Raw genomic sequence first — 72,089 nt, 5'->3', positions numbered from 1 at the left:
CACTGTGCAGCCGATTTTTCTCCATGTGTGGGGTCCAAAGGTCAGGGGCGTTTCACTGTCCTGCTTCCTTTCGGAACCGAAGGTAGGAGCACCATCCTTAAACCAGATACCGAATGAAACGCTCGAGTCCTCGTTTACCACAAACTGGGCCGTTGACCAAGGCAACACACAGGATGTAACTTCTACGAAAGAAATGCTGAAATGCAACGCCTTGGATATTAAAGACATGAACATATGCAAAGTAGGAGAACAAACATTTAGTTTTGATAGAGAGGTGACAAGAGGACCCTTTTCCTTTTTTTTGATGTTGTGGCCCACGAGGTGGCAAGTGCCCTTATGCTGGTAACATACACGGAGGATGTTAACGAAGAAATAAGATCGAATACGAGACACGATTTTACGTGGAAAACCCTTACGGGAAAATTTCCACTATAGAACATGGGCAAGGCGTCCCTAAATCCCTTAATATTTGGGATCATTATCCAACAGAGGCGACAAATCTAACGTGCTGACATGGCATGTTAATAAAATTTGAAAACTATAAAAGATATAGTTTTTAGATGGAGCATTTAAAATTAAACTTAGACAATTGTATCGTGCTTATTACAATAAAGCTTTTAAACAAGACCCCACTTGAGTATGCTTGCGGCATTTTATGGCACTTATAAAGATGAAACTTTTTGTCTTTGTTGCTGAAAAATTTATAATAAAGCTAGCTCCATGACTAAACTTTTCTAGGTTCAGGAAAACATGTTTCAGTTTCTTAAGATTAATGCTTCAGGTTTAGAAGACAAATTAAATTTTCTAACTTCACAATATAAAATTTAATTTTCATAAACAGATAATAATGTTCATATGAAGTTGTAACATTATGTATTAGACTTAAATATATTCTACGTCTATGGAAAAATATTCCATAGAAAACCAAAATAACAATGTATTAGGAAATCATAAAATATAATTAAAAATATAGAAGCTTGAAGAATGAAAAGGGTAATTTAAAACAGTTGTAATAAAGGAGGAAAGAAAATAAGCAAGGAGAAATAGGGTAATGAACAATAACCAGCAACATGGAGAAGAATGAAATATATCAAATTAGACAATTCACAAGCATGTGTGCCAGATCTAACGTGGGACAGAAACAGTAAAACAGTGGCTTGCAACGGCTCACGTCTTCATAGCCACACACGTGACATGTGAATTTATTTAGCGCATGACAGAAGTCTTCAAACCGTCATGTGCATCGTACTCGAAAGGTAAAATTGAAATCCCAAAACTTTCAAACTGGGCTTCTAAATTGAAGTATGATGCCATCTCTACGTGTTTACATAAAGATGGTGAGTAAACAGAGACCCCTCTAATTTTAAACATAATGTAAAGGCTCCATTTTTTTGCTTATATGGTAAAATAACAAATTATATTTCTCTCTCCCTCCTAGAAACGTGAAGAACCGGAGACCGCATGCAAGCATGCACATGCAAAGCCACTTTTAGCTCATTAAAAATCCGCACTTTTACAAACCAAGCATCCAAAATAAAATTCGATCACACCATATTGTTTGTTTCAATAAAAATGTCAAAACAAGATCTCAAGTGACTTTGTTTCGATGAATCAAATGAATATAGCGAGTTTACATCTCGAATATTATGTTTTACACAAGGAATGTTACTTTTTACTTTCTTATAAATAAATGTTACTTTTTATTTACATTTTAATACATTACTTCCTGTTATAGCATAAAGTTACTTTTTAATCACACCGAAGTTAACTTTTCTGAACATTTGCAAACATAAACTTACTTTTCTAATATTTATAGATTACAAAGTTCCATTTTCCAATAGACATAAAGTAAATAAAGTAACTTTACCTTTTTAGTAAATTTGTGGCATCATATGTTTCTATTATAGACAATGTTCGCCTAAACGGCCATTTAAACAGAAAAAAATGGTGTTAGATAGCCTAAACAATCTAAACAAAACAAAATTAAATGTTATTAAACGAGTTGAATGGCTGTTTAACCCAATGTTTAGGCGGACACTATCAAATTCACTTAAGTTTTCTTTTGCACAAACATGTATATCTTAATTCTATAAATATGTATATTTGATTTTGTTGCATGATTAAATCTATGTGTTTATCTTTTAGATGCCTAAATATGTATACATACTATAATATTTTACATTTATGTAAGCATAAATATGTATATTTTGATGTTATAATACCAAACCATTTGGAACATTTAACTCAATGTAAACAACTTTTAAAAGATCTAATCGCTAAACAGAGGGTGACCGATTGTTTATCGTTTAGCGTTTAGAATAACAATGATTACGCAAAAAAGTTGAGAGGTCTCCCGTTTAAATAGAAACCCCTCACCATATACGTTGTTTAGTGTTACATAAAATTCTCGAGAGATCACAACAAAAGAATGTTCATGAATAAGCATGTGTTCTCGGAAGAATGTCAAAGATCGTGCCAAGAAAAAATCCATGAATAAGCGTGGCATGATTATTGAAAAATAAACTGAATTAAGCGGGCCCATATGCATTCACAGATTAGGAACTTGGGGGAAGTTTTAACACACTAATTGCTTTGCTAATCGAGAAAGGTTCTAACTGAGCCCAATGTTTACTCGGTGGTATCATCTCGTTTGCTACTTTACTTTATGATTAATCGCCCTTTTTCACTTTTATTGCAGTGGTAGACTTCAGATCTGACACAGAAGATCTAGTGCATTGTTTTATGCAACAAACGATTTTTTTCAAAATAACTACCAGGATACTAAAACAAATTATCTTTGTTCTGTAAGGGCTAAATGTTTCGTAACTCAAGCCAAGTTTAATAAGAAAAAATACATCATGCAACAAAAGCTAAAGGCTATCACCTTCAATTCAATGCACACATGATGCCGGAGGATAGGAAATGAGCCGAATTAAAGTCAGACTCAAACAAAGAAAAAGGGTACTTGATGAGCTGTGAGGTCTTTTTCCGTTTGTGAGGAGATAGAGATAAGATATATCCGGCATGGTGTCATGTGGACATCAATTAGCTGCGAGGACATTATCTCAATAGAAACTGGGAGGACATTGCCCTGTACTACTATGTGGTACAAATCTTGAAATGATGGATGCATGACCACACACCTTCCCTACCAACATATCTCAAGTCAGTTGTCCGGTGACCTGTATGACATGTCCTCGTGTGCTTACTGCTTAGAGACAATGACGTAAGGAATCTCTAGTATCGTACACTCATCCTCCCTCCGATATAAAAATAATAGACATTTTTGTGCTCATGCCGTCACTATATTATATTTTTTGACATCATTAACTATTTAATTATTTTGATTGGCCTTTCAAAAATGGCATGACTAGATTTGTCTTAATCGCAGTTTTAAAATATTGCAAGTATATTTTGAATATATTTGCTGTTATTAATTTATGTTTTAAAATAGTGTTTTGGTGACCGTGTCGCCATTGCAAACATCTATTATATATTTTTATATTGAAAGGGGTACAATAATAAAAGTGCCCATCAAGGAGGCAGAGAAGGACAAATTGGCAACAAACAGAAAATGACCAAGTGCCTTCAGAAAACACCATAAGAACCGCATTGCAGCTATTTTTGGCATTTGTAGAACGACATCGTACCTCTCCCATTGAAAAGAGGAGGATATCGTACTAGTACAAAATCACTTGTTAGAATGCCACCCTTTATTTATAGCGAACAAACCAAAAGTTAAACTGCCTCTAGAAATCACAGGCGGGCCCTCGAAAAAGCGTCATGCAAAAATCGTAAGTTTTCACATGAACTAGCTAGAATTATGACACATTATTAATACATAAACTGTAGAGTTTGACAATATCAGCAAATTTTATGTTGACATTTTTCATTTGTGAACATTTAACCGTCCATATATTTAATTTAATTTTGTCAAATGGCCTCCAATGGATAAATAGTCAATAACAAAGTTGTAGAGTTCGACAAGATTAGCAACTTTATAATTGAAGTGTTTTGTGTGTAAACATTCAATACAAAATTTAATAAAAGTAAATAGAAAAGGAAAACATCCATTGCCTATAATTACAAGTGATAGTGTGGTCTGGTGGTGGGAAATTATCGTGCAAGGCAAGAGGTCTGTGAGTTGCAACGGGTAACTGTTTGGAGTATTTGGGTGAAGCTTCCTAGGCTGAATATTTTTTTTTTTAAAATGAGGCCTTATGTATAAAATAATTTTTTGGGTGTGGTTCATCTAATCGCCCACCTCTAGAAATAACGATTTCTAAGGATAGACCTTCATATCACCCGTCACCAGAAATTTAACTATAAGGACAGGTGATGCGGTTGTTTGACTCCACAAATCGATCTCTTGGGGTAGCTCGGCGCTTTTCCTTTGCAAACGTGGTTTCTAGCGATGCATGAGCAACTAAGGATCCAAAATCTGCCTCTCAAAAACTTTTTAATTTTGTGCTACGTCGTCATAGTGCACCAAATAACTCTTTCACTAATAAGTTTTGTTTCACATGAAAATGAGTAAATGCAATGAAAAGTTTTTCATGTAAGTACGTAGTCTAGTAGATATTTTTGTCAAATGATAAAATTCATTTAGTATTACTAAGCTAAAAACCAAAGAAGTATTTCGATTGGAATGAATCCTAAACGAGAACAATCTATTTTGCACACGCCCACCATAATTTAAAAATCACTTTCTTCGTAACCATGACATTCGGTTGATTGGTTTATGGCCAAAGCTAGCCAAGCCAAATTTTGGCAAAGATTTGTTGTTGTTTGTTCCAAGGCCAATTCTTGGCCACACATATATTTGGTCTGGCCATGAACGATGGGCTGTGGGACCGAAGCCGGCGACCAGAGGGGGGGTGAATGGGAGCCGATCAAAATTTCTTCCGAAATTCAAACCGTCGGCCTATATCCCGAAAATCACCCAAGCCCTCAAGCGTTCTGGCCAAAGTTTGGAATAGCTATGGAAAAGATAAACCAACACAAAAGGCCTCGAACGAGCGAACGAAACCACGAAGCAAATCGGAAGCGAATTGGGAAAACTGCAGAACTGATCTGCCTGGACCGGTCTGACCGGTGCGCTGGACCGGTCTGACCGGTCGTGCCAACCGGTCTGACCGGTAGCACCCAGAAAACCCCCGAGAAATTGGATTCAAACGGTGAATCCCGAGCAAACGACCACGAAAACCGACAAAACTTGGGGGATTGCTTCGCCCCTACCCCGTGAACATATCCCCAAAAGATCTCGTCCTAAAGATCAACGATTCTTAAGAATTCGATAAGAGATCAAAAGGGTTGGGGTTTTCTCTAAAACTCAAGAACTCGAATTCGAAAGAGCTCGTGATTCCAGAGGGTGTAGGATAGGGCTAGATGCATGGGAATCACAGCTAAGAACTCGTAGCCTCCTCTCAATCAAGTGTGCCAAAAACGAAATCGAAAATCCATTGCACAAGGCACAAAACCAGGGGATTGAATCGAATCAAAAGCCCAGAGGGCACGAGGAGGATAGGGCCTCCTTTCCCAATCAAATCCCTTACAAGGTTTCAACAATCCATGGACAAAATCAACTCAAACGAGAGGAACAGAGGGAGGGAGACGCAGGGGCGGCGGCCTGGAGAAACAGAGAGTCCACGAACAGATTACAAAAGTCGCCGTCCGCCTCCTTGGTTTTGTGGCGCAAACCAAGAAACCCGCCTTCCGTCGCCGCTTGCGCCCTCGATCCAGGAGTGGACGCCACAGCTGCCTCCCGGTCCGAGCTCCGGTCCCGGCTGCCCTTCACCGCCGTCCACCGCACGGTCCATCGGCCACAGCACCTCCACGGCAGCTCCCCGTCGACACTCGACGCCCGTGTACCTGCAATCCAAAGACCAAGCGCACGATCACACCGCACGGTTGACAATTCACTCATCACAAGCAGGATAGAGTACTCAACATTCCTCAATCTCCCCCTTGATGAGTGCATTGTCAACACACCACAAACGAACCAAGAGAAGTGAAACCAAAGAAGAACAAAGAAGCACGAAAGAGAAGAACTCAAGCAGGTGACAAAAAGCTCAAAAAGGCAAGAACTGTCACTTACTCAAGCAAAGATCGATCCCCTAAGACAAGGGCAACGGCTCGACGCAATCGATCAAAAGACAAAACATGACTCCTCAAGGACAGAGGTAACGCTCGACGCAGTCATGCAAGAACCAGGAGCCAAAACCAAAATAGAAACTCCACAAGCAAAGTTTTTCCCTCTCACATGTGCAACTCTCCCAAAATGATGCACTCTCAAAGCCCTATGCACAACAAGTTTTTCAAAAATCAAACAAGTCTCCCCCTTGTTCGATCACTTCTCTCAAAATTCTCCCCCTTGTTGGCACATGCACACATCAAGTCTAAAAAGACCTAAAGCTCCCCCTGAAGCAAAAACTCCCCCTGAACAGATGTTATGCAATGAATGCAATGCAGGAGGTGTAAGTGAAAGCATTCAGGGATACAAAGATATGAGCAACATCTAGTAACAAGCACGTGTGCATCCATAAACAAGACCTACATCTAGCTCAACAGGGTATATCATATCAGTCTAGAGCTAGGCAAGTTCAGTTTATGAGAAATAAAAGCATCACCCATGATCTAGCACTAACAAGTAGGGAATGAAAAGCAGTGCTACTCATACTTATACAGGTGAGCCAAATCAGCCAAAACAAGTTGCCAACATTCATTTTTCAATCAATTTTTATATCAAGCAATTCTAAGTGCCAGGGGTTAAAAGCTTGTCATGCTTTACTTAGCAACGAGGCTAAGCCTATGCCAACAGACAATCAGAAGCTTAAAGCACTCGTTTCAGTCATGCACAGCCTTGCCCGGGTTCTCACAAGTGCAAAGTGAGCCGTCCCGAAAGCTCGATCAGTGCGACAAGCAATCCCACCTGGATCTTTTCAATCCATTTCATGAGCAGTTCAAGCAATTTTTATCAGATTTAGATCATTTCAAGTATGAATTGCTGAACGAAAAGGCACACTAGCATGAATAAGATAGCAAGGCACATCAACACGCCCTAACATGCTAGTAGCCAAGACAGGGTGATCATGTTTTCATATTTTCAAATCAAAATAGCTTAACTCAGATGATGTCATATACACAGTGGAGCAAGCTATACATGATCAAGTTTATCAACTCACACTAGCAGGCACTAGAAGATCATAGCAATGTATACAAGAATGCTAGTGCAAGTGAGACAATGCAAAATGCAAACATGTACAATGCATATGCACAATGCAACTACCAAACTAAAACTTAAGAGAAAGACAAAGGAAAGCCAAAAGCTAAGCAACTGAAGAAATAAGCAAATACAACGGCTCAAAGACACACAGGACTAGACCAAATGGATCCAACTGAGTACCATGGAAAAGGCAACAATCAGAAAACCACAAGTCCATCCTGAGAGGAAAACGTACAAGCCGAATGCTCACATACCTCGATGAAGATCCCGCTGGACCTAGAGCATAGCAAGCTCGAGGTCACCTCCCCTGCGTCCTCAGCGGATCCACCTTCTGCTCGAATAGGTTCTTGTAGAGGTGAACGATCGAAGTGGAAGTAGTGGTACTGGATCGTCCTCCTGAGCTGAGGTAGTCGAAGCAGAAGGGGCCGGAGCCTGCAGCCGGCGCAGTAACTCCGAATCATCATCGGCACCTGAGGTAAAGCTCCCCCTCAACAAGTGATACCTAGCACAAGAGAAGCTAGGACACAAGAAGATAGCAAACACCAAAGATCCAGAGCAAGACTCAAGTAGATGGTTAGGTGTTAGTCAAGCCACATGCAAGGGTATACCAAAGACACTCTAGAACATATCAAGACAAAAGATATACCTAGAATAATCTAAAGGTACTCAACAAGATGAACCAAGGCAGCAAGACTATATGAAGAAGATACTTGAGCTAGCAACCAGACCTAAGGAGCAAAAGCTACACAAGCATGAGGGGACTGGACAAAGCATACACCCTGAGCTAGCAAGAGTCAAGACAAGATGAAAACCACAAAAACTAGCATACAGAGTGGCTAGTCCACCAAAGCACAAGCACAGACCTAGCAAGCAAGACAAGAGATGTAGAATCTACAATAGGCACACGCAGAAAATGTACAAAGAACTCAAAAGACAAACTCAAATGTACATAGGATACAACAGCCACCATGGGCTATCCATCAGCCTTGGAGAACCATCAAGTCTTGATCAAACCTGCATAAGACCAAGATCCATGGAGCACTTGTTCTCCAAGCCTCCAACCTGCATCACCATCGAGACAAAAGAGGAGCAAACGTCTCGACACTGGGGTTAGCAAAGTGAGAAGCAAACCAGTGACGAGTCATCTGCTCTATAGAAGGGTAAGCAAAGTCAGGCAAAGCGTATCCCCCGTCCCGTCTACCGCGTGACTGACGAACACCACCGCGAGGAAAGCGTGGAGCCTCAAAACCTCCTCCAAAGCCTCGGTCTCGTGGTCCATAGCCATACTGAAAACGACCAGGAGCACGGCCGGCAAAGCGACCACCTGCTAGAGCACGGTAACCACCACCGTCTCCCTGACCTACACCTACACGGCGCGCCCTAGCATCTCGCCTATCACCACGCCGAGAAGGATCATGCACCCGAGCAGAGTACATGTCCGCGTTCAGTCTCTCCTACTCTCTCCTCACAGCCCGCTTCCTCCTGAAGCAAAACTCCTCCAGGTGACCTTCCCTGTCACAGAACTCGCAGTGGTACCTCACCTCACGCTTGGGAGGTGGAGGCCTAGCCTGCGGACGGGGAGGAGCAGCCCTCTTCTTCTGGGCAACCTGGGCTGTGGTAGCAGGGAGCGTGTCGAGGGAGTTCCTCAGCTCATTGGGCTTTGGAACCCAAACCTGCTTCTGCGGAGGTGCTTTCGGTGGTTATTTAAGCACACCATCCGCGGGGTCAACAAGCGAAGGCTGCGTGCTCGTTCTAGCAGTGTTTCCAACAGCCTTGCCGATCTTACCATACAACCTGTCAAAGTCTGACTTCGTGTATGTGTAACCGACCCAAACCCATCACCACGCTTAAACTGCTTGATCATCATGCCCAACTGCGGCTCACTAGCAGAAACCCAACTAAGAATCGCCCTAAGATAGGTATTCTCATTCTCCAGGTTGGCTTTCTCTACCGCAAGATTATCCAAATCAGAGATCAAACCAGGGCAAACAGAGCAGTCAATAGGTGGGCTAGACTCTATGACCTTAGTCTTTCCAAAAGACTTGATCAAAGCGTTCTTCTCCTCTAGCTCCAACCTAAGCGTGGGACAAAGCTTACAAGCACCAAGCAAAACTGGCCTAGACTTCATCTCCTCTAGCTCGCACACAACAGTAGCAAACTTAGACTGCAACGAAGCTAGATCAGACTTAAAGATAGGACACTCCTCGCATTCAAGCACATCGCTAACAATAGGAGCATCCTTAACCAGTTCTAGTTCATGCTTGGCCTTCGCGAGCTCATGAGACACGTCAGCAAGCGAAATCTTAGCAACATCTAAGTTCGCGACGTTCTCATCAGGCTTGGCACGGAGAGCAACAAGATCGTTCATGTGAGATATGCAGCCAGCGCACCCATCCTCACTAGACTTCTCCCTAGCACAAGCCAGCTCAGCCCTAAGCTTTCTACGCTCTCTAGCTGCTTCCTTAAGCAGCCTCTTCTGGTTGTCGAGAGCGGCGTACAACTCCCTAACCTCTGTATCAAGCAGGTCGATCGTGGAGTTTACCACTGAATCGCTCTCGGATCCTGGAGAAGAGCCGGAGTGCGTCGGTGTAGCATGTCCACCCGAAGATGCACGAGCACCATCGGCTTCGCCCGCCATGGTGCAGAAGCTCTTGCATCGACCGGCCGCCAAGCAAAGGCCGTTGAAGCCGGTGGCTTCCTTGTCCCGCTTCTTCTTCTTCTTGTCGTCGTCGGAGGTCGGTGAAGAAGAGCGGTCGGTGTCGGAGCTCTTGTCGAGGTCGCTGGGCTGCGCCAGGAAGGCCTTCTCCCGCTTCTTGGCCTTGTACTGGAAGCGCTTCTTGAGCGACTCCTTGTCGAAGCGTCCTCCCCGGTCACGACTGCAGTGCTTGTGGCGCCGACGCTCCTTGTTGGAGCCTCCCTCGTCGCGGTCGCGGTGGCGGTAGTAGTCGAAGGAGTTGTTCTGGCCACCGCCGGACTTCTTGGGGCAATCGGCGATGAAGTGGTTCAGGTCGCCGCAGTTGTAGCACCCGGGGTTCTTCTTCCTCTACCTGTTGTGGTAGACGCGCTGGAACTTGCTGATGAGAAGGCACAAGTCGTCGTCGCCCAGCGTCTCTAGCTGCTCATCTGAAACAGAAGGCAAAGAGGCAAGAGAAAAGCCAAGAGCAGAGTTAGCGTTAGAGTTCGATCCACCTGGGCCAGTCAGAAGAGTGACGCTCTTGGAAGGAGGGGCACCATTGAGCTTGGCTCGTGTCTGGTTATCCACCTCCGTGGCCTTGAACTTGCTGAAAAGCTCGTTCACGGTCAGAGTCTCATAGCCTGCAGACTCAATGATCGTGTTCACCTTGAGATCCCACACAGAGCGGTCAAGTGTGTAGAGCAACTTGAGAGCCTTCTCGTGCTCTGTGTACTCAAGGGCACCAGCAGATCTGTTCGCATTGACCTTGTTCACAATTGACTGAAAATGACTGAACATCAGGTCAATGCTCTCACCCGGCTCCTGTGTGAAGTTCTCATACTCACGCCGGTGAGTCTCGAACAGTCTGGCCTTCACCTGAGGTGTACCCTCGTGGTAGTTCTCAAGGCACGTCCAAATCTTGTGGGCTTCCTGAAAACCCTGGACGCGTGAGAACTCCGCACGAGAAACGCCAGCGAACAAGGCATTGACAGCCTTGGTATTAGCCTCGTGCTGGGTCACCTGAAGAGGCGTGGTCCGAACAGCCAGCACCACGTAAAGCTAGTTCGTGGTAATCTCCCAGACATCGGCTCCCATGCTCTGTAGGAAGGCTCTCATGCGAACCTTCCAGTAGGCATAATCCTCGCCGGAAAATACTGGGATCTTACCAAGACTCGCCATAGTCGCCGAGTGGTTTTCGAACCGGTTGAGGTATTGAAAACCTCAACCAAGCTCTGATACCAATTGTGGGACCGAAGCCGGCGACCAGAGGGGGGGTGAATGTGAGCCGATCAAAATTTCTTCCGAAATTCAAACCGTCGGCCTATATCCCGAAAATCACCCAAGCCCTCAAGCGTTCTGGCCAAAGTTTGGAATAGCTATGGAAAAGCTAAACCAACACAAAAGGCCTCGAACGAGCGAACGAAACCACGAAGCAAATCGGAAGCGAATTGGGAAAAGTGCAGAACTGATCTGCCTGGACCGGTCTGACCGGTGCGCTGGACCGGTCTGACCGGTGCGCTGGACCGGTCTGACCGGTCGTGCCTACCGGTCTGACCGGTAGCACCCAGAAAACCCCCGAGAAATTGGATTCAAACGGTGAATCCCGAGCAAACGACCACGAAAACCGACGAAACTTGGGGGATTGCTTCGCCCCTACCCCGTGAACATATCCCCAAAAAATCTCGTCCTAAAGATCAACGATTCTTGAGAATTCGAGAGGAGATCAAAAGGGTTGGGGTTTTCTCTAAAACTCAAGAACTCGAATTCGAAAGAGCTCGTGATTCCAGAGGGTGTAGGACAGGGCTAGATGCACGGGAATCACAGCTAAGAACTCGTAGCCTCCTCTCAATCGAGTGTGCCAAAAATGAAATCGAAAATCCATTGCACAAGGCACAAAACCAGTGGATTGAATCGAATCAAAAGCCCAGAGGGCACGAGGAGGATAGGGCCTCCTTTCCCAATCAAATCCCTTACAAGGTTTCAACAATCCATGGACAAAATCAACTCAAACGAGAGGAACAAAGGGAGGGAGACGCTGGGGCGGTGGCCTGGAGAAACAGAGAGTCCACGAACAGATTACAAAAGCCGCCGTCCGCCTCCTTGGTTTTGTGGCGCAAACCAAGAAACCCGCCTTCCGTCGCCGGTTGCGCCCTCGATCCAGGAGTGGACGCCACAGCTGCCGCCCGGTCCGAGCTCCGGTCCCGGCTGCCCTTCACCGCCGTCCACCGCACGGTCCATCGGCCACAGCACCTCCACGGCAGCTCCCCGTCGACACTCGACGCCCGTGTACCTGCAATCCAAAGACCAAGCGCACGATCACACCGCACGGTTGACAATTCACTCATCACAAGCAGGATAGAGTACTCAACATTCCTCATGGGCCTTTTATGTTTCAATGCAGTCAAATTATACCGTTGTTCTAGTTTCTGACTACCAGTATATTACAAGCTAAGCAGCATCCGCAAGGGACAGTAACGAAGATATGCTTTTTTCAAAACACAAGGATTTTATTCATAAACAATATACATATATAGCAGGCCCGAAACATCCATGCATACATACACAACATATACGCCGATGACGAGCATCATCCTGGCTTATTTATTATTAGGCACGCAGTAGTGGACATGCATAGTCGCAGTCGCATCGCAGCATACAGTATACAGTAGTACAACCCGTTCACGGCCGCCTACACCACTGAAGACAGCAGCGTCGCTGCAGAAGCAGCTGTGTGGTTGAAGACGTCGGCCATGGCGGTTCAAACTAATATGCAAATAAAAAATTTAGCAACTAAATAAGATAAGATTTGGAAGCAAGAATCTAGATTCATATACCACGACAAATAGACTTCAATACTAGCTGAGATATTGAAGAAGGTTTTAATTAAGTTTATTGACATGTTTCTAATGCTTATAGTTGATAAGGTTCTAGCCCATGCGAGAGCACGGGTTGATGGACTAGTATTTAAAAATGGAGGGAGTGGTAGGATGTTGTTTGTTCCGACCCCTAAGTTCGTTTCCGTTGCTAGTGGATCATTGTTTCAGTTTAAACGCTAAATGGTTTAAACACTAAACGAAGGGTAACCGACTATTTACCGTTTAGTGTTCAAGCTTACAGACAAGTGAAATACTAAATTCAATAAGACATGCTGACCGGACTGTTGGATAAATACTTGATAAGTTTCAAAGTATCACCACGCATCATGGCTCTTAGGCGTTCTCCAACGCCTCCCCCCAAACCCCCCTCCCCCCTGTGTGGGGGGAGCTTTAGAGGAGAGGGTGCCTCCAACGGCACCCCCTAAAGCTCGCCCTACGTAGGGGTGGAGTTGAATCTCCCCCCACATATAGGGGGAGATTACAACTCCCTCTATACTCTAATCACGTTATTTGTTTATGATAAAAAATTTATTTGAATTTCGTAACTTGATAACAATATGTATTATAGTAGTACAAATACAGTACTATTTTTTTCAGAATTTAAAAATGATAAATAAATAGTTAAAGAGTGAGGTATAGTGTATAGGGGGAATGGATATGAGGGGAATGGTTGGAGAGAATGAGTTATAGGGGGAGGTATCTTTTGGAGGGAGGTAGTAAAATATAGTAAATAGTACGTTTAGGGGGAGTTGGATGGGGGAAATGGTTGGAGAAAGCCTTACGGCCATTCCTTGAGGCAGCTGTCACTGTTACAGGGCTAGCGTCGTCTCCGCACCTTGCCTAGTTGCGTTTGACACTGCTTAGTAAAGTTCTCCAGGAGAGCCTGACTCCAGCATTCTGTGAAGCCATGCGCTTTGTGGAGATCAGTGGTTGTGTGTACTCTAACCCTATTTCAGACTTGATTTGACAGCTGAACTAGATGTGGTAGAAATAAGGCAGCCTTCGATCAGGATAAGCAAACACAAAAGGCTAGAGCACAACACGCATGTGCCTCCTCCAGTTTAGCACTGCCTCCATTCTCGTAGAAATCAACATGCATCAGACATTCAAAATGCGGAACGAGCTAACCGTGAGAAAGTGCAAAGGTCATCAGGAGATCTCTTCAGGCAGCATGCACTGAGCAACCGTGATACAGTATAATGGAACAGCCCTGCTGCCACACAGTATGCACTACGTATGTGTTGGCAGGTTCCATGTTTTATTAAAAAAAATGCGTAGCATATTTGCAAGTGCCGTGCGTGGATGAGTGGCACTCGGAGAAACAGTGATACGGAAGAAATCAGCAGTGGCTACTTGGAAGTGCGAAATCAACTGATATACACTTTAATGCCGTGTGTACGTGAGAGACAAATGATGGTACCTAAGAAACTCAGCAGTAGCAACTACCCAGCCAATGAAACAGGGTTTAAAAACATTATGCTTGCAGAAGCAGAGTCCATCCAGGCGGAAGACATATAGAGACACTGGTGAACGATGATTGCCTGCCAACAGATTATATCACAGGCACTTAAGGGAGCGGCATATTTCTAGTACTTGTATACTGCAACAGAAGAATGAGAAGCAACTGGCAAATAGGTCGGAACATTAAGTTTTTGCCCAAGAATATTCTTGCTCAATAATGTTTATTAACTATATTGCATGATGCAAGATGCATATGTTCTCATACATGTTAGTGTTGGTGTGAACACATTGTTGGTGTGAACACATATGGTGATCACCATGCATTTGGTGAGCCACAATTTTTGACCATGCATTAAATGCTTTGATTGGAAGCATGAAGAACACACCAGGGGGTGCGTCCCCCCAGTGCAGCAGTGGCTATAAATAGGGGGTTAAACCCCTCCAGGGTAGAAGGTACGTGAATAAAATTTAAGAAGAACTACTGCCCTAAAGGGCCCAATCAATCTTGCCCTGCTAGCACTGGGAAGGGCTCTTCCGTGTCCTAAACCGGCTAGAAGAAGAAGGAGAACAAGAACAGAAGAGAAGAAGAAGATGGGAGCTCAAGAGCAAAGGTATTAACCCTAATCCGAGCTCCTGTTGTGGTTCAAATCTTAGCCTAGTGATCATATAAGTCTAACAATGGCACCAGAGCCATCTAGACCTAAGTTTGAACCCACTAAGTGAAGAATTTTATGTTAAAAGGCCCGTGTTCATGTTTACTTTGCCTCTGTTAAGCCAAAATAAGCCCGAAATAATGTCAATTCGAGCTAGGGTTATCAATTAAGCATAAAGAAGAAGGGGAATTGAAGCAATTAAGTACTAATCCTAAGAAATTTCCCCAAATTCCCAAATCGGGAACCCTAGCTACAGTGAAAATCCCCAATTTTCCCCAATCCTAAGAACCCTAACCCTAGATCTAAAGGAAGAAGGGGCGGTGGACATACCTAAGGGCCGTCCTGGCCATTGCTGGCCTCGGTGTCGCCGCTGCCGGCGCCTCAGTGCGGGCGCACGCCCGGGACTTGGCCCCGTGAGGTTCCCTTGTCCCCGCCGCAACGGCGTACTGCCGGCCTCCTCCGAGTGCCGTGCACCGCCGGAAGACCGGTCAGTGGCCGGATCTTGGCCCCCTCGCCGTCGCCGCCGCGGATCTAGGGATCTCGTGCGCGCGGGAGGTGGGGCCTTAGGGCACCGCGAGCCATGCTCGACGGAGCTGCGCGCCGGCCACGGCCGCGCGCACCTCCGGCGAGCAAAGCTCGGCGGCGCCGCTGCCTCTCTCCGCGCCGGCGAGCGCTCCGCGCCGCCGTCGCTCTCCGCTCGCCGCTGCCGCTGTCGGGTGAGGAGAGAGAGAGGGAGGAGAGAAATGAAGGTAGGGTTCGCGGGGGGCGCGGCCGACGCCGTTTTTATACGGCAGGAGCGATGCGAGGGCCGTCGGATCTGATCCGACGGCGCGCGCGTGTCGGCCGCTGCCCGGGCCGTGGCAGGCCGGCGGGGCGTGCCTCTTTCCCGGCCCAGGCCCAGGTTGTTGGGCCTGGGGCCCGGGTGGAGAGGCGGTTCGGCCAAATGGGCCGGGCCGAAAGATAATGGGCCGAAAAAATGAATAATGGGCCAAATTTATTTGTTATTTTCTGGAAAATTAAGATATGGGTATTGGGCTGCATAGTGCCGGGCCTAAAATACTTATGGGCTGAAATAATGTTGGTTTAAGTTATAAATATTGTTTTATCTTTAAGCATTACAATTATGGATATTATCTCATGTTTAAAGTTTAAAGATATATCTTTTGGCAAACAATAACAAGGATTATGATTAGACTTGTTAAGTAATGAAATTTTCTCATGATTATTTAAATTTTGTGATGATTACTTTATGGCTATTACTTGAAGTTATTATTTTATGTGTTACAAGTAATTCATTTTTAGTAAGGCCAAAATTAAGTAAAATTATGGTAAATTTATGTAATTATGAATGATTGAGTTTTTGCCTAAATAATATTTTTGGGCCAAACCTTATGGGAATTTTCTCCATTAATGATTAAGTATTCTCATTATGTTTTAATGCTTTATTTTATTTCTAAGACACTTTATGTATATGTTTTGCCTTAGTACAATTTATGCTACCACTAAAAATTATGAAATATTCTCCAATTAAATTGGAATTATTTTTCAGTGAAGCTTTAAATTCAGTTTAAGTCTATTTGAAATATTTATGATCCAATTATGATGATGAATTATTTTCATTATGAAATTAAGTTATCTGCCACATACTTATGTGCCACTTGAATTGAGGCTTAATTATGAAGCATCATATGACCCATAAATATTATCAATTATGTGAGCATATTATACTCACAAAATTGATATGCCCATAAGTGAATCATAAAGTTGACCCATTTTAGGAAAAAACTCAGATAATGACATCTTTCAATGGCCAATTTTCTAAGAAATTAAATAACGGGCCATATTTGTTTGATGCCATTAACACTTTTGTTTACATTTGGAAAATGTGCATTCCATTAATGACACCACTAAGGAATTATTTATTATAATGATTGGAATGCACAAATTCCAATAATTAAGTGGCTTTAACTTATAATTGTCTCAGATTGGAATCAATCCAATGGGATATTTTGATTCAAGATCAGAATTTTAATGGTAATTCGTGGTTGTATTCTAACCAAAGTTGTTTACAATCATGGATTATTATGATTTAATTCATTAATAAAGTATATTATTCTTAAGCCAGACATACTTAATGAGTCCAATTTTGGACATAAATTTTAATAGCTGGTTTTTGAATATTTTCTTAGTTGAGCCACAAATAACGTTGATGAGAATGTTAGGGAAATACTAAGTTTTCTCTGATAAGTGAGAATTTGCTCAAAAGAGTATTGGCATAACGTAACCAATTATATGACTTGTGACTACACATGTCATTCTTATCCTGAAGATTATGATTAATTTTGTGACTCATGACTATATTCTGACCAAAGTTGTTTATGGTCATGTGTCGCTAAGGTTGGTTGAGTAACTAAGTTGCCAGCTCTTGAGCAATATTGGGCATAATTATAAACTAAGTTTTATCAGATTAAGCTAATGCTGAATGATATGAATAATGAGAAATTATGTCAATGCATATGGGTCATTTTCAATAAAATTTCCGCTGCAAAAGAAATAATACTCTGATTAAGTGTAGCATACATTCATCATTCTAGCCAAAGCTGATTGATGAGTGTGTGACTACAAAATTTTGTTATTCCGGTTCATCTTCTGGCCAAAGCTGATTTTGAATCGGAGTAATGAAAAGAGTTCATATCTAAAACTAAGTGTGGCTTGTGATTATCATTCTGGCCAAAGCTGATTGATAAATACATGTCCACAATACTTTTGTTGATCTTAATCCACTTCTGGCCAAAGCTGATTTGGGTTATGATTCAACAAAAGAAGTTTTATGCACATAATATTAAGTGTGGCTTGTACCTATTCTTCTGGCCAAAGCTGATGAATAAGTACTAGTTCACAAAATTCTGTTGTTCTTTTCCATTTCTGGCCAAAGCTGAATTGGACTGGTTCAATAGAAGAAGTTTGTATTGATGCTTGCTAAACTATTCAATAAAGCATCACATGCCTCTAAAGATCAAAACTAATGAGTGGCACTAAGCAATTAAATGAGAGTAATCATGCCTCATGGAAAGTACATCCGTTTATGAATGCAAAATCAAACTTATGAATTATCCCTATTGATGATAAGTATTAATTAAGTCATAAGTTTCTAAGATTATTTGAGATACCACTATCAAATGTGAAGTGGTTTTATCTGCACCTCATTAGTTCTTAAGATCATAACTAAGATGGCACATACAAGTGTTATAAGAGGTGCAGTTCCCATTAGAAAAGTTCAATACCAAGGATATTGATGATAAATTAATGTTTTTATTGATCATCAATATCTAATGGGAAAATATTAAGATAAATCACTTATGGATAAATATAAGAATCAGGGGGAGTAATCCCCAAAATAAGTTATGTTAAAGAGCATATTTGACATTAATGGTGAGTTGTTTCCCTTATTATGTATCAATGAGGATAAGATAATATGATGTGCATCAAGCCATGTTTAAGCTCAAAGAAAATGAGACAAGAATAAGGGAATAAAGTGAGTCTCCAAGTAAGAAAAATTCTAAGTTTTAAAGAATTGTATTTATGAAAAAAGAAAGATAATTAGATTCTATTAGTATGAAATTATGTTTATTTCCAATGTATACATTTATGTTACTCTTATATGTTGGAATAAGGATAAACAAACAAATAAATAAAGGTTCTTCGAAATATGGTACTATTGCATAGACCACATTTCGAGGGGGAGAGTGGAACCTTCATTAAGAAAATATTTTCCACCTCTTTATGTCAGGTAAGAATTAAATATTGAGAAAAATATTAAGATAAGTTTATCATGTGTCAGTTTCTTATGTGTCATTTAATTGACAATATTATTCTTATTATGAGCTATATGCTAGCCTTAGAACTGAATATTATTTCAGTATCATATCTCACCACTAATGTCACTAAGTTGAGAATTAGATGGGAGCTTTAAAGCAAGAAAAAATAATATTAAAGAAAATAAACTAAGCTCATTTATGAATACTTGCTTTAGCTCCTTGTGGTGCTTTTAAGCCCACATGAAGATCTTTGATCAATCCCACTTAAAGTGAAAGGAATATATATAAGGAAAAGGGATTGATTATGTTATATAAGATATAAAGAATTGATGATATTTGTTGCTCATCATTTGAAAAACTATTGAAGTCCATAAGTGATACATAAGTACAATGAGAAATAAGTTATTTAATTAAGTTTTAAACAATAGGGATATTGTGTACATAAAATCCAGATTTTCTTTTTATCTGGATACTAAGATTGTCTTGGTGATACTCTTAAGTTTTGAACAATAATGTTCACCAAGATAAAGGTCCAGGAAATGGGTTGATTCCCATTAAGGGCAATAAATTTGCTTATGTTATGGCAGACGTAAGCATTATGTGTTTCATTAAGTTTTGAGTTGCCCTAAATATTCTTAAAAGGACCGGGATATCTGGGAAATAAGTCCAGGACTGGACCCCTGGAAAATCATTTAGAACACTTCGCCTTATTGGCATAAGTGTAAAAGGTGTTATGTTACATGCCCACAAATAAGGAGTCTAATATTTTGGACAATTATGTTACAATAAGTGTTGATACTGAGAAATTCCACATAAAGTATTATCAACACTCTTGTGGGAGAAGTCGTATGTGGAAGGCTTCAACCAATATTTTTCATAAAGGCATCATTAAAGATGCAAGTTAAATTGTGGCATGTTTTGAATTATACACCATTAAATATGGATTTGTGTCCCTGATCCATATCATTTTAAAGATAAGAAATTGCTTTAAGCAATTTATCCCGGAAATTATTAAATGAAAGAGTGCAATTTTGAATCGAGTAACATGTCGAAAGGTATTCCCAGACCTAAGACATTGTGAAAGATTGAATCCAGAATCAAATATGAATATTCAAGGCCTACATAAACTATGTTTAAGACTAAGTGGTGCTTGACAAATTAAGTATGTCATAAGTGTTGAGCATCAAATAAGTTCTAAGATTATGGTGCTCAATATGTAAGCATTAAGTGATGTGACATAAGTCCTAAAGATTGAGCATCATGTTCAGAGGCTTGCCTAATACATTGCCGGCATAAAAGATAAATGGCAGCCTATTAACTAAGGGACAAGATATGATTCTGGAAATACGTTGGTTTTCTTCCTCCTTTTAAAAGTGCATGCACATAAGAATAAATATATGAGAATAAATGTATATGTTTTATACATATAAGAGGAAAACCAACTGCACTCAGGGACTATAATAACCCCATCTCCCCATAATCCTAAGTGGAATCACTATGATTTTGAATGGGAACCATGATCACTTAGTCCTGTGGTACTTAATTGACTGCAGTGACTGATTGATCTGGTGTACCATCTTTTGAGAAGTGAGTCCGTAAGTTTTCTATAAGTATAAGAATAAGTTTTGGAGCTCCTAAGTTAAAGAAGTTCATTTGATATGAGATGGCATACTATAGCAACTGGGTTCAGCGGTATGTCAAATTCATCGTTGTAATCCTTTTGTCTTGGTATGCTATTTTGTTGAAAGACGAACTTATAAGTTTAGCATGATGATCAAGGGGGAGAATGTTGGTGTGAACACATTGTTGGTGTGAACACATATGGTGATCACCATGCATTTGGTGAGCCACAATTTTTGACCATGCATTAAATGCTTTGATTGGAAGCATGAAGAACACACCAGGGGGTGCGTCCCCCCAGTGCAGCAGTGGCTATAAATAGGGGGTTAAACCGCTCCAGGGTAGAAGGTACGTGAATAAAATTTAAGAAGAACTACTGCCCTAAAGAGCCCAATCAATCTTGCCCTGCTAGCACTGGGAAGGGCTCTTCCGTGTCCTAAACCGGCTAGAAGAAGAAGGAGAACAAGAACAGAAGAGAAGAAGAAGATGGGAGCTCAAGAGCAAAGGTATTAACCCTAATCCGAGCTCCTGTTGTGGTTCAAATCTTAGCCTAGTGATCCTATAAGTCTAACAGTTAGTGTTTTATGATTCCCAGAAACTTGAAACTAATGCTACCCACGTACATTGTTATTCGTATACGGCCTACCCCTTAAAAAACAAACGGAGTAGAGAAAAACATTTTAAGAGTTGCATTAAAAAAACAATCATAGTAGACCATGCCCACCCATACTTAAGCACCTGCGCGCACCCAGTGGTGCAATCGTATGTGTCCATATGAGGCCCAAGGTTCCGTCGCGGAACTATAGTTCGAGGGATAATCGCCACTACGAATGAAAATCATAGAGAGCAACCCAAGTAGCACAAATTGAAAGAGAAGTTTTTTTTTCCTAAGATTTCAAAAACATCAAAAGCTTTACGTAGACATATGGGACACATAACGTTAGTTAGTCTATCACACAGATTTCACTATGTTAGACTCGCACCCAAACCATATGCGATTATGCAATGCAACAAATATGCGACCTTATTCATGTTTAGTTGAGCAAGAATGCAATTGGATCGGAGTTAGGTGTATGAATCAAGACGATTAGAAATGAACGAATATGAACGCTAGAAGAACAACATGAGGTTTCTAGTCATCAAGGATAGTCAGGATGAATTATCTTCGAGCATTCGAATGAATGGCCTAGAGACAAGGATAACCCGCAGATTTCTCCAAACCGTCGTTGAAGCTAACAGTTGTAATGGCAAGAAATCTCAGGAAGGTTTATAGAACCTTAGGAAGAAAAACCTAGATTCAAAACTCTGCACGTCAATTGTTTGAACAAGTAATTAGGTTTTGTTCAAAAACACGCATATGTTTTCCTATGTTTCTAACCATACTAGGTCTATCGAAAGTGAGATGTGCACAGGTGTGAAGAAACTTATACGAAAATATTAGCAAACACCCAAAGCAACACAATATGTATGATATGATGCATGCATGCGAAGTATGAATGCAACATGACGTCTCCTCACATCGTGAGCATGCCTTAACGTTCTAGCACTCACTACCCAAAACAACCACATTGCCCAGCAGCGCTACAACCCTCCTACTAGCGCTTAGGACAATGGGTGATTCCCACCCTCTCAACCTCGGTAAAAGGCTCAAAAGGTTTCCAGAGGGCGAAAGGGTTTTCCTACGTTCCCGCTACTCATGAAAGCAAGAGGAGTTAAGCATATCTTAATTAAACAAGTGAAGCAATAAGGAAGAAGTAGCTCTAAGATGAAGGAAGAAAGTTAGCATTTTACCTTAAGTTCAAATTTTTAACAATAGTAAATCTTAGTGGAAGTAATCAAATTTTATTTGACTCTCAACCCACAAAGCAAATTTTAGGTTCACTTTATGGAAACCTCAGCTCTGATAATCGTTGTGAGAACCGCCCAATTTGCACTCGGTTTAGGTGAAATTATTGATTAATCCTTTAAGATGAGGGCTAGCACGTGTCCGTGTCTCGACACGCCACGTGCTAATCCACACCTTAGAGGCACTTAATCAACACAATTCACCCAGAACGAGAGCAAACCCGGTAGTCCCGGTACGTGTTTGCCACATGCCCAGGATTAAGCACACGTACCGTTATACAAGCGCGTACATTGCTGATGATCCACAAAGAGCAGTTTTATACACTTATTATTACAAGTTTGATATAGGTGGGTTCAACCTAACTTCATTACAAGTCTTGGGCTCACGAAAGCCATATTAAACAGAAACTTAAAGTTTATTGAATTTACATACTCTCACGGAGTTCGATTATGATAAAACCTACTACGATGATGATGTCTTGCTCAAGGACACCATCCCAGCCTCAACGACCTACTCCTCCCCCGCACCTGGATCGGCGGGGTAGAAGTGGCTGAACACCACTTTCGGTTCACCTGCAACTAGGGTTAGAAGCACCATGAGTACAAAGGTACTCCGCAAGACTTACGCGAATAAATAAACAAGGATCATGCAAAGGCTCAAGTAAAAGCTTTAAGGTTAAGTAATTATTGCATAAGCATGAGCTATCTAAACTAACACCTAGTAAAATTAATTAATGTTGCCCGAACCCGCCATTAAATTTTAATGGAACATACTAAGAATAACATAGTTATTCCCAAGATACTAAAATTCATTCCCACATGTCCGCACTTCTAAGAGGACTTCATGGGATAAAAAGCGTGCTTATAACCGAGAGCGCGGCAATTCGAATTGATTGTAACCTTGCAAGGGTGTACTACTTTACCCACACGACGCAAGGACCATGCGACTCACCCAACCGGCCAAAGTTGGATAAGGGGATACTCGCGTCAACCGTTCTCAACATGGCTCAACCGTTGAGGGTACGCCCAGCTTGCGCGTGGAGACTTAGTTCCACCGAGGACATCTCTAAACTTTCCTACACACAGTTCCACTCGGGGAACCACTAAGCCTCCCTGCATAGCCCTTGGCCACGTATCTGGGACCGGGCCCCAATGATTAAGTCAAAGAAGGTAATTGGCTCATCCGTACCATTATATTGGATATGTGGTAGCACGGAAAGGTGCTCAAAACCGACGTCGTCCACTCGGTCCTTAATCGATCCAAGTGGACTATACCCATGTGACTTCATTCTCTAGCCCCTACTATTCCGCTTGAATCTCGGTACTACCACTTCATCACCACCCAAACCGAACCAGTGCGATCAAGGATTATCGGTAAGTGTGATACTCCAAACCATTCCTGTCTAGCGAGCAATAGAAGTATTCTAAGCAGGGCTAAGCATCTAGTCAAGTTAAGTAATTAACTAATTAACTAGTGCCAAGAACAAGGATAACAAATCAAGGAAGGATTATGCATAAAGATAGGTATAAAAATGCAATACATACATACTATACATATAAAGCCCACAATACCAAAGTGGAATAGCTAAACTAAATCAGATTAGACAGGGGCAAGGAATATGCTTAGCTGCTTGCCTTGGTTAGCTTCGGGCTCGACCACGAACTGGACTCCGGGTTCAGGCTCGATGGACTCGGCAGGCTCAACGGGTTCGTTCTCCGACAGTTCAGTCACTATAATGCATGTATGAGATGCATGCATTAGTATGATACGGTGACATAAAAAAGACATGCTATGATTGAAATATGAATGCAACACTATGCAAAAGCACATGGACGCAACGCATGCGATGATGCACAAACATAGCACACGCGACGACAAACGATCACTATTGTAAACGCGAACGAGAAAGCTAGAGCAAGAATTAAGAAATGAAGTTACACATCAATCATAAATCACAAATTAAATTGAGCAAGCAGAGGACAATACAAAGAACCCATGAAAATTAGTTTTGCAGACAAAGCATTTTCCTATAATTAATCATAAATATATTAATTTTCAGCTCTTCTAAACAAGATAAATAAGAAAAGACATGCAAACTTAACCAAACAAATCCAAGAAAATTACCACAGATACCAGGCATGAATACAAAGCTAACAAAACTAGTTTCACCCTTTTATCACTTTCCAGTAAAAAGTTCTATATTAAACTATTTTCAGACAGAGCATATGAAATCACACTAAAACCTTAACAAAAATCAAGGAAACATATGAGCAAGCTGCACTACTAGAAAGACAATCTCACAAGGAACCTAACAAAATTTAGTTTGCATTTTTCTAATTTTTTTACGATTTACTATGATTTTTCAAATTTTCAGCCAAATTATTGCAAACGAGCCCTTCACATCACTATTCACCTGAGTCTTGGTTTGTGCAGTTAGCCCCCTGGTCTTCTTTGAATTGCTGCACAAGGTCCTTCACGTGAACTGAAGCAGAGGAGGCACTCAGGGAGCTCGATTTTGACAAGGGGAGGCCATGCCGGCTGCAAGGGAGGGGCGGGGGAGCATGAGGGGGACGAGGGCTACCTGTAGGTGTGCTCGGTTAGAGCTGGGGTGGCCGAGAGAGGGTTGGCGGTGGGAGCAGCACCTCGGCGGTGGTGGTGGCGGCGTGCGGCGGCACTCCGGTGAGTGGTCGACGACAGGGCGGCCATGGGAGGGTTCAGCAGGGCCGGGCGGAATGGAGGCGCTCGGCGGCGCGACACAGAGGTGCGTGAGCGCAGCTCGCGGCGAGTAGCAGCTTGCCGATGGCGGCATGGCTTGGGAACGAGCGCGGAAACTTGCGGAACGCGATGGAACGAGGAGAGCATGAGCTTCAGTGAGTCGAGGGAAGTCGATTCTAGCCGTTGGTTGTCGAAGATGATGGCCGGAAGTGGGATTTCACCGCCGAGTGGATCTCGGTGGCCATGGCAGCCGGTGGTGGAGCTCAGGCGCGAGCAGGAAGGGCCGGCGTGGTCTGAGGAGGAGAGGAGGGGATGAGGCACCTGAGAGAAGGGATAAGGGCGCGGTGGCAAGGGCACGGGACGCGCGTCGCGCGCGCTGCGCACGGACGGCGCCTTGGGCAATTCGGGCACGGCAACGCACAGGAGAGGAAAACAGGGGCCATGTACTCCACTTGCAAGCACTGTGCAGCCGATTTTTCTCCATGTGTGGGGTCCAAAGGTCAGGGGCGTTACACTGTCCTGCTTCCTTTCGGAACCGAAGGTAGGAGCACCATCCTTAAACCAGATACCGAATGAAACGCTCGAGTCCTCGTTTACCACGAACTGGGCCGTTGACCAAGGCAACACACAGGATGTAACTTCTACGAAAGAAATGCTGAAATGCAACGCCTTGGATATTAAAGACATGAACATATGCAAAGTAGGAGAACAAACATTTAGTTTTGATAGAGAGGTGACAAGAGGACCTTTTTCCTTTTTTTTGATGTTGTGGCCCACGAGGTGGCAAGTGCCCTTATGCTGGTAACATACACGGAGGATGTTAACGAAGAAATAAGATCGAATACAAGACACGATTTTACGTGGAAAACCCTTGCGGAAAAATTTACGGGCGCCAGCCGGCAAAACTTCACTATATCTGGAAGTGTTTACAGAACGTGGGAGGATTACGATGAGGCGTCAACCCTAATCCCACGGTTTACAAGATGTATTTATACGACGGACATCGTGACCTACTTGGGCCACTATAGAACATGGGCAAGGCGTCCCTAAATCCCTTAATATTTGGGATCATTATCCAACAGAGGCGACAAATCTAACGTGCTGACATGGCATGTTAATAAAATTTGAAAACTATAAAAGATATAGTTTTTAGATGGAGCATTTAAAATTAAACTTAGACAATTGTATCGTGCTTATTACAATAAAGCTTTTAAACAAGACCCCACTTGAGTATGCTTGTGGCATTTTATGGCACTTATAAAGATGAAACTTTTTGTCTTTGTTGCTGAAAAATTTATAATAAAGCTAGCTCCATGACTAAACTTTTCTAGGTTCAGGAAAACATGTTTCAGTTTCTTAAGAATAATGCTTCAGGTTTAGAAGACAAATTAAATTTTCTAACTTCACAATATAAAATTTAATTTTCATAAACAGATAATAATGTTCATATGAAGTTGTAACATTATGTATTAGACTTAAATATATCTACGTCTATGGAAAAATATTCCATAGAAAACCAAAATAACGATGTATTAGGAAATCATAAAATATAATTAAAAATATAGAAGCTTGAAGAATGAAAAGGGTAATTTAAAACAGTTGTAATAAAGGAGGAAAGAAAATAAGCAAGGAGAAATAGGGTAATGAACAATAACCAGCAACATGGAGAAGAATGAAATATATCAAATTAGACAATTCACAAGCATGTGTGCCAGATCTAACGTGGGACAGAAACAGTAAAACAGTGGCTTGCAACGGCTCACGTCTTCATAGCCACACACGTGACATGTGAATTTATTTAGCGCATGACAGAAGTCTTCAAACCGTCATGTGCATCGTACTCGAAAGGTAAAATTAAAATCCCAAAACTTTCAAACTGGGCTTCTAAATTGAAGTATGATGCCATCTCTACGTGTTTACATAAAGATGGTGAGTAAACAGAGACCCCTCTAATTTTAAACATAATGTAAAGGCTCCATTTTTTTGCTTATATGGTAAAATAACAAATTATATTTCTCTCTCCCTCCTAGAAACGTGAAGAACCGGAGACCGCATGCAAGCATGCACATGCAAAGCCACTTTTAGCTCATTAAAAATCCGCACTTTTACAAACCAAGCATCCAAAATAAAATTCGATCACACCATATTGTTTGTTTCAATAAAAATGTCAAAACAAGATCTCAAGTGACTTTGTTTCGATGAATCAAATGAATATAGCGAGTTTACATCTCGAATATTATGTTTTACACAAGGAATGTTACGTTTTACTTTCTTATAAATAAATGTTACTTTTTATTTACATTTTAATACATTACTTCCTCTTATAGCATAAAGTTACTTTTTAATCACACTGAAGTTAACTTTTCTGAACATTTGCAAACATAAACTTACTTTTCTAATATTTATAGATTACAAAGTTCCATTTTCCAATAGACATAAAGTAAATAAAGTAACTTTACCTTTTTAGTAAATTTGTGGCATCATATGTTTCTATTATAGACAATGTTCGCCTAAACGGCCATTTAAACAGAAAAAATGGTGTTAGATAGCCTAAACAATCTAAACAAAACAAAATTAAATGTTATTAAACGAGTTGAATGGCTGTTTAACCCAATGTTTAGGCGGACACTATCAAATTCACTTAAGTTTTCTTTTGCACAAACATGTATATCTTAATTCTATAAATATGTATATTTGATTTGTTGCATGATTAAATCTATGTGTTTATCTTTTAGATGCCTAAATATGTATACATACTATAATATTTTACATTTATGTAAGCATAAATATGTATATTTTGATGTTATAATACCAAACCGTTTGGAACATTTAACTCAATGTAAACAACTTGTAAAAGATCTAATCGCTAAACAGAGGGTGACCGATTGTTTATCGTTTAGCGTTTAGAATAACAATGATTACGCAAAAAAGTTGAAAGGTCTCCCGTTTAAATAGAAACCCCTCACCATATAGGTGGTTTAGGGTTACATAAAATTCTCTAAAGATCACAACAAAAGAATGTTCATGAATAAGCATGTGTTCCCGGAAGAATGTCAAAGATCGTGCCAAGAAAAAAATCCATGAATAAGCGTGGCATGATTATTGAAAAATAAACTGAATTAAGCGGGCCCATATGCATTCACAGATTAGGAACTTGGGGGAAGTTTTAACACACTAATTGCTTTGCTAATCGAGAAAGGTTCTAACTGAGCCCAATGTTTACTCGGTGGTATCATCTTGTTTGCTACTTTACTTTATGATTAATCGCCCTTTTTCACTTTTATTGCAGTGGTAGACTTCAGATCTGACACAGAAGATCTAGTGCATTGTTTTATGCAACAAACGATTTTTTCAAAATAACTACCAGGATACTAAAACAAATTATCTTTGTTCTGTAAGGGCTAAATGTTTCGTAACTCAAGCCAAGTTTAATAAGAAAAAATACATCATGCAACATAAGCTAAAGGCTATCACCTTCAATTCAATGCACACATGATGCCGGAGGATAGGAAATGAGCCGAATTAAAGTCAGACTCAAACAAAGAAAAAGGGTACTTGATGAGCTGTGAGGTCTTTTTCCGTTTGTGAGGAGATAGAGATAAGATATATCCGGCATGGTGTCATGTGGACATCAATTAGCTGCGAGGACATTATCTCAATAGAAACTGGGAGGACATTGCCCTGTACTACTATGTGGTACAAATCTTGAAATGATGGATGCATGACCACACACCTTCCCTACCAACATATCTCAAGTCAGTTGTCCGGTGACCTGTATGACATGTCCTCGTGTGCTTACTGCTTAGAGACAATGACGTAAGGAATCTCTAGTATCGTACACTCATCCTCCCTCCGATATAAAAATAATAGACATTTTTGTGCTCATGCCGTCAATATATTATATTTTTTGACATCATTAACTATTTAATTATTTTGATTGGCCTTTCAAAAATGGCATGACTAGATTTGTCTTAATCGCAGTTTTAAAATATTGCAAGTATATTTTGAATATATTTGCTGTTATTAATTTATGTTTTAAAATAGTGTTTTGGTGACCGTGTCACCATTGGAAACATCTATTATATATTTTTATATTGAAAGGGGTACAATAATAAAAGTGCCCATCAAGGAGGTAGAGAAAGACAAATTGGCAACAAACAGAAAATGACCAAGTGCCTTCAGAAAACACCATAAGAACCGCATTGCTGCTATTTTTGGCATTTGTAAAACGGCATCGTACCTCTCCCATTGAAAAGAGGAGGATATCATACTAGTACAAAATCACTTGTTGGAATGCCACCCTTTATTTATAGCGAACAAACTAAAAGTTAAACTGCCTCTAGAAATCACAGGTGGGCCCTCGAAAAAGCGTCATGCAAAAATCGTAAGTTTTCACATGAACTAGCTAGAATTATGACACATTATTAATACATAAACTGTAGAGTTTGACAATATCAGCAAATTTTATGTTGACATTTTTCATTTGTGAACATTTAACCGTCCATATATTTAATTTAATTTTGTCAAATGGCCTCCAATGGATAAATAGTCAATAACAAAGTTGTAGAGCTCGACAAGATTAGCAACTTTATAATTGAAGTGTTTTGTGTGTAAACATTCAATACAAAATTTAATAAAAGTAAATAGAAAAGGAAAACATCCATTGCCTAATTACAAGTGATAGTGTGGTCTGGTGGTGGGGAATTATCGTGCAAGGCAAGAGGTCTGTGAGTTGCAACGGGTAACTGTTTGGAGTATTTGGGTGAAGCTTCCTAGGCTGAATATTTTTTTAAAAAAATGAGGCCTTATGTATAAAATAATTTTTTGGGTGTGGTTCATCTAATCACCCACCTCTAGAAATAACGATTTCTAAGGATAGACCTTCATATCACCCGTCACCAGAAATTTAGCTATAAGGACAGGTGATGCGGTTGTTTGACTCCACAAATCGATCTCTTGGGGTAGCTCGGCGCTTTTCCTTTGCAAACGTGGTTTCTAGCGATGCATGAGCAACTAAGGATCCAAAATCTGCCTCTCAAAAACTTTTTAATTTTGTGCTACGTCGTCATAGTGCACCAAATAACTCTTTCACTAATAAGTTTTGTTTCACATGAAAATGAGTAAATGCAATGAAAAGTTTTTCATGTAAGTACGTAGTCTAGTAGATATTTTTGTCAAATGATAAAATTCATTTAGTATTACTAAGCTAAAAACCAAAGAAGTATTTCGATTGGAATGAATCCTAAACGAGAACAATCTATTTTGCACACGCCCACCATAATTTAAAAATCACTTTCTTCGTAACCATGACATTCGGTTGATTGGTTTATGGCCAAAGCTAGCCAAGCCAAATTTTGGCAAAGATTTGTTGTTGTTTGTTCCAAGGCCAATTCTTGGCCACACATATATTTGGTCTGGCCATGAACGATGGGCCTTTTATGTTTCAATGCAGTCAAATTATACCGTTGTTCTAGTTTCTGACTACCAGTATATTACAAGCTAAGCAGCATCCGCAAGGGACAGTAACGAAGATATGCTTTTTTCAAAACACAAGGATTTTATTCATAAACAATATACATATATAGCAGGCCCGAAACATCCATGCATACATACACAACATATACGCCGATGACGAGCATCATCCTGGCTTATTTATTATTAGGCACGCAGTAGTGGACATGCATAGTCGCAGTCGCATCGCAGCATACAGTAGTACAACCCGTTCACTGCCGCCTACACCACTGAAGACAGCAGCGTCGCTGCAGAAGCAGCTGTGTGGTTGAAGACGTCGGCCATGGCGGTGCTAGCTCCACCGCAGCAAGCGCCGGCCTGGCAGCCAGCGCCGCAGTACTCGGGGCCGAGGCCGAAGAACCCCGAGCTACTGCAGCAGAGGTTGTTGGGGTTGGGGGTCTGCACGGTGCACCTCACGTCGCCCCAGCAGGCCCCGTTCTGGCAGCCGGCGCCGCAGTACTGCCTGCCCAGGCCGCAGAACCCTTGCGCGCTGCAGCACTGGTTGGCGTCGCAGGTCTGGAAGCTGCCGCAGCGCCGGCTGGGGCAGCACGCGCCGCTCTGGCAGCCGTCGCCGCAGAAGTCCCTGCCGAGGCCGCAGCGACCCGACCTGCTGCAGCACAGGTTGCTGGGGCACAGCGCGCCGCCGTTCTGGTTGCCGCACTCCTGCGCCACGCCATGGGCGATGAGGGTGAGCGCAGCCACGATGACCAAGGCTAGCGTCTTCATGCTGTCCTTCAGTGTACTAGCTCGTGTGTGCTTCAGCTACCAGCGCTCCCGCACTGCCGCATTATATAGGACTCGGCCACGATTCAGTTGTGCCTTCTCGTACGTCTTGCAAACACAACACCCCGTGTTCGGGTTTTTAAAATCCGCGGCGCCTGGTGGTTTAGCCACTGTCTGCGACAGAGAAAGATACGGAACCCAAAGATCCCTCAGGGTTTCCTTACATCTGCTGACGATATGTATTTTACCGATCGGGGGCCTTTGGAGGTGGTTTTAATTAATTTTGACCAAAGATAAGGGAAAACCGTGCCATATGATAAGCAAATTTAGTTTCGAGAAACGAAAACCGATTACTAACTATCAACCGGTAGTGGTACTCCACGTCAAACCGACAATGATGATCCCTACTAGATACATCATTGCTAGTTTACATAATATGAACTGAAAGTGATTCATAGATTCCCATCACTGATGGTTCAAGAGGCACGAACCGATGCGACCTTTTTAAGGGGTAGTTTTTCACTTCTGGTCCATGCATGGTTAAAATGTTGCCACGCAACAAGAAAATTCATATTATTTTTAAATGAACTCGGATTAAGACAAAATTTATATCAAAATTGTAGGGGTTAATGATAATTACAACTTTCCCAATTGACTTTATTTACTAAATTCAAATTTTAAATGTCTAGATGACCTTGGAAGGAGGCACTTCTGAGACCAAAGTCGTAGTGATCGACTGGTTCTTAATTTTACACTTCTTATTTAGGTACTCAAATAATTGAAGTTGATAATAAAAGAATAGATGCGACTAGTGGAATTGTTGGGAATAACACATTTAACAAAAAATATAACATCTGTCCTAACATAACCTGATAACCGTATCCCAATCGCATCTCACAAATAACCAGGGACTGTAAGCATCCATATACATCACATTTTAGAGGCACATCTTCTACATCTAAATAACTATATATCCCCACTAGCCACTACCATATATTTCTAGCTTCTCATAAAGCCCGTGTTATCGCAGGGCCCCACCTTCCACTGATTAAGTACAAGCCACCACGAACTATCAACATTTATTAATGTATTTCATCGATTTTTTGTGCATAAAAACATTATGCGTACAACCCTTTGTGAGTCCAATGCTATAGAAAAATCCAGCGCAAGAGCCTAAAATGGTACAAATTTTCTCACAACACATGGGATGTCAAGTAGTTGTATGAGTTGGGTGCTCCTCATATGCCTTCTGCTGCCATCAAATTTTCATCTGTTCATGTATTCAGCAAAAATCAAAGAACAACTAACATCAGGTTGCGTACTTCTGAATTTTATAGACAAAAAAGATATTTGGCTAAATATTTTATAGGTAATAAGCTGCTGAAAAATATTTGTTAAGAAAAAACAGCTAGGGTGAATTATTGGAAACTTGGGCTCTCTAATATCTGTGGATGATAGACCCAAAGTATAATTTACATAGCCTATGTTCATCTATTCATGCGGCCCATTAGTACAGCCCACTAGAATATACTCCCTTGTCCCTTTGGCTTAAAAATAAATGACGTTTTTTAGTTCATTGTCATTTATTTATGACAGGACATAGTACAGATCAGAGGGGTGGGAGTGTTCATTGAGAGTCTTATACATCTGATAAAACGGTTTGTTATTTTTTATTTAGTTTAAACAAAAGTGTTGTACAATTTTTTTTCGAAAACCATTTCAGAAGGGCTCCGATAATTGGTGATTAGCTACCAGTTTTGTTAACCATTATAGGACTCTTTGTGCAAGCACGGGGGCTGCACATGCAGATGCAAGGAATATATATTCGCCCTACTCGCATGTCGCATAGCATTGTCGTGGCCTTATCCAGTTATCCTCATCTTATCTGCCCACTCTCCTTGTGTCTCTCATACTCGCTCAAGCACCCTATACGACATATGCTCTCAGCACAGCTGGTCGTACGTCCAAACCTGTTGGCGTGATAACTGATAAGGCGGAGCAAAGCAGCGAGCAGGAGCGCCACACATATCTCCTAGCTAGCTGCCAAGGAGACAGATAAAGGCGCCGGGGACAAGGCTGAGCAACAACTCAGCAACAGCGGATACCTTTGGGACACCGAGGTCCGAGGTAGGAATTGAGTGGGGCCGATGGCGACGTAGAAGAAGCACATGTGGATGGGGTGGGGCTTACGGCCGCTTCAATGGTTCTAGTCATCCGCTAGCTCCGAGTACGCTTACATCAGCAGCTGGGCAGCGGGTCGTCCAAAGTTCAAACCTGTTGGCTGCTGGCGTGGCAAGCAAGCAGCAGGGATACATCTTGTTATCCAAATTGCATGCCATGAGGAAAGAGTTGGACGACGGGGGGACAGGAGCACCTTCTGAATTTTGTTCGAAAATTCACAGAAACTTGTGTGGAAATCTGTTTTACCAATGACTTGAACCCTTAGACCAAGTCCAGCGGCTATGTTATTTCTATTTCGTCCGTTCTCGTTTTTCGCAATTTATACTCACTCCTCTCACATATGCATATACCCGCTGTCAAATCGGATTTCTAAAATGCATATACAAACTCATATACCATACTCACTGGCCTTGATTTCGGAGCTTCTCCAACAACTGACGATGTCGCGGGCATAAAACATATTTAATACCACGTGGAGGAAAGAGATGAGAAAAAAGGGACTCGCTACCGAGTCTTGAAGCGCTAGTCTCGCACATCTACCAACAAAAACTGTGTCTACACTTTCTCCCCTTTCTCCGCTGCAGTGTCAAAGTTGCTTGTGGCTCTCTTATTTTATTCTGTTCTGGCTCCAAATAGACGAGTGAAATCGCCAGACCGTCGCGGACGCCCTTACAGGCCGAGCAAGCAGCGATCGAGCAGGAGCTCCACACGTCTGCTAGCTGCCAAGGGGACAGATCACGGCGGCCAGGGACAAGGCCAAGCAAGTCAGCGGATTCCATTGGCACAACGAGGTCCGAGATAGGCAATTGGGTGGGACCAATGGCGACGTAGAAGCTCCAGACGAAGAAGCACATGTGGGTGGGGCTTAGCCTTTGGAATCAGCGGTTGTCGCTAAGAAGCCGGTCAGTTTAGCCATAGCACATGTTTATTATTTTTTATATAAATTGTAGGGATTTTTTCTTAAAAAAAAGGAAAAACAGCGGCTAAAGAGTTAAGAGGCAGTTATACTAGTTTAATCTGATCATGCTTTGCATTTTAAAACTACTAGCATTCTCTTGAAATACTTCTGAAATGTTACTTCTCATTTCAAAGTACTGGATAAGAAATGGGCAATGTCATCTGCCATGGTTCTCGATTTCATTTTACACGAAGCCTTGTTATTAACTTCCAGAGCCCTCCCACGGCCCAGCCAGGACTCTTCTTCCATGGGTTCTGCTGCGAATGGCAAGTCCAACACCTCGCCGTCGCGTCGCAAGTCCCAACAGAACCAGCACGTCACTCGGATCCTCCGCCTCTGCTCGCGGTGGTCTTGGTTGCGTTCGAGTCGCACCAGGCATGGCACCGGGTATCGTTCACGGATGTGACTACCGAGAGCTCGCCGCCGCAACATTATTTGAGCCTCATTTATTTGAGAGCACACCTACGCTACTCCTACCTGGTATATGCTCCACCGGATGTATATGTCATGCGCAAGCATGCAACCGTCAGCGCCCGATCTCAGCACAATTAACGCAAGTGGATGATGACCATTTACTGTATTTCCACCCAATGAAAGACCTCACGTGGCTTTTTCCTATTTTGGCCTTTTTGCAAACTATTTCAGCAAACAGACCCTACCTGAAACTATTTGCAAAAATGGACCCAGAGCTCGGCGCAGTAGGATCGCACACCGAGATTCAACGGCTCGGCGCGGCATCCGCTAGCGCTGACGTCGCCATGTCAGCGCACATGTGGAGACCGTAGCCGAAGGTCGGCGCACTAGCACCCAGCGCCAAGCTCAGCTTGCTAGGTGCTGCTGGGCAGCACGCCGAGCTTCCACGCTCAGTACTACAAGCTAACAAGCTTAAACATTGCACACTTTGTGTCATATATTCAAAATCTTGTAGAAATTTATAGAAAATAAATATAGATCCAATTGATATGAGATAAGTACCATTAGATTCATATTATTATTCTCGATGTTATAAAAATATATAGACTAATTATATGCCTATTAAAATTTCTTGAAAATAATTATCTATGTTAGAATTTTTTAAATTCATAGTTGATTCGTGTTAAATCCAATAATCATGAAACCAAATTTGATAGATCTTCATTTTATTGATCTATCTTTTGCAGTCAAAACTATTTCGCATAGGACTATTGTCTACCGGTGCATCTTATGATTTATTTGCCTAATGATATTCGATCTTATAAAATGCATAGTAAATTAGCATGAGCTCTTAAAATAATAATCATAGTTGTCTTAGATTGAAACGTTTTCAAACTACTTTATCATACTACTTGCATTTATGAACTAGCTCAAAAACAAAAACAAAACACTCATTTCATTTTTTTATTCAGAACTATTTTTTTCAAGTAAACATTTTATTCGCGTAAAATCATGAACTAGTTTTAAAATGAAGCTAACTTGTGCTCATCTTAAACATAGTTTCTGTAACTATAGTGCTATTTTCTATTTCGTATTTTCTTTGCACATAGAATGATTACCTAGTGTAAAAATGAATAAAAATAGTTCTCAATCATTTCATAAAATGAACACTTCTCTTTCCAATTAGTTCTAGAAGTCATAGTTATAGAAAGGAAGCACGCCATCACATCAAGCTAACACAGCTGGGGTTATTATTTTAGGAGCTCATGTTAATTTACTATGCTTTTTATAAGATCAAATATCATTAGGAAAATAAATCATAAGATGCACCGGTAAACAATAGTCCCATGCGAAATAGTTTTGACTGCAAAAGATAGATCAATAAAATGAAGATCTATCAAATTTGGTTTCATGATTATTGGATTTAACACGGATCAACTATGAATTTAAACAATTCTAACATAAATAATTATTTTCAAGAAATTTAATAGGCATTCAATTAGTCTATATATTTTTATAACATCGAGAATCATAATATGAATCTAATGTTACTTAACTCATATCAATTGGATCTATATTTATTTTCTATAAATTTCTACAAGATCTTGAATATATGACACAAAGTGTGCAATGTTTAAACTTGTTAGCTTGTAGTAGTGCTACGCTCAGCAGCGTGGAAGCTCAGCGTGCTGCCCAGCAGCGCCTAGCAAGCTGAGCTTGGCGCTGGGTGCTTGTGCGCCGACCTTGTTGAACCTCGGCGTGCGGTCCTACTGCGCCGAGCTCTGGTCCATTTTTGCAAATAGTTTCAGGTAGGGTCTATTTGCTGAAATAGTTTGCAAAAAAGGCCAAAATAGAAAAAAGACCTCACCATCCAAAGAAGGTGGCTCCCACGGCAGGATTCATAGTTTTTTTTATTTTTTTTCTTAATCATTTTCCTTTTCCTCCCCATAGTTTAATATATCTACTTTGCTTTGCATCAATAATACAAGAAATTTATTTTGATGGGAAATGCTCAGGTGGTCCCCCCCCCAAGATAATTCTACCCTTTCTTATCCAAATTAGCGCAAGGCTTCTTCATCGTACATATGAAAATATATTTAGTCTATGTATTCACACGCATATAGGTTGTCCAATATGACACTGTGAGTAGCATTATTTATCAAAGAATATGTTGTTTTAAATGAAATAATTAATATTTCAAAAGTATATTTCAAAAAGAACAAAATAATGCTAATTTTGTGTTGTCAGTCTACTGAAAAGTTAGGTATCGATACTCTCTCGAACGTAAAAGAAATATGGTTTACAATAAACATAAACATCAACCATCATACGTAATGCCCTAAACCAAGGTATATTCTGTGACATTTTAGGTTCTTAGAAGCTAGGCACATCAATTTATAGTGTAAAGTTTGTGTTTGACATTGCAAAATTTATTTAACCCTTTATATTAAAGGAAAGGGCATTTTTGTAAGTATGGAAAAATATAGGGTTTTTTTTGCAAAATGTGTTTGAATGAAAGGTAATTTCAAAATTTGTGAAGGGCTGATTTGCAAAAACAAGTTTTCACTTTTAAACCACTGTAAAAAAGTGTAATTAACTCAAGGTTGCATTTGGAATTCAAAAACTTGAGTTGGATTAAATTAAATTTGAGTGTTTTTTCGGATTTTTAAATAACTTCAAAATTTTAACTCTTTTGACCTTGGCCCTTGAAGAAAAGTTGTAGATCTCATCAAAATCTACAACTTTTATTTTGGGCATTTTCTCATTTGAGCTATAGTTTGGTGGGAAAAATTACATTACAGTGAACCCCCTACACTTTTGCAATTTTACAAATCGGTCCACCTTCTCCTACCTCTCTCCTCCCTCCTCTGCTCTGCCGCCCGTCAGCGCCGCCGACCACCGCCGAGCTTCCCTCGCGCGCCGGCTGCCTCGCGCTGCCTCTAGCCGCGCCACCCGGCCCCCGCTCGCACCCCCTGGCCCCACTCCCCCCTCCTGGCGCCTCCCCGCGCGGACACGTCGCCCGCCGCCTGCCCGCAGCACACCGTGCGCCGCCGGCCGCCAGCGCCCCCCCTCCTCCCCGAGCCTCTGCCCGACTTGGAGAAGCCCTGGGACTTCTCTCCCTCGCTCTTCCAGTCGCGCACGCGCCCAACACCCTCCCCTCTCCATCCCTCTCTTCTTCTTCCTCCCACGACCGAGCCCTCTGGAATGCCCGCACCGTCGAGTTCCATCCTCGCTGCCGCACTACTCGCCGTGTACTCGCCGCCTCACCTCCTTTCCACCCCAACTCTGAGTGCCACCAGCGCCTCCTCGACGTGCAGAAGCTTCCCGACCACCCTCCTTCTTCTTCCTGCCCTCCAGTCACCGAAACACTGTCGCCGCCCTCGGACCCGCGCCGTGCCGGCTCTGCTCCTCCGTGTTCCGCCGCCTCCGGTCCTCCCCTTCCCTAACCCGAGCACCCCCAGAGCCGTGGTGAGCTCCTGAACCTCCCTCGCCACTTTCCCCTCGCCGCCGGTGAGCCATCGCGCCGGAATCCGGCGACCTTTTCTTCTCTCCCCTGCCAAACCGGCCCAGGGACCTAATTGCTTGAATTCAAATCTATCCAGGGTCTTTTCTGTCAAATGTTCAAACCCCTCCTAATTTAAACCACTGAGCTTAGAAAATTCATAGAAATTTGCAGAAAATTCCAAAAATTCCCAAACTAATTTTGTTCTGCTCTAGAAGACTAGCTCTACCACTTTGCTTACTAATGTTTAGTTTGAAACTCAATAGTTTGAGTTGTACTTTAAAGTTTAGCAAAAGGGAATCTTCCCTGTATCTTTTGCATACTAGCTTTATTTCATGTGATTTTTGGCATGTAGTCTCTGTGTGATGTATGTGTACTTATATATGAATTACAAAACCAGTGCTTAAATCTAGCTTTAGCTCATTTGAAATTGTTTAAATCAAGCTTGAATGTTATTAATTGATTCAATCCCTTGATTGTGTGTACCTAACTAATAAGCCCTTGTTTGAATTTGAATTCTTTCGAATTCAAATCTTTGATTGCTTGTATACTCAACTAGTAGGCTTATGTTTGAAATTGAATTCTTTTGAATTCAAATCTTTGTTTGTGTGTGTCCCTAACTAGTAGGCCCTTGGTTAAATTTGAATTCTGTTGAATGCAAACATGTTTTGTTGTTTGCGTAACTAGTTAGGTCTTGTATTGCTAAGTTGAATATTGATTGTTGGATTACAACTTTACAGTTTGAATATTGATTGTTGGATTACAACTTTACAGTGAAGGAAAGAAAGTGAAGTAGCAATCAAATAACTCAAGCTTTGCATCTCATATAGAATCTACGACACTCGCTAACGGAACTTACGAGCTCATCCAGGAACCCGACACAGACATTCCCGAAGCTCAAGTGAACGTCGCCGAAGTAACTAAAGGCCCGAACTCGAGTTCGGAGGAATCTGACATTCCTAACCCCAGCCTCACCCGAGAAGGCAAGCCCCGGTGCATAATCCAGTATTTCAATTATGCAGCTCCTATTATTATATATATTGTGCATTAAATTCTAGGAGTTGAAATGAAACCCTAGATGCAGGAAATATAGGAACTATGTAATGCCTACCAAGTCCTTACCGAGTAGATGCTCTGCTAATAGGACCGGCAGAAGTCGAGTGATTTCCTGTCAATCGCGCGATATAGGAGTTGATTGTTTACTTATCTGCAATCGCTATAAGGACAATGGACGGGGTCATGTATGACCTTGGATTGAACCCCGTCTATTTAAATGAATTGGATAAGGTCGCGGTGTGTGGTAGTGGTGGTTAAGCGTTTGAATGTACTAGCCACATGCCGTGAAATATGGTAAGCGGTAAGCCCATTAACTGATTGGCCCGGCAAGTGGACTTACCCCACCACTCGTATTTTGTTTTTTCACACGCACCGACGAAGGGAGTACGTTCCGCACTGATCGATGGGAGTACCATCCCGGAGTCGCTTATGGTGGCCCTGATCCATGATCCGGAATATGATGGGAACGGTTGTTTGGAGTGACCCGTTGGTGCTCCAGGCGTGTGAGTTAGGATCCCTTGAAAGGTTATGAAATTCAATTCAGAATCGTCCGTTTCTCGCAGTGATTGAGACTACTTAATACTTCTGCCACATAGAGTAACAAGAGCAACATCGCGGTGATTCAGAATCGTCCATGATGGATGCTTAAGTCTGTACCATGCTTGATTAGAATAGATGCTTACTTAGAATGGTTAAACGAACTAGAATCTGAAAGCTAAAATATGAAAGTAAGGACATACTTTTTGTTGCTTTTCAGCAAAAGAAACCTAGAGCCTTTCAAACTGTCATGGTCTAGTTCACGGCTAAGTATACCCACAGACGGGTAAGCTTTGCTAAGTATTAGTATACTCAACCTTGCTAGTGATGTTGTTTACAGGTATGTCATTCGAGGACCAAGTTGCTAGCTTGACTTGGCCCTGTACCCTTCCGCCTGGCTAATCCGTGGATTGGGATCCGTCTCCGACCAGCAATGACCCTTCGGAGTGGTGCCACGCTCAGGGCTCAGTATGGTGCCTCCTTTGCGACGTGTGTAGTCGCGTATCTTTTCCGCTGCTAACTCTGAATACTGACAATTGAACAGTAGGTTTCAAAACTGTTTTGTACAAATTTGTTTTAGCTAGGTTAAAGCACAACCCATATGTAATAATGTTTAATTATCCTATGGTGTAAAAGTGGTGTGCTATTGTATTTATGGACTCGCTCTCATGCGAGGTACACTTACTTCGATCCTGTGTAACCGTGGTTGCATCGGGCGGTCACCCGACAGACCAACAAGTTATTCCGTTTGTAGTGCGTTGATGTCGTGTCGTCTGCATGACGATGACTAGTGCACTTGAGCCGGAGTAATTCGGGCGATTCTGCCACAGCTGGTATCAGAGCTGTAAGTGTACGCTTACAGCCTGTACCAGAGATATAAGTGTACCCTGAAAGCTACGACAGCGCTTAAAAATGCTTTCAGAATAAAACTGGTCAACAAAAAAGTTTACAAAGCACGTTGGACTCGTTAAGGTTTGTGCTTAGATCGTAAAGCCCTATGGGTTGATTATGGGAGTTATAAGGTGGCTATTAGTATATATATACTATTATTCTAACTTCCAGCACTACATTTCTGTCAGAACTTATTTTCGAGCACAACCAACCTTACATTCTGTAACGACGCACTCGACGCTAAGGTAAGAAGGTAATGATCCTCAGCCAACCGAGGGATATTGGCTTTCCCATCGGCGATGCGAACCAAATGCTGTTCCTCAAGCAGTGGTGTGGCAGAACCGCCCGAATTAATCTGGCTCAAGTGTGCTAACCAACATCCATTCGGATGAAATGGCTATCACGCACTACAAACGGAGTAATCCGACAGTCTGTCGGGTAAGATCCCGATTCAACCACGGTAAGTCCGATCGAAACAACATGCCTCACTCGAAGGTGAGCCCAGAGGTTACAACAAACCATAGCTTTTACAACACAGAGTTCAACAGTAAATATTATTACAAACTGAGTCGAAGTAGAACAGGACATCAGAGTTTCAGTGCAGCGGAAAGAAAAACGTCAACTACCAATGATATATGATATCACGATGAAGCCCGTACATGATATCATTCTCGCCAAGCATCCCAAAACAGCTCACCTGAAAACAAAGCCACAAGCAAGGCTGAGTATACTAATACTCAGCAAGGCTTACCCGTCTGTGGGTATACTTAGCCCATAACTAGACCATGAGAGGTTGACAGGCTCTAAGTTTCTTTTGCTGAAAAGCAACAAAGAGTATGTCCTTACTTTCATATTTTAGCTTTCAGATTCTAAACTCTTTAACCATTCTAGGTAAGCACCTATAGTAAACAAGCAAGGTAGATATTAAAGCATCCATCAGTATTGATCCATCATCTGTTGCACTTGTTACTCTATGTGGTAGAAGTATTAAGTAGTCTCAATATCCGCGAGAAACGGACGATTCCTGAATCGAATTTCATAACCTTGCAAGGGATCCTAAACCACACGTTTGAAGCACCGACGAGTCACTCCAAACAATCGTTCCCATCATATTCTGGGTCATGCATCAGGGCCACCCCAAGCAACTGCAGGACTGTACCCGGTACTCCTCCCAGTCGGTGCGTGCGAAAAACCAAATTACGAGGGGTGGGGTAAGTCCACTTGCCGGGCCAATCAGGTAATGGGCTTACCGCTTACCATATTTCACGACATGTGGCTAGTGCGTTCAAAGCGCTTAACCACCACTACCACACACTGCGACCTCAGCCAATTCATCAACACAGACGGGGTACACTTCCAGGTCAAGATACACAACCCCGTCCGTGATCCTTACGGTGATTGCAGAATAAGTAAACATTCAACTCCTATGTCGCGCGAGTGACGGGAAATCACTCGACTTTTGCCGGTCCTATTAGCAGAGCATCTACTCGGGACTGACTGGATAGGCATCACATTGGATTCCTATATTTCATGCATCTAGGGTTTCACTGCAACTCCTAGAACTTAATGCACAGTATATCATAATAGTAATTGCATAATTTGAAATACTGGGTTATACACCGGGGCTTGCCTTTCAGGTGTATTGTTAATAGTTAAGTCTTCTTTGAGCTTTGCTTCGGGTTCTCGAAAACTTCCGTCAACATCACTTGGGCTTCACGCAGCTTACTCTCGAACTTTGACTCCAACTTGTGCGTTCCGTCGGTGAGAACAATTGAGTCTACATGATATGCAATGATTTGAATTAACTGGTTATTAATCTTATAGCTTTCCTTCACTATAAAGTTGTAATCCAACAAAACTACTATTATAAACTAATCATAACATCTATTCTGTTTCCTAACTTAGCATTTATGAACCCATAGCATAACGTGAAGAGCTAAAGGTTTAAATTCAAACTCATAAATTTAATGCTTTACACCAAATTATGCAAGGTTCTCATTCACATACGGAAATATTAAAGTGGTTCAATTACAAAAGTAGGATTTGAGCTCAAAGACTTAATAACCTAATGCTCAAGTTTAAGTATGGTATGATTTGATTGAAACATTTCAAAGCAACTTAAATCTAAATACTTGGGCAGTCATTGACCAAGTAGTTCCTTGATTCAACCAATTTCAGAAAAGAACAAAATGGATTATTATTTCTACCAAAATCTTTTCTAAACAACTAAATTCAAACTAAAATTTGGGAGCTTAACCCAGATTGAGCTATTGGAGTTGTAAATTTATAACATGGTACTATTTTAATACTTGAATTATTAACAAAAGTTAACTAAAGATTAGGACTATACTAAGTTTCAAAATTTAAACAAGTTAAATCTACTAGAAGAGTGATTAATTTTTGTACCCCAAAGTACCAAAGTACTGGGGCTAAAATTTTAATCATATACTCTTGGAATAAAAAAAAAGCTACTGTGAATTTGTCAGATTTTTAAACCAAACAGAACAGGAACAACAAAATAAACAAATTCAAATCTAAGATTTGAAAGTTCATTTTTAATTTGAAAACTACAGGGCGTTTAGCACTGAAAATTTACCAGAAAACTCCTCTATAGGAGAGAAGCCTGCCATAAATGTTTCATGAATTTACAGAACCAACAAGCAAGGTTTTTGAAATAAGTTTCAAACTTCGAGTTTAAATAAAAACCCTATACTAAACAGAGCCATAAATAATGCAAAAATTCCAATACACTCCCCTATACTAGCATAGGATGTGGTAAAAAGATCATAGCAAGCAAACATAAGAAACTAGGTCAATTAAATTGAAATGCATTACAAGACAGATTTGAATGAATTAAAAATAATTCAAACTACAGCTAAGAAATACTGCTGAAAATTTTACACAAGGCTACACATCCCTTATACAAGTTGCACACCAAAATTCAGATAAAAAATGGCTATGGAGCACAAGTTATGCCAAAGATTCTATTTTACAAGAATTTAAAATACAGCACAAAGTATTGCTTTTCAGAGTAAAGTCTAATAACAAAACTTGTAGAGATACACTTCTAGAGCACAACAAAACTAGTTTGGAAATTTTTAGATTTTTCTACAAATTTCTATGAATTTTGGAAGTTTGGGTTTGAAATTGGGGGGGGGGTACTAGCGTTTTTGCACCGAGGCCCCTGGAAGTTTTGAAATCGAAGCAGATAGGTCCTTCACCGGTCGAGCAGGGGAAGGAAAAGGAAGGTCGCCAGATTTCGGCGGGTAGCGTCGCCAGCAACGAGGGAGGAGGTGTGGGAAAGGAAGAGGAGCTCACGGCGGGCCGATTGGTGCTTGGATTGGAGGAAGGAGCGGTCGAAGGAGGAGGAGCGGCGGCGCGACAGAGGTGGTGGCGGCGAAGCTGGTGTCGGCCGGTGACATTCCGGTGGACCGAGGGCGAAGGGGAGGAGGATGAGGGGTCGGCGAGCTTCAGCGCGTCGAGGGGGTCCTGGTGGTGCTCCTCACGAGGGAGGAAGATGGCTGGAGCAGTGGCGCCACGGCCGGCCGAACAGCGGTGAGGAAGACAGTCGACGGCACGGCGTTCCGGCGGCCTTGAGCGCGAGGGGAAGGAGGGGAGCTAGTCAGGAGGAAAGGGTGGGGTGTGGCAGAGCTCGTGGCGTGTTTGATTGGCAGGAAGGAACGGCGGGGAAGGTCAGCGGCGGCGGACAGTAGTTGCGGCGGCGAGGCAGGGGCATTCTTCGGCGGTGTTCGCGCGAGGGAGAAGAAGAGGGGAGGGGTCTTCGGGTGAGCGCGAGTGAGGGGAAAATGAAGTGCTCCTTTGCGCATTTCCCAGGGCAGAGAAGAGACAGGGCGAGGAGCTATGCTGTGCTCGGCGGCGTCAGGGGCGGCGGGGCCCGCGGGCAGACGGCGCGGCGAGCGGAGCTCGCGTGGCGCGCGCACGGGAGGCCAGCAGGGGTCGGGGTGGGGCCAGTGGAGGTCGGGGAGCAATGCGTGGAGCGGCAGGGGCTCGCTAGTGTGAGGAGGTGGCCCAGCGGTGAGCGGCGGCGCGCTGCGGCAGAGAGCAGAGGAGGAGGGGCTGAGGAAGATGAGGAGGGGTGGTTTTATAAATAGAAGAAATCCAGGGGGTTTTCTGAAAAATAAAAATTTCTCCCCCTTTTAGAGCTCAAATGCAAAAACTCACAAAATAAGAAATGTAGAGCTCAAATAGCTCTACAACTTTGCTTTTGGGGTCAACTTCAAAAGAGCAAGATTTTGAAATTATTTCAAAATCCATCAAATTCCTTACTTTTAAATAAAACCAACTTGAAATTTACATTTCATAAGGAACCTTGTGTGCATTTTCACTTCTTACGGTGGTTAAAAAGTTAAAAACATGTTTTATGCAAATAAGCCCCTTACAAAATTCAAAATTGCTTTTCAAGCAAGCACATTTGCAAAAAGAACCCTAAATTTTTCCAAAAATACAAAAATACCCTTACCTTTATATTAAAAACTCAAAGCTTCAAAATAAAAGACATCACCTCAAATCATGCTAACATTTAGGATATAACTTTCACCTTTTAAAAAATACATTTATTTGAGCAAAAGTTTGAAAATGGTTTAAATTTTCAAACATCACCCTTATTTAAAGAAGTTGTCATTTTATGCTCAACTTTTCACATTTACCTCTTGAGTTCAACTAGACTTTGGTTTATTAAGACATAATCGGCAAGCCTATTCAAATTCACATTCCAATTTAAAATAGTTTGAAAGTTATATAAATTTTTTGTTTAAGCCCTTTATAACAGGGTGTATATAGAAACATACACACAAACACTCGTTTTTGTAACAGCAACCCAAGTGTGGCTTTCCATTAACTTCTAGTGGTCATTTAGGTGTGAAGTGACACTAACAAACTTATTTTTGAAAGCTAGAAACCTAGGGTGTCACAGCCTTCCCCCCTTAAAAAGAATCTCGTCCCGAGATTTGGACGAACCACTAAGTGCAGAAAGAGTATGGATCTTGGGTTGAGTCTAGAGAAGCTCGGAAAGTTTTCTGTATAGCTTCCATTTTCTCAACTGCTTCCTCTTTTATCCTAGAGTCTTGGTCGGATGCCTAGTATAAGGTAGGTCTGGCTCAATTTCAATGGCTCCTCGCTTGATGATCTTAGTAGGAACTTCGGTGTACTGCTTGAGTTGGAAGTTGTAGAAAACACCATGGATAGCTCTAACTGCGAAGAAATCGGGTTCAATATGCTATTGGCCACAGGGTTCAACAATTTCAAAAGACCCAACACTTTGAGGAACTAACTTCCTTCTCACGCCAATCTGTTGAGTACTTTTGGTAGGAAATACCTCGAGGTAGATTAAATTATCAACTGCAACTCTAATGATCTTCTCCTTCATTCGTATAGCTTCCTTGTCTATACTGGCTACTTGGGGATGGTTCTGGTTAATCTTTACTTCTTCTTCTAGCTTGGTTACAAGGTCGGCGTTCACAGGTCTTGAATCAGCTTAAAAGAGTTCGGCGGTTGTTGTAGTAAGTTTCTGTGAAGGAGAGGCACTTATTCCCGAGCCTTGGAGTAGATTAGAATATCGTTAAGGGAAACAGCAATAGAAGGGTCAAAGCCTGGTGCGGAGACTGAATTCATGGGATACATGAATTATGGCGATGTATAGTGAGGTTGAAAGAGATATCCATATATTCCTAAGAAATATCTGGTTGATAAAACCGTCTTTGGAACATCACAGGGCTGGATGGTAGTCTGGTGATTACCCGAGCAGAGATAAACTTTAGAGAAAACTCTGGCTTCGGCTAACTGATCGATCTAAGTATCAATGCGGGGAAAGGATTCTGGTTGTTTGAGGGTCACCGCATTGAGTGTTCGGTAATCTACACATAAACTCAGGATATTGTCCTTCTTCTTCATAAATAGGGCTGGGCATTCCCACGACGAAGCATTTTGGACAGATGAACTCTTTATCAAAAATGTCCTGGGCTGAATCTAGAGATATGAGTTATACCGGGTTGAATTCTCAACTCGATATCTCCATCAGAAGGTATTCCAACTAATCATCTGGAAAGATGTCGGCATTCTCGAGTACTACAAGAATATCCTTTTGATTTCTTCCCGAGTATAGGCATATCAGTTGGTATACTCCAGTGGTGGAAGATAGAGAGTAGTGGCTTCTTGTTATGGTAAATCCTTTTTAACAGCCCGTGAAGAGATGTCTAACAGCATTCTAGGTTTGGTCATTCAAGTATTACCTTTTCGGTGGTCTTTAACTTGACAGAGTCCAAATAACACTCTTATTCCCTATACATTACAGCAATATGATTCTCTACTCAAGTTACCTTACTATACTCCTTATCTAGCACTAGGCTGCACTATAAGGAGTTAAGCTCAAAAACTTTGAGGATCCTGATATGTTTAGAAACCGTCGAGGTTGTCAAGTGAAACTGTTCTGCTAGAGGAGAGGTTGTCTGGCTAGGGTCGGGCTCTAAATGTTCGTGCCCAAGGTCAATCTCAGAGACTTCGTCAAATTCTTCTAGATCTTTTTCTTCTTCACCCTTAGGCTTATTGGGGGTAACAGGAGGCATTGGCTGCTCGTGAAGCCTACTAATATGGGGAAGGCAATTCTATACTCTAGGGTGAGGTCCTGAGCTTGTTCCTAAAGAAGATTCTATGTCCGCGTCGTACTGGGTGATCACAACATCGCTCCTCATGCTCTAGTTTCTCCCTTTGTGCTATGGTTTCATTTTTGGCAGTGATCCTGATATTGAGTTCCTGCGGCTGTGCGTCTGCTTATTCATGTTCTCCTGGAAGGTTTGAGCTAGACTCACCATTTGGGTTATGGTGCAGCATTGAAACACCTGGTAGTGATACGGAGTTTTCTTGTATCGACCATGGCGTGGAGAGTCTGGTTCAGCTATATCTCCAATCAAGTGTCTAAAGTAAGACATCAGGAAGGTATATTCCGGGGAAGAGGCTCTTCTACTGGAAATAACTCAATCGGAGAAGTGGTCACCTTAATTGGATGTTGGTCATAGAAGGTAGTAATGGCTACCGCATTCGAGGCGTTAGCTAGACGACATTCTACTACATCAATATCGATGGGCTGCCACTGAATACGAGTGGGGCACTGGGGAAGGGCTATTTTCACTTAGTGCTGAGATGCTAACTAAAGGAATAGGTAAGTCGGGATCGAGACAGTACCTGTCATAACTGGTACACTTGCAGTGGGTTCTGTAGGATGTATGATCCTGATTCGTTCTTGCCCAACAAGATCCATCTATTGCTTGAGTCCTTCTCTTTGTTCTCTACATTCCCTCTTTTGTCTGTTGCGCTCCATCTTCTGTCTTCGACGATTGTTCTTACTGGGCTGGCTAGCACCTTGACCTTGGTTTTGCGGTCTACCTCGGGGACATGCCCGAACGAAGTGCTTAGGACTTCCACAGTTGAAGCAACGATCCCTATCGCTTGGACGGTGGAGCTGGCTGTTATCCAAAGGCAACGCTATTGGCGTACCTACTGAACCATCTTTGGGTGTAGGATTTCCGGCTTGACCCATACTTTCTCGATTAGGCGAACAACTTCTAGCTCTTGAGATTATGTCCGCATCATGAGCTTTGCTAGCTTGACGTCGATGACGGGGAATAAATTCTGTGCAAGTAATTTCCCAGTCAGTCAAGTCTATGGGGTCTAGTCTATGCTGGGGATTCCGACATTTCACTTCCTCCAGTTTCATCAGAAGTTGAGATGGTGGCATTAAAGAGTCTGAGTGAATATCCCCTTTTTCTTTTGTTTCACTTCGCTCCTGATGGTCTGCATCTGGTGGTTGGTGGACATGATACTCATTCAGTCGAGGACTTTGCTGCTGTAGAAATTGCTGGATTTCGTGTTGTCCTTGAGCAAGTTGACGGAGCAATTTGTTTTGGGTCTCCATTAGTTCTCCTAGGTTGTGTAGTAGCGAGGATGGTGTTGCAGACAACCCACTAGTACTTTCAAAGCCTTGAGGGTTATTGTGGCCTCCATGGTCCATCTGTATGGAGTAAATTTCTCCATTAGTTCTCAGGGATTCATAAAACCTTCGAAGTTCAATGGATAGGAGTGAAAAGGTTTTAAACTTGAAGGGCCATGGACAGATCATTAGTATTCAATTCGTTTGTCCAGCAGGATCATCGTCAGGGGTTGAAAATCTTGCAAGGTCCTTCCACTGGATAAGCATGGCTGGACATGAACTGGATAAAGGAAATCGGTATTTCTGGACATAATTCAAAATTCCATATCTCCAAATGGAGTTATCCAGAAATCTTCAGCTTTACTAGAAGGGTACTAAGATACTTGTGAATATCCCTACTTAGGATTTATTATTTGAAATGTTTGCATGATGCTAGTTGTAAAACATGCTCATTTATGCCATGCCAGACCATTATGCTAAGTGCAGAAGACAAACGGTTTCAACCCATAGTGCATGTGTTCGATAACTAGGATAAGGATGCACTCTTAATGTATGCATGTATGAGATGCATAACATGTAAGGTATACCTCTTAAAACGTACCCGGTCAATTACTCGTGACTAACTCATCGTTAGCGCTATACTATTTAAGTAAGGACGAGGAGTTAGGACACTAGTAAGAGTTGCACAAAAAGGGGATTGAAGTGAGTTACATCACACAAACCTAGGCACCAGCGCGCCCCTAGTGGCTCAATCATGCGACGGCCGTACAAACGAGGCCCTAGGTTCCGTCACGGCATCTAGGGTCGTGTGACAAAACATCACCACAACAATAACGAGGGTAGCAACCCAATAGTGTCGGCAGTGACAGGATAGATTAAGGGACCAAAGGACAACAAAAAGTTGTACACATAAGTACACCCGTTAGTCAGTCTACAAATTCCCGTTACTGATGTCACACTATGCACCGTGCAAAACATGAAATGATTGATGCATGAATGTTGCAATAATGAGTGCCTTTTTACAAATCATTTTTTACATGAATCCTTTTACAGTATCCAATATAACTAAGCAAGGATAAAGATACAATGTTCAGGTGTTGGAAATCAATCAGCCAACAATATAAGGTACTTCAACAGGAAGGATAGGAGGGTACTCAAGGGTGGATGAAAGTGTTTATGGACAATGTCAAGGCTTTGCCATAAAAGATCAAGGATTTGATTTGAATGACAAGCTAATTTCCAGGTAAAGTGCACACCTGAGCCAATTCAACAGAAATTTGGTGAGCATCTAGATTACATAGTTTGTGAGATCTTGGGCATTCATCCTATCGCTCAAAAGTACCGAGATAAAGAGATAGAACTTTCGTCAAGAGAACCAGTCACTGATTTCAATTTGGTGGTCACCAATTCTAGAGCTAAACATTTCTAGGTCTGAACAAACTACCCAAACTCTTAGTGAACCAACTACTATCTTAGTTAAAAGTTTTCCACACTGATGTTCAATCAACACTTAAGTCCACTCATGCGCAATCAATACTTCAATCACTCTAGACATTCCAAAAAACATTCAAGATCACTCAATAGACATGGTAAGGGATTACTACATTTCAATTATTGTGACAATGTATGCACGCACTGCTCGACCTGACAACCAAAATAACCGCCAAATATCTTTGGTCTTACGTGATTAGTTTTGGTGGCACAATATATACGTCTGTCTCTATAATACCTAGTTGATAGATCCTATTCGTCTTAGCCTATTTAAACGTTGTTAGTGTACCTGCAGAAAACCACAAGTATATATATCACGGACCTTTCATGCCAGCACACCATGAAAGCGTCCCCAAACATTGCTGCTCACTATAGAAGCAGTATCCGTACAATTTCCGTCGTACGGACGACGTTAGCATATGTTACTTTCGCAACGTATTCACGAGGGTACCGTATAAAACGGGGGTATGCACAGCGATCACAATACCCTGTGCCTGACCATATACTCCCAATATAATCAACGTATCGTTGATATATTGGCAGCACCTCAAGTAAGCCACTGCTTGAGGAACAGCGTTCGGTTCGCATCACCGACGTGAAGGCCAATCTCCCTCAGTTGGCTGAGGATCCTTACCTTCTTACCTCAATGTCGAATGCGTCGTTACAGAATGTAGGGTTGGTTGTGCTCAAAATAAGTTTTGACAGAAAGTAATGTGCTAGAAGTTATTTATACATAACTTAGATAGCCACCTAATACTTTCCCATAGCGTTACCACTCTAGGGCTTTACGGTCTAAGCACAATCCTTAATGAATCCAACGCATTTTTCAAACTCAATTTCGGTGGTCAAATTTTATGGAAACGGGTTTTTAAGAATTGTTATACCCTCTGGTGCGCGTGTTTTAGCTCTGATACCAGTTGTGGCAGAACCGCCCGAATTAATTTGGCTCAAGTGCGCTAACCAACATCCATTCGGATGAAATGGCTATCATGCACTTCAAACGGAGTAATCCGACAGTCTGTCGGGTAAGATCCCGATTCAACCATGGTAAGTCCGATCGAAACAACACGCCTCACTCGAAGGTGAGTCCAGAGGTTACAACAAACCATAGCTTTTACAACACAGAGTTCAACAGTAAATATTATTACAAACTGAGTCGAAGTAGAACAGGATATCAGGGTTTCAGTGCAGCGGAAAGAAAAACGTCAACTACCGATGATATACGATATCACGATGAAGCTCGTACATGATATCATTCCCGCCAAGCGTCCCAAAACAGCTCACCTGAAAACAAAGCCACAAGCAAGGCTGAGTATACTAATACTCAGCAAGGCTTACCCGTCTGTGGGTATACTTAGCCCATAACTAGACCATGAGAGGTTGACAGGCTCTAAGTTTCTTTTGCTGAAAAGCAACAAAGAGTATGTCCTTACTTTCATATTTTAGCTTTCAGATTCTAAACTCTTTAACCATTCTAGGTAAGCACCTATAGTAAACAAGCAAGGTAGATATTAAAGCATCCATCAGTATTGATCCATCATCTGTTGCACTTGTTACTCTATGTGGCAGAAGTATTAAGCAGTCTCAATATCCACGAGAAACGGACGATTCCTGAATCGAATTTGATAACCTTGCAAGGGATCCTAAACCACACATTTGAAGCACCAACGAGTCACTCCAAACAACCGTTCCCATCATATTCCGGGTCGTGGATTAGGGCCACCCCAAGCGACTGCAGGACTGTACCCGGTACTCCTAGTCGGTGCGTGCGAAAAACCAAATTACGAGGGGTGAGGTAAGTTCACTTGCCAGGCCAATCAGGTAATGGGCTTACCGTTTACCATATTTCACAACATGTGGCTAGTGCGTTCAAAACGCTTAACCACCACTACCACACACTGCGACCTTAGCCAATTCATCAACATAGACAGGGTACACTTCCAGGTCATGATACACAACCCCGTCCGTGATCCTCATGGTGATTGCAGAATAAGTAAACATTCAACTCCTATGTCGCGTGAGTGACAGGAAATCACTCGACTTCTGCCGGTCCTATTAGCATAGCATATACTCGGGACTGACTGGATAGGCATCACATTAGATTCCTATATTTCATGCATCTAGGGTTTCACTGCAACTCCTAGAACTTAATGCACATTATATCATAATAGTAATTGCATAATTTGAAATAATGGTTTTGCACCGGGGCTTACCTTTCAGGGGTATGGTTAATAGTTAAGTCTTCTTTGAGCTTTGCTTCGGGTTCTCGAAAACCTCCGTCAACGTCACTTTGGCTTCACGCAGCTTACTCTCGGACTTTGACTCCAACTTGCACGTTCTGTCGGAGAGAACAATCGAGTCTACATGATATGCAATGATTTGAATTAACTGGTTATTAATCTTATAGCTTTCCTTCACTATAAAGTTGTAATCCAACAAAACTACTATTATAAACTAATCATAACATCTATTCTGTTTCCTAACTTAGCATTTATGAACCCATAGCATAACGTGAAGAGCTACTCTAAGCAGTAAGGTTTAAATTCAAACTCATAAATTTAATGCTTTACACCAAATTATGCAAGGTTCTCATTCACATAAGGAAATATTAAAGTGGTTCAATTACAAAAGTAGGATTTGAGCTCAAAGACTTAACAACCTAATGCTCAAGTTTAAGTATGGCATGATTTGATTGAAACATTTCAAAGCAACTTAAATCTAAATACTTGGGCAATCATTGACCAAGTAGTTCCTTAATTCAACCAATTTCAGAAAAGAACAAAATGGATTATTATTTGTACCAAAATCTTTTCTAAACAACAAACTAAATTCAAACTAAAATTTGGGAGCTTAACTCAGATTGGGCTATTGGAGTTGTAACTTTATAACAAGGTACTATTTTAATACTTGAATTATTAACAAAAGTTAACAAAAGATTAGGACTATACTAAGTTTCAAAATTTAAACAAGTTAAATCTACTAGAAGAGTGATTAATTTTTGTACCCCAAAATATCAAATTACTGGAGCTAAAATTTTAATCATATACTCTTGGAATGAAAACAAAGCTACTGTGAATTTTTCAGATTTTTAAACCTAACTGAACAGGAGCAAAAAAATAAACAAATTCAAATCTAGGATTTCAAAGTACATTTTTAATTTGAAAACTGCAGGGTGTTTAGCTCTGAAAATTTACCAGCAAACTCCACTATAGGAGGTAAGACTGTCATAAATTGTTCATGAATTTATAGAACCAATAAGTAGGGTTTTTGAATTAAGTTTAAAACTTCGAGTTTAAATAAAAAACCTATACTAAACAGAGCCATTAATTATGAAAAAATTACTATACACTCCTCTATACTAGCATAGAATGTGGTAAAAAGATCATAGCAATCAAACATTAGGAACCAGGTCAATTAAATTGAAATGCATTACAAGATAGATTTGAATGAATTCAAAATAATTCAAAGTACAGTTAAGCAATGCTGCTGAAAATTTTACACAAGGCTACACATCCCTTATACAAGTTGCACACCAAAATTCAGATAAAAAAGGACTATGGAACACAAGTTATGCCAAAGATTCTATTTTACAAGAATTTAAAATACAGCACAAGTTATTGCTTTTCAGAGTAAAGTCTAATAACAAAACTTTTAGAGATACACTTCTAGAGCACAACAAAACTGGTTTGGCAATTTTTGGAGTTTTCTACAAATTTCTACGAATTTTTGAAGTTTGGGTTTGAAATTGGAGGGGGGGTACTGGCGTTTTTGCACCGAGGCCCCTGGAAGTTTTGAAATCGAAGCAGATAGGTCCTTCGCCGGTCGAGCAGGGGAAGGGAAAAGAAGGTCGCTGGATTCCGGCGAGTAGCGTCGCTGGTAGCGAGGGAGGAGGTGTGGGAAAGGAAGAGGAGCTCACGGCAGGCCGATTGGTGCTTGGATTGGAGGAAGGAACGACCGGAGGAGGAGGAGCGACGGCACGACAGAGGTGGCAGCGGCGGAGCTGGTGTCGTGCGGTGACATTTCGGTGGACCGAGGGAGAAGGGGAGGAGGAGGAGGGGTCGGCGAGCTTCAGCGTGTCGAGGGGGTCCTGGTGGTGCTCCTCATGAGGGAGGAAGATGGCTGGAGCAGTGGCGCCACGGGCGGCCGAACAGCGGCGAGGAAGATAGTCGACGGCGCGGCATTCCGGCAGCCTTGAGCGCGAGAGGAAGGAGGGGAGCTAGTCAGAAGGAAGGGGCGGGGTGTGGCGTAGCTTGTGGCGTGTTTGATTGGCAGGAAGGAACGATGGGGGAAGTCAGCGGCGGCGGCCAGTAGTTGTGGCGGCGAGGCAGGGGCGTTCTTCGGCGGCGTTCGTGCGAGGGAGAAGAAGAGGGGAGGGGTCTTCGGGTGAGCGCGAGTGAGGGGAAAATGAAGTGCTCCTTTGCGCATTTCCCAGGCCAGATAAGAGAGAGGGAGAGGAGTTGCATTGCGCTCGGCGGCGTCAGGGGCGGTGTGGCGCACGGGCAGACGGCGCGGCGAGCGGAGCTCACGTGGCGCGCGCGCGGGAGGCCAGCAGGGGTCGGGGTGGGGCCAGGGGAGGTCGGGGAGCGACGCGTGGAGCGGCACGGTCTCGCTGGCACGAGGAGGTGGCCCGGCGGTGAGCGGCGGCGCGCTGCGGCAGAGAGTAGAGGAGGAGGGGCTGATGAAGACGAGGAGGGGTAGTTTTGTAAATAGAAGAAATCCAGGGGGTTTTCTGAAAAATAAAAATTTCTCCCCCTTCCTGAGCTCAAATGCAAAAACTCACAAAATAAGAAATGTAGAGCTCAAAGAACTCTACAACTTTGCTTTTGGGGTCAACTTCAAAAGAGCTAGGTTTTTGAAATTATTTTAAAATCCGTCAAATTGCTTACTTTTAAATAAAACCAACTTGAAATTTACATTTCATAAGGAACCTTGTGTGCATTTTCACTTCTTATAGTGGTTAAAAAGTTAAAATCATGTTTTATGCAAATCAGCCCCTTACAAAATTCAAAATTACTTTTCAAGCAAGCACATTTGCAAAAAGAACCCTAAATTTTTCCAAAATTACAAAAATACCCTTACCTTTATATTAAAAACTGAAAGCTTCAAAATAAAAGACATCACCTCAAATCATGCTAACATTTAGGATATAACTTTCACCTTTTAAAAAATACATTTATTTGAGCAAAAGTTTGAAAATGGTTTAAATTTTCAAACATCACCCTTATTTAAAGAAGTTGTCATTTTATGCTCAACTTTTCACATTTACCTCTTGAGTTCAACTAGACTTTGGTTTATTAAGACATAATTGACAAGCCTATTCAAATTCACATTCCAATTTAAAATAGTTTGAAAGTTATATAAATTTTTTGTTTAAGCCCTTTATAACAGGGTGTATATAGAAACATACACACAAACACTTGTTTTTGTAACAGCAACCCAAGTGTGGCTTTCCTTTAACTTCTAGTGGTCATTTAGGTGTGAAGTGACACTAACAAACTTATTTTTGAAAGCTAGACACCTAGGGTGTCACAAGTGGCTTCCTTGAGGTGCTGCCAATATGCCAATAATGAGTTGACTATATTGGGAGTATATGGTCAGGCACAGGGTATGGTGATCACTGGGCATACCCCCATTTTATATGGTACCCCCGTGAATACATTGTAGCAGTAACGTATGCTAATGTCGTTCATACAATGAAAATTGTGCAGAAACTGTTTCTATAGTCAACAGTAATGTTTGGGGACGCTTTCCTGACGTGCTGGCAGGAAAGGTTCATGAGATATAGTTGTGGTTTCTGCAGGCACACTAACCACGATTAATAGGTTAAGACGAATAGGGTCCATCGACTAGATACTATAGGGAGAGACGTATATACTATGTCACCGACACTAACCGCATAAGACCAAAGATATTTGGCAATTCTTTTGGTTGTGAGGTCGAGTAGCACGTGCATACATCCATAACTAAATTGATTAAATGAATTGAATGGGTTGTTCCCCTAAGGATAGCTAGAGTGTTGCTTGTTGATGACTTTGTGATAAAGAAAGCTTGTTTAAAATGGTTGAAACTAGAAAAGTCTAGCATCTTAGGAAATTCATTGTTGCAACTCCGATCCTTCCTGATCGAAGAATCTCAAATGATGAACCAGTACCGTGATGCTTGCTTGCCATGTTGATTCTCATGAAAATATTGTATTATCATGAATTAGAATCACATTTTTCCGCAGCCTGCTAAAGCATCGTTTGAAAAATTGCAATCTAATCTCACCCCTTGAATCCTTGCTTCAGATGGCGGATTTTTCGAGGATCTATTGGGACAACGAGGGGCATGCTCACACTAATGCCTTGCATTGGGAGGGTTTCCCTCGACTCTTGTGGGAATCACTTCAGTTGTTCCGCTACACCGAGCCCTCGCAGTACGATGGGTTTGAGTACACGGAAGAGGGTGTTGCCTGATGCAGAGTAAAGATGACCATCCCTCAGCATCCATCTCGATCCCAATGGCAGCCTATTGAGATTGATGTGATTAGTCACCGCCTCGCCGACACTTTTGAGGCAGAAGCTCTTGAGGCCATCGTCACCTTCTGCGACCAACAACCAAATGAAGTTGCCAGGTATCCCATCACTTTATTCCCTGCAGCAGATTCTCTATACCCGAGTGGACTTTCCTAGTGTCGCACTACAGCCACTTGCTAGGAGACTTGGACAAGGAGACGCTACATGCCACCGTCAGGTTCATGAATGCTTAGTACCGCTATCAGTTATTTCAGCGCTATGGTATGAGTCAAATGACCAGCCTAGCCCAGAGTTTCCAAAGAAACCTTGACCGGCAGATCACTCAGATCGAGGAGCTCCAAGCTACGATCACCGCTAAAGATGTGGTTATCGTGCAGTGGGATGAGACCATTACGCACCGAGAGGATCAGATCATCGAGAGTGATGCAGTGATCGTCCAGCGTAACACCATCATTGAGTTCCTCCTAGAGCAAGTCCACGAACTCACCCTTGACCTTGGCGACGCCATCGCCCACATCGGTATGCTACATGAGCAGCCGGCAACCCATGTCGTGCCTGGAAATGAAGACGAAGAAGAAGACCCGGAAGAGATAGAAGGAGTTTCTAATATTGATTCCGAGCACGGAAACCTTGAGCCCAACCCACAACCAGATCACTCGTCTTCTGGCAGCCAGTCCTCTGTTGCAAACCTCGACGACTTCTAGTTCCATCAGAATCATCGACACCCTAGATGTACTTAGTGTAGCATAGTGTGACATAGGAGGAGAGTCATTTAGCTTGACCAGATGACCGCATTGTTGTATTATATGTGGCCTCCAAATGTATGGCTTGACCTTTTAGAATTTGACTACCATGATGTAATATAGTAATGATCGCCGGTTTGCAATCCGTAACACGAGTTCCTTGTCCAGTTGTTTTATTTCTTTATTTATGCACCTTGAGTTATTCTGGTTCAACAAAATGTGTGATCTGCATGACTATTAAGCCAACCGCTTTATGTCTTCAATTCCTCCTGCACTATTTTCATGTACTTTGTGTGGCGGTATACTTTCTAAAAATAGGAGGCAAGTATAAATTGATTCTAATGGACACCTTCCATGTTTTCAGATGGTTGGCGCTACACGTGGAACCTCGGAAGGCTTCAGGCCGGACCAAGCCAGCGGTTCTCAGCAGCCGCCACTGCCACCGCCAAATCTAGCGGAAGTGATGGCACGGCAGACTGAGTAGCTCAGTCAGTTAGTGCAGGCACAGCAGAACCAATTCCGTCACCAGCAGCGAAGAAGTGATGAACCTCCATCTGCTAGCTACTAGGACTTCTTCGGCACCCAGACCCCACTATTCCACAAGACCGAAGAGCCTCTTGACGCTGATGCTTGGCTCCGTACCATCGAGTCCAAGTTTGCGCTACTGTCCACACCATGCTCGGACGCAAACGAGGCACTCTTTGCGGCCCAGCAGCTCCGCGGTACTGCCCGCATCTTGTGGAATCACTATTATGCGGTGTAGCCGGCTAGACACGTCGTCACGTGGGAAGAGTTCCGGACCACCTTTAGGGTGCATCATATTCCTGAAGGACTCATTGAGCGGAAGCTAAATGAATTCTTGTCTCTTACCCAGGGAACTCACACCGTACTGCAGTATGCACAGGCCTTCAATCTCCTCTGCCAGTACGCGGGCAATCATGCCGACACCGATGCCAAGAAGCAGGATTGTTTCCGCCGTGGCCTAAACACCAAGCTCAAAGAACGCCTGAACCTTGTTAGGGCGGACACCTTCAACGAGCTGGTCAACATGGCCATTACTCAAGAGGATTGCATCACAGCCCATCGGGGTGAGAAGAAGAGGAAGATGCTGACTGGACCCTCGAGTGTTCAACCACCGATGTATCGCCTAGTTTAGAGCACAACTCCCAGAGCCCCGCCAAGAAATCCACCTTTAGGTAGATGGGTAGCCAGGCCCTCTCAGCAGCCAGGACCCAACAGGTCACCAGTGCCCCAGCAGCATCAGCAGCCTGGCTCAAGGCCCAACATTCCACAGTTCAACCGGGGAAACAATGACAATCGTTGTTTCAATTGTGGTAGCACATCGCACTTTGCCAGAAATTCCCCCAACCCAAGACATCATTCCAAGGGCAAACATCCAACCCGAACTACAAGGCCAGAGGCAAGAAACAAGTAATGCAAGTTCGTCAAGGAAGGGTGAACTTCACAACTCTCTCCAAACTCCCCGAGGGTGCACCAATAATGACGGGTACTTTCACTATTCACCATAAACCCGCAGTTATTCTTTTTGATTCCGGTGCAACTCATAGCTTTATCAGTTCAAAGTTTGGAGCAAAAGTAGGCTTGGATTTCTATCATACTAATGGGGCATATATGTGTTATCGTCGTAAATTAACAGGGTTAATTAATGGGCCGTAAGCGAGTTGGGCTTAAAGCAGAAGTTACAGAAAGCTTGTAAAACGGCTCCTGCGTGAGTATTTGGGCCATGTGGGACATGTATCTTTAGATTCAGTTCAGTTTAGAGATAGAGTCCGATTGGGACATGATAAGTTTAGATTGTTTTCCAAGTCTCCGGATTATAAATATGTACCTTATGTTATTTGTAAAGAAGAGAACGTCATCACGTTTTAAAACAACAACTCGGCGCAATGCCACCCTTAATTCTAGGGTTTCATCCAAGTAAGCGCCATGCTACCCTGATCGTTTCGTGCAATCAGGGCAGCATTGTTCTTGCCTTTATCTTGGTATTACTCGTACTGAAGCATTTTTTATGGCAAGTAGTACTAGTTATCCTGATGTTCGCAGCATGACATTTAGTAGATCTATCATGTTTTTGTTGTTTAACATCTACAAACATCATGTTATTTTCTACGTGATCATATTTTAATCTTAAGCTAGCTCTCGTTGCATAGAGTTAGTCGCGTAGAGATAATACCCTGCTTCTTTTCTATCTAGTAGATCCGATCTGTTATGGTTCGTTCTTATACTTAAGAATTAGCTCAATATCTGCTAGGTTAGGCCTTGCAAACGGGTTGGATGATCCGGTAGCGTATTAGATGCTTTGCTTTGAACTTAATAGGGATTGATCCGGGAATCGGCTTTTGCTTGTTTTTAGGCCTCTGTTTTGGTTAATGTACGGTTATTTGTTACGTTCGTTAGGCTTAATTACGTATAGGATGTTCCGATCTAGCAGTGAAGCTTTACCATCGTAGATTAGATTAGCTAGATTTAATTGAAGCAGTTTTCATAATTACACGCTTTATTCACTGATATCAGATACACAGATCTGATCTGACACCGGGACTCGATCGGCTCTTTTAAAGCCGATGCAAGAGTCGTCCTGGGGAGCCGACTACGGCTCGGACTAATGTTTACACGTGTTTGTGCATGCAGGCAAACCGTTGGAAGCACGTTCGCACCTACATTCTCCAGAATCTCCGGGCGTGTGTCGGATTGCGGGCCGTCGACGAGGAAGCAGTGCCTGTCAGCGCCCCGGTGACCTCCCGGCTCTTCATGTTGCCTGTCGCTACTCGCTGGTGGGTTTTGTCCGACAACACATTCTGGCACGCCCGGTGGGATAACTTTCAGCAACAACGTCCGCTGCTACAATGGCTGGAGCTCAAGACCAAGCACCCATCGCCGAACCTGTCACGTATGAAGAGATGACTCCCGAACACAAGCAGAAGTATGATGAGGTCAAAGCTCTGTTCGAAGCCGATCTCATCGGCTCTTTCGAGAGGATCCGCAACCACGACATCAGGTGGAAGGGGTTCTCACCTGAAGGCGCTCTCAACAACGTTGACCTGTCTGTACCATCAGAGGAGCGCACCAGGGCCCTACGTCAAGAGATGAACTACATGGTGGCTCACACGCTTCATCGGCACTCAGAAAGCCTGGTGAACGAGCTCAAGCGCGTGGCACATCACGTCGTCCAGGAGGTGATCAAGAACCAGTACTCCCCATCGGGACCAATCCTGGGGAGTTACAAAGGGGAAGCCGCACTGCAGTCTAGGCCGCCGTCACCGTACTCATTCACGGCTCCAGGACCGCAGAGCTCGCCGATCTACGTCATCTACAAGATCGGCGGTGACCCCAGAGAAGGCCAGTTCCTCAGAGCCGCCTAAGGAGATTCCGCATGGCTACACGTGTGTGTACATTCCTGATAACGTCAATCCAATGCGCTCGGGACAGCTGGTGAGTACAGGAGCTTCAGGGGCAGACGCGGAGAAACAGGCATGGCTAGCAAAGTATGCTACCGGGCCGAGTGCTGAGTCCTCGGCCCCAGGAGTTCTTAGTGTGGAGTAGGTCAGTGCAATACTGAGAGTCCAGTTCGGTATCCTGCCCAAGAGGAAAGCAATCGGCTATTCCAAGCCGTATCCAAGTGACTACGACTTGATCCCGTTGCCACCCAAGTATCGGCTCCCGGAGTTCACCAAATTCAGCGGGTCAGAAGGAGCCAGCTCCATTGAGCATGTGAGCCGATACTTAACACAACTTGGGATGATTTCAGTAACGGATCCTCTGAGGGTCCGGTTCTTCTGCCAGTCTCTCACGGGCCCAGCTTTTGGATGGTACACGTCATTGGCCCCAGATTCAATCCGTACTTGGAGGCAGCTGGAAGATCAGTTCCACACCCAGTATTACTCAGAGGCTGCTGAAGCTGGGATTGCCGACCTTGCCCAAGTCAGGCAGAAGCGAGGAGAGACTGTGTCAGAATACATACAGCGTTTCAGAGTGGTTAAGAATCGATGCTACTCGTCGCGCATCATAGAAAAGGAGGCAGTCGATTTGGCAGTTCTGGGACTCGCTAAGCAGATCAAGGATCTGGCTTTTCAGTTGGAATTCACCTATCTGGCGCACCTAGTGTAGAAGCTTACGGCGTATGGACATTATCACCCTGAGCTGTACCAGGACAAATTCAAGCACCATGTGAATATGGCCCAAGCAGATGATTCTGGTGACTCTAGCAGGGAACAAGAAGTGGCTGTAGCAGAATGGACCCGGGGGGCAAACCCCGTCCCGTGCAAATGGGTCAAACAGAAGGGGCTTGTGAAGGGCTTTGACTTTGACGTGGCCAAAGCAAAGCGGATATTCGATCTGCTGCTCAAAGAAAAACAGTTGAAGCTCCAAGAGAATCACAAGCTGCCAACGACGCAAGAACTGCAGGGAAAGCTGTACTGCAAGTGGCACCACTCGTTCACCCATGCCACGAGTGAATGCAAGGAGCTGCATCGTCAGATCCAATCGGCTATTGAGCAAGGCCGATTAATCCAGGCCCAACACACGATGAAGGTTGACAGTCAACCTTTTCCACAGGCCAACGTGGTGGAGCTGTCAGATTTTATTCCTACGGGCCAGAATTTTGCGTTCCAGATCAACATGGCAGGGCCCATACGCCGTCATGGCAAGTAGAGGAGAGAGGCTGATTCTGGCAAACGGCCCCAAGATAAAGACGAGTCAGAGCAGCAGCATATTACAGAAGAACAAGTGCGTCACATCTGTAATCAGCTCCTAGCTTCCAATCGGCTTCTGGAAAAATATGAGTATCAGCACAAGCTGCGTCGCCGGTATCAATCGGAAGAAGAGGAGTACGAGTACCGCACGGGAAGGACGCTGGGGAGACGCCAGGCTATATGCGACCACTGGCATTGCCCGTTCTTCAAGTACTGTTGGAATTCCGGCATGAGCTGATTGCCTACTATCGATGATTGTCTGGAGTGCAGGCCTCGGACATGCCAGTTAGGCGAGACGTCGGTGTTCCGGCGCTTGGGGCCCAAAGTGCGTCACGACGACAATGTTGAGCGGCCGACCAGGGGTGATCTCGAGCTAGAAGAAGAAGATAGATACCATCGCCCACGGTGGTGTCCTGCGGGCTTAGTCACTCGCAGAAACGTAGAGTGCAGCGCTTGCACAGTCTCGAAGAGGCGGAGGCAAGGTACCTCGATGTGTTGAGGAAGGCACGTCTGGATCTCGCAGAGCAAGTCAGGCACCGGCGAGGGGTAGAAAGGCGCCCTCTAGGGAGGGAATGGCGCCCCAAGCAGACAAAAGCCGATGAGAGGCCATCGGCTGATGTGAATATGGTGTTTGTGCTCCAGTCAGAGTTCCGGGCACCCCAACCGGAGGAATTGCCCGTTGCACAGTTGGATCTTGGCCCCCGGCCGATCATCTTCGAGAAGCCAAAGGAAAAGAGATACAAGCACCTGAAGGGATTGTATCTTAAGGGCCTCATCAACGGCAAGCCTATGAACAGGATGTTGGTCGACACTGGCGCTGCAGTCAATCTAATGCCATATTCAGTGCTGCGCCGATTAGGGCGTTCTTCTGCAGATCTCATCAAGACCAACGTGATGCTCAATGATTTCAACATGCAACCGTCGGAGGCAATGGGAGTCCTTAATGTGGAATTGACAGTTGGCCGCAAGACAATCCCAACCTCGTTCTTCATTGTCAACAGTAAGAGTACGTACATAGTGCTGCTTGGAGAGATTGGATTCACGCCAATTGTTGTGTTCCTTCCACAATGCATTCAAATGGGATGGCGACGAAGTAGAGGTGGTCCATGCAGATGACTCCAGCGAGGTTTCGCTCGCAGATATGAACGCCTAGGACGCGGAAGGGCAAGAGCCGATCTCAGGGGTTGCACTGGAAGACTGTGATCGGATCGAAGCGACAAAAAATGGACTGAGGCTGGTCTTATCCACTGGCCTACAGAGTAGACGCAGCCTAGCACGCTACGGAATCCAGCGGAGTTAGAGAGGCCGGTCCCGGCGACTGGCCCCAAAAAATAGATAATTTTTATTTGGAGTCGGAATTGTTACATCATGTACAAACAATGGCCTCCTCTGGTAGTTGGCCAGTTACTAAACATTCAGTTTCGAATGATAATGGAAATACAGGAACGGCCAGCCCATGCGGTTGGCCAAATAATTTTTCTTGTCATCTGCCTGTGTTTGCTGTTGATGTGGTGAATGACGACGAGTCACCTGCGTTCACAGTTGATCTTGCAGGCGACGGCAAGCTAGGATACGGGTTTACATCAGCTGACGATTTGGAGGAAGTTGACATCGGTCCTGGGGATAAGCCGCGATCGACATTTATTAGCAAAAAGTTGGACCCGGTCTTGCGTGAGCAGATGATTGCATTACTGAAAGAATAACGGGATTGTTTCGCATGGGATTATACTGAGATGCCCAGTCTAGATAGAAGCATCGTCGAACATCGCCTCCCGCTCAAGAAAGGATTTCAGCCGTTTCAACAACGAGCACGTCAGATGAAGGCCGAAATCCTAGAAGAAGTTAAGAAAGAGGTGCAAAATATGTTGGATGCAGGATTCATCAGGCCATGTCGGTATGCAGAATGGATCTCTAGTGTGGTCCCAGTACAAAAGAAGGATGAATATCCGATGCCTGTTGCCGAAACATTGATCAACGTAGTTGCCGGTCACAAGATGATGAGCTTTATGGATGGTAATGCCGGTTACAACCAGATCTTCATGGCCCCGAAAGATATAAACAAGACTGCGTTCAGAGTACCAGGCGCGGTCGGTTTGTTCGAGTACTTGGTCATGACTTTTGGATTGAAAAATACCGGTGCAACGTACCAACGTGCCATGAATTACATTTTTCATGATCTCATCGGCAAACTGGTAGAAATTTACATTGATGATGTCGTGGTCAAGTCCAAATCAGCTGGGGGGCATTTGGAAGATTTGCGTCAGGTCTTGGAGCGGACTCGAAGATTTGGGCTCAAAATGAACCCAAAGAAGTGCGCCTTTGGCGTGTCGGCCAGTCAGTTCTTAGGATTCCTGGTGCATGAATGGGGAATCGAGATCGTCTTGAAGAGTCAAGAAGCTGTGAGGACAATGAGGCCGCCTACTATGAAGAAAGAGTTGCAGAAGCTCATCGGCAAGATCAACTTTGTCAGACGATTTATCTCCAATCTGTCTGGGCGCATCGAACCGTTCATGGGTTTGGTGAAGATCAAGTCTGATGATGAGTTTCACGGGGGGGCAGAACAACAACAAGCTTTCAATGAAATCAAAGAATATCTATCAAAGCCTCCAGTGTTGATTCCTCCCCAGCAAGACAAACCTTTCTACGCGTACCTGTCCGTGGGTGACACTTCCATTGCTTCAGTGTTGGACTAGAAGCACGACGGCTAGGAGAGGGTGGTTTTCTACCTCAGTAGGCGCATGTTAGATGCCGAGACCAGGTATCCTAAAATTGAGAAGTTTTGCCTTTGCTTATTCTTTACATGCACAAAGCTTCGTCATATTTTGCTCTCGGCGGAGACAATTGTCATCTGCAAATTGGATGTCATAAAGCACATGCTGTCGGCTCCTGTTCTAAAGGGTCGGCTCGGAAAATGGATGTTTGCATTTTTAGAGTTCGATATCTGATATCAGCCTACAAAAGCAGTTAAAGGATAGGCACTGGCGGATCTTGTTGCAGACAGGGTCAACACCGATATCGCTACACTGTTTGTACGTGCCTGGGCTATGTTTTTTGACGGATCGGCTTGTGATGATGGGTGCGGTGTGGGAATTCTTTTGGTATCGCCTCGAGGGGCGACTTATTCCTTTTCCATCAGGATGACTACTCCATGCACCAATAATTTGGTGGAATATGAGGCCGTTCGCAAAGGGATGGAATTACTCTTGGAAACTGGTGCAGAAGCGGTGGAAATATTTGGAGATTCAAAGCTGGTAATTTCTCAGCTCACGGAGGAGTATAGATGCGAGAGCGAGGCTCTTTTCCCAATATGGATGCGGTGCCATGAGTTGATGTCACAATTCAGGTACATCAATTTCCACTGGATACGCAGAACTCTGAACAATGTAGCCAATGATTTGGCACAGATGGCTTCTGGATACAAGGAAACAGCTGATGGGGTCGATGTAGAGGTTTAGTTTCTAGAACCTGGAGATTGGAGAGCCGATATCTTCAATTATTTGAAGGATTCGGCTCGGGGGGCACCCAGAAGGATAAGACTCAAAGCTATGAAGTATGTTCTGATAGGGGACGATATGTTCTACAGGACCTTGGAAGGACTGCAGCTTAAATGTCTGGGACCTTCAGAGTTGAATCGGCTGTTACATGAGGTTCATGAGGGAGCCTGCGGTACTCACCAATCGGCTCACAAGATGAAGTGGCTGATTAGGCAATCAGGATATTACTGGCCTACCATGCTTGAAGACTGCTTTAAATATTACAAGGGATGTCAGGCATGTCAGAGATTTGGCAAGATTCAGATGGTGCCGGCGTCAGTAATGAATCCTATCATTAAGCCATGGCCATTCAGGGGTTGGGCCATGGACATGATTGGCCAGATCAACCCGCCATCCAGCAAGGGCCACCAATGGGTGTTAGCTGCTATGGATTATTTCACGAAATGGGTAGAGGCAGTACCCATGAGGTCGGTGGCGTCAAAAGATGTGATCAGTTTCGTTAAAGAGCACATCATTCATAGGTTCGGGATTCCCCAGACTATTACGACCGATGGAGGATCGGTCTTTATATCCGAGGAATTCAGGAAGTTCGCCGATGACACGGGGATTAAGTTGATCAGATCGTCCCCATATTATGCCCAGGCTAATGGACAGGCTGAGGCATCCAACCAGAGCCTTATCAAGCTGATCAAGAGAAAGATCGATGAACATCCTAGGCGTTGGCATGAGGTGTTGTCAGAGGCTTTATGGGCATACCGTATTTCGTGTCACGGATCCACCAAGACATCACCATACCATTTGGTTTACGGCCAAGATGCTGTGTTGCCATGGGAGATCACGGTTGGATCGAGGCGTGTTCAGTTCCAGAATGATCTGACGACCGAAGAATATGCAGCCTTGATGAACGATAACATGGAAGATCTTACAGAGCTGAGACTTTGGTCACTGGAGAAGATTAAGGAAAACAAGGCTAAAGTCGCTCGTGCATACAACAAAAAGGTCAAGCCGAAGAATTTCCAGGTTGGAGACTTGGTTTGGGAGGCAGTGTTGCCGTTGGGAACTAAAGATAGAAAATATGGCAAGTGGTCTCCAACGTGGCACGGGGCCGTACAAGGTTGATCAGGTCTTGCCTGGAAATGCATACATGCTTGAGGAATTGGATGGTGTCAAGTTTCCCGTGGCTGTTAATGGCCAACACCTCAAGAAATATTGCTCGAGCATGTGGGAAGGCAGATGACGAAGCCGATGAAATCCATCTGGCTGTATCATGAGAGGCCAACACGTTGAGTTGGCCAGTAAAAAAAATGAAAGAGAGGCCAACACGTTGAGTTGGCTAGTAAAAAAATGAAAGAGAGGCCAACACGTTGAGTTGGCCAGTAAAAAAACGAAAGAGAGGCCAACACGTTGAGTTGGCCGGTAAAAAAAAAATATACATATGAGAAGCAAGACAGTCGATGTGTAACCATCGACTTAATGAGTACAAATGTCGGGTTTAGCAGGCAACATTAAATGTTTTCTGAATAGTTCTACTAGTTCAGGAATCCTTTTATGGCATGGATGGCTTCTGCACATACGGCGTCGGCTCTCGCGATGATTGCTTCATCGTCCTTGTCATCGCATGTTACTATCTGTTGACTCAAGGTGCTTATCTCTGCAAACTCTGCCCGTATCTGCTCGGTCATTTCTTGGGCTTCTTGCTTGGAGTTTGCAATCGAGGATGTCTCCTCTTGGATTAGTCTTTGGGTACTACGGACCTTTTCTTCGAGTTCCATCAGTTCCTTTTCCAGGAGGTTGAGTCGTTTTGTACTCTCGGAGATATCAGCTTTAGCATCCAGAGTTGTCTTCTTTTGGTTTAGCAGTTTGTACTTCTGAGCAATGTCAGCTTTCAGAGGGATTTGAGAATGACGTAACTCTATTCTCTGTTGTGCTGCTTTCACCTCTGCCCGAAAGAAAGGAAGATGGCCAGCTAGACAAAGCTTGATTCGAAGTGACTCTAAAAGTTGGGATTCTATTTGCTCAAGGATTTCCTTTATCTTGCTGGAATCATCAACTAGAGTACTGATTGGAGCAGATAGCAGATTCTTGATGAGTTGAAGCTGGTCTGTCAGGTTAGCCGATTGCTGTGAAATTGGTGCTTTTGCTCCAGGGGCAGTCAGACCCATTGATGCTGGGTCAAAGGAGAGCAAATCTGAAATGTCAAAGCCCTATGGAGATATTTTGAGTTAGTTTTGGGAGCAAAGTGCATTAATGGAGCTATCGGCTGATTCAGAATTGGTTCTTTCAATGTTACCTGTTCTGAAGAAGTAATGGTCGGTCCGAACGCGATCGTTCCAGTTGAGTTTGAGGCAACGACAAGAGCATTGGTTGTGTCAGCTTGCTCCTCACGTGCCTCCATCAGAGCATCAGGATTTGCAGTTGTTTCATGTTGTACTGGGCTTTCAGTACTAGGGATGTCTTCAACTGCGCCGTGAAAATAGAATTACAGTCAGCCAGAGTATATATGCATAAGGAAGGAGTTTCAGGAAAAATGATTTACCTGGTTGGAGTTGGAATCTGATGGACTCGGGGAAGATTGAGCAGTTTTCTTGATGATTCGTCTTGCAATCATCTTCCTCTTCTTGGTTGGAACTCGGGGGGCAACATTTGCAGGAGTTTGTCTTCGTTTAGAAGCCGACTGGAGTAAGTCTGGCTGAACAGTCATTATCACTTTCTTCATCGATGGCAATCCCTTGCAAAAAAGAACATCAGGGGCAGTTGGAAGGAAGTGGAATGGATCCCCGTTACTGGTCACAGGTTCTGGACCATCTTGTTGCTGCAAGCAGGGTGAGCAGGATTGGTCAAGCAAAAGGAAAGAGGAATTAGAAAGGGTAAATGCATAGATTCAGTACCTCTTCTTCGGGGATTACATATTAAGGATCAATTTGCTGCAGTCATGGGTCTAAAGCTTTTCTGAATACATGAGTTTTCCACATTCCCCACCATGTGTTGAAGTCGATTGTTGAGGGAGTAAAGGATAGATCGGCTGGTATTGGAATGTGGAGGTGGTAAAACATGATGTAGCATCTTGAGCTAGTGAGACCATCGGGCAGATCGGCTCTGCTCTCCACCAAGTGGTGAATATGGAAGTGGGGAGGGACTTGTCCTAAGCCAAATTGCCGAGCTGCTATGACTGGTTGATAGGTTTCATAACCTGGTTTGATGATTCTGTTGGAAGTGCTGATGCTAATAGGAAGGAAGCCAGGTCGGATTATTAAAGAGTACAGATGCCGAGTGTCGTCATCATTGGCAAAACTATCTAGCCTAAAGGCAGTTGGGTTCTCAAAGGCTTCAGATTCAGTGAATGGAAAATAGAGAGGATTGTCTAAACCTTTGTAGAAAACTCTGAACCAATTTGATGCATCTGTTGGGTTCAGTTTACTGCCGGGAAGACTGAAAAGGGCTTGGCCATAGCTAGTGCATCTAATTGGCTTGCCATTCTCATTGGGGAAAGAATTCTTGGTCAGGCTTTGGAAGTTTGGGATTTGATGCTGAAAATAGAGTTTTGCCCATAACTGAATAAACCACCAAGGGCCTCCAGTTCTGAGTTTCTTTTGGTTGAGCAGATTGGTTGTCATCAAATGGAGATATCTGTATGTTTCTCCAAGGAAAAGTTTGCCTAGGCCGGTGCGGTTGCCATGGGCCAGATGGTAGGCCAAAGGAAGGTAATTCTTAGTTGGAGCTAAGGAAGGACCACAAAAGATGAAGTGTTCTAACCAAAGATTCAAGAAGGCTGTGTGTTCCTTTTTACTCACTGGACCTTTTGTTTTCATGTGCTGGTTCATGTAAGTGCTCCAGTTTGTGCAATCTGCCTTGGATGAAGGGGACTTCTACCATTCTGTGGGCAGCAGGGTTAGGGGATTCGATGTCAAGGCCAGTAATCATGGTAACATCTAGCAGAGTAGGGGTCATGGGTCCATGACCAAAGAGAAAACAATTCAGAGCATCGGACCAGAAATAGCCGATGGTTTTCAGAAGATTTTCATCTTTTTCAAGAGGAGATAATGACAAATTAAGTGCATCAACTATGTTTAATTCCTGCCACAAGGGCATGTGAGCTTTTACTACTCTGCTATACCATGTAATCCAGCTTTCAGGTGGATTAGGCTAGGCTCTTAAGCAGTCGGCCCAGGAGTTCAAATCGATGTTTTGATTCACGAAAGGGATCCTATTTGCTTCACAGGAGATTAAATCTGTAGGATTTTCATAAACACGTGGGCCAAGACAGAAAGATTTGGGATTAGAAGGATGCGGCAGAAGGATGTCTGACACCTGAAGTTCAGAGATTCAGAAATTTATACATGGTGTCATGTTTCAGAGTTTAATTTGTTCAGAGGCATAATGGGCTGGAGAAAGTTAAAGGGTAGGCTGAATATTACCTTTAGGCCGCAAATTGCCGCATCATCAATTGCAGAATTCGCCGTCTGAGTTACAGAGTCTGCCATGGTTCAGATCTGCTGACTTAGGGTTTGGTTGTTCTGCGGGCTCTGATTCGAATTCTGGATGCTTGGAGAATCTTTGCTCGAACTTGTAGAGCGGGATTTTTTGAGTTGTGCTCGGATTTGGAGTGTCTATTCCGAGTTGGGTTCAAAGTGGAAGTGGTGTTCTGTTCTTATGTGGGTTGCTTCCAGTTTGAATTTTGTCGCCTCTTGGATATTAATGAAAGCCTGATGCGATGCCATCGGCTTTTTGAGGGATAATAAACTGCATTAAAAGTTGGATTTTTACAAGAGAGCCGATTTGACAAAGGAAGAATCCTTCGGCTTTACAATGCTACTCCTACAGTGCTATCTACATCTACTGCTTGTAGGTACCTAGTACCTATGGCGCTTGGGGCTTCGGGCCGGCGCATCTCCGCCGCCACTGCCGTCGCTGTCGTCATCGTCGTCGTCGTCGTCGCTGTCGTCGTCATCGAAGGCGCTGCTGCCGCCCTCGGACTCGGCATCGCTGCTCCGACCACCGCCGCCGCCGCTCTCTTCCTCGCTGTTCTCCTCGGAGGACCCGAGGAATCGGAAGTGTTTCCTCCCATCGGATCATCACCGGAAGAGGAGTCGATCTCCTCTTCCGAGGAGGAATCGACTCCGTCCTAGGAGAACCCGTCGTCGCTGCTGCTCTCCAGTTTCTCCTAGAACAGGAACTGGAGGTCCTCTCCCTCGGTCTTGGGCTCGTCGTCCTCGGAGACGGTCCCGAAGTCGAACTCCTCTGCATCCCAGTGCAGAGGAGCGAGTGCCTCATACGCTGCCATCGGATTGTACTCCGACATTGGTTCTCGGCTCTCAGGAATAGAGTCGAGGGAGGAGGCGGAGGAGCTTGAGAAAGAAGAAGAAGGGGAAGGGGGATAGTCAATGAAGTTGGAGCCGAAGGAGGAGGAAATCGCCATGGCTACTGAAGGTTGGGGTTTTCTGCGCTACTTGGCTTTGTGAGGAAGATGAGTTTGTGGTGAAAGGAGTCGATTCGAGATGAGATTAAGTAGTAAAAATTGGAGATGGATTGGTGGTTTCACGTTCTATGAGGAGCCAGTTGCAGAGACATTGCGTTTTCCATGGTGGTTGCAGTGCGGTTTAATGAGCATTAACCGGAAGATGAAGCGACGGAGTGGTTTTGGAATTGTCATTGCCAAAACCAGGGGGCATGTGTTATCGCCGTAAATTAACAGGGTTAATTAATGGGCCGTAAGCGAGTTGGGCTTAAAGCAGAAGTTACAGAAAGCTTGTAAAACGGCTCCTGCGTGAGTATTTGGGCCATGTGGGCCATGTATCTTTAGATTCAGTTCAGTTTAGAGATAGAGTCCGATCAAGACATGATAAGTTTAGATTGTTTTCCAAGTCTCCGGACTATAAATATGTACCTTATGTTATTTGTAAAGAAGAGAACGTCATCACATTTTGCAACAACAACTTGGCGCAATGCCACCCCTAATTCTAGGGTTTCATCCAAGTATAGGCTCTACTTTCTTCCTATTTTGATTCTCGTGAAGTGTCCTTCCTTCCTACAGCTGATAGGGTCATCAAATCGTTGTTTTGACGATCCCTATGTAGAAAGCCCTTTTTTCTAGTATTTACTAGAAAATTTCCTCCTTACGCCATGCTGCCCTGATCGTTTCGTGCGATCAGGGCAGCATTGTTCTTGCCTTTATCTTGGTATTACTCGTACTGAAACGATTTTGATGGCGAGTAGTACTAGTTATCCTGATGTTCGCAGCATGACTTTTAGTAGATCTATCATGTTTTTGTTGTTCAACATCTATGAACATCATGTTATTTTCTGCGTGATCATATTTTAATCTTAAGCTAGCTCTCGTTGCATAGAGTTAGTTGCGTAGAGATAATACCCTGCTTCTTTTCTATCTAGTAGATCCGATCTGTTATGGTTCGTTCTTATACTTAAGAATTAGCTTAATATCTGCTAGGTTAGGCCTTGCAAACGGGTTGGATGATCCGGCAGCGTATTAGATGCTTTGCTTTGACCTTAATAGGGATTGATCCGAGAATCGGC

General features: G+C 43.1%; 2 protein-coding genes across 2 annotated transcripts; both read right to left on the bottom strand.

The window, feature by feature from the left end:
- Positions 1 to 13,911: 13,911 nt before the first annotated feature.
- Positions 13,912 to 25,284, bottom strand: LOC120681869. The gene is made up of 4 exons (XM_039963513.1): positions 24,816 to 25,284; positions 24,587 to 24,754; positions 23,808 to 23,903; positions 13,912 to 14,316 (listed from the first exon to the last, which is right to left on the bottom strand). The coding sequence occupies exons 1-4, from the start codon at positions 25,033 to 25,035 to the stop codon at positions 14,159 to 14,161; spliced, it is 642 nt and encodes a 213-aa protein (XP_039819447.1). The 5' UTR covers positions 25,036 to 25,284; the 3' UTR covers positions 13,912 to 14,158.
- Positions 25,285 to 30,422: 5,138 nt separating this feature from the next.
- Positions 30,423 to 31,235, bottom strand: LOC120681870 (lectin-like). Its single transcript, XM_039963514.1, has one exon. The coding sequence runs from the start codon at positions 31,123 to 31,125 to the stop codon at positions 30,622 to 30,624; it is 504 nt and encodes a 167-aa protein (XP_039819448.1). The 5' UTR covers positions 31,126 to 31,235; the 3' UTR covers positions 30,423 to 30,621.
- Positions 31,236 to 72,089: the final 40,854 nt, after the last annotated feature.

The sequence above is a fragment of the Panicum virgatum genome, chromosome 7N, assembly GCF_016808335.1.
Source record: "Panicum virgatum strain AP13 chromosome 7N, P.virgatum_v5, whole genome shotgun sequence".
NCBI classification, from domain to species: Eukaryota; Viridiplantae; Streptophyta; class Magnoliopsida; order Poales; family Poaceae; genus Panicum; species Panicum virgatum.
Note: the sequence above shows the minus strand (reverse complement) of the source record. Positions and strands in the feature narration are given on the sequence as shown.

What these genes read in the sequence shown, in the direction of transcription:
- LOC120681869 (XM_039963513.1), bottom strand. Translation starts at nt 25,035, where the DNA reads ATGCTCTCCTCGTTCCATCGCGTTCCGCAAGTTTCCGCGCTCGTTCCC. An exon ending in CTGCACAAACCAAGACTCAG is followed by an intron (nt 23,904 to 24,586) that starts GTGAATAGTGAT and finishes CATGCATTATAG; the next exon opens with TGACTGAACTGTCGGAGAAC. An exon ending in CGAGCCCGAAGCTAACCAAG is followed by an intron (nt 14,317 to 23,807) that starts GCAAGCAGCTAA and finishes ATCTGTTGGCAG; the next exon opens with GCAATCATCGTTCACCAGTG.
- LOC120681870 (XM_039963514.1), bottom strand. Translation starts at nt 31,125, where the DNA reads ATGAAGACGCTAGCCTTGGTCATCGTGGCTGCGCTCACCCTCATCGCC.